The sequence below is a fragment of the Stegostoma tigrinum genome, unplaced genomic scaffold (genome assembly GCF_030684315.1).
Source record: "Stegostoma tigrinum isolate sSteTig4 unplaced genomic scaffold, sSteTig4.hap1 scaffold_86, whole genome shotgun sequence".
Classification (NCBI taxonomy): Eukaryota; Metazoa; Chordata; class Chondrichthyes; order Orectolobiformes; family Stegostomatidae; genus Stegostoma; species Stegostoma tigrinum.
The window spans coordinates 982538-1054626 of record NW_026728811.1 but is presented as its reverse complement, the minus strand read 5'-3'; the positions used below and the strand labels follow the sequence as shown (position 1 = coordinate 1054626).

The 72089-nt window shown below is 44.7% G+C and overlaps 2 long non-coding RNA genes across 5 annotated transcripts in view; one reads left to right on the top strand and one right to left on the bottom strand.

Moving 5' to 3' along the window:
* LOC132209325 (uncharacterized) overlaps window positions 1–4670 on the bottom strand; it is a 4903-nt gene extending 233 nt beyond the window's left edge. The window contains exons 1-3 of one of the 3 annotated variants that reach the window (XR_009445429.1): window positions 4599–4670; window positions 4132–4241; window positions 1–1123 (exon numbers count right to left, since the gene is read on the bottom strand). The exon at window positions 1–1123 is cut by the window's left edge and continues 233 nt beyond it. This is a non-coding gene — a long non-coding RNA (uncharacterized LOC132209325). The other 2 variants (XR_009445430.1, XR_009445428.1) reach the window with 2 other exon arrangements.
* A 15450-nt stretch (window positions 4671–20120) lies between these two features.
* Window positions 20121–50857, top strand: LOC125447769 (uncharacterized). 2 transcript variants are annotated; one of them, XR_009445433.1, is made up of 5 exons: window positions 20121–20449; window positions 35264–35440; window positions 36800–36873; window positions 48784–48871; window positions 49806–50857. It is a non-coding gene; the product is annotated as an uncharacterized LOC125447769 (long non-coding RNA). The 2 variants fall into 2 exon arrangements; XR_009445432.1 differs by having other exon boundaries at window positions 35264–35450.
* Window positions 50858–72089: the final 21232 nt, after the last annotated feature.

Sequence of the window (72089 nt, the reverse complement as noted above, 5' to 3'; positions counted from 1 at the left end):
ATGCAGGCGAACGACCTCCCTCCAGTCTGAACATCACTGGCATACAATGAGGTGAAATGATCACCTGAACCCAGTTTGAAAGTGAAAGCACTGGAACGGTCTCTCACCTGTGTCAACACATTGATGGATCATCAATTGTTGAGGACTTTTAAAGCATTTTCTGCAATCTGAACATTCAAAGTTATTTCAATAATGTGAGCAAGTTCATGGAGGCTAATTGTTCAGAATCTTTATACCATTTCCCACATTCTCTGGTCAGAATGAACTTGCTCGTGTTTCAGCAGGTACAATGATCTGACGAATCTCTTCCTGCACATGAAGCAAGTGAATGGTATCTCCCCTGTGTGGATGCATTGGTGTCCAGCGAGGTTACATATTCATCTGTACCCAGTCCCATCATGAGAGTATCTTATTGGGCTCTCAACAGTGTGAACATGTTGATGGGACATCAGTTCTCCAGAACATTTACAGCATTTCCTGCAGTCTGAACATTGAAAAAGGTCTCTCATTAGAATGAACTTTCTGGTGTTTCACCAGGTCAGATGAGTGAATGAAACACTTCCTACATATGGAATAGATGAACGGTCTCTCCCCAGTGTGAATGTGCTGGTGTATTGGGAGTTTAGATGATCGCTTGAACCGAGTCGCACAGTGAGAGCACCTGAATGGTTTCTCACTAATGTGAGATATTAGTTCTCTCGAACTTTTCTCGCAATTCCTAGAGTGTGGATATTTTAAAGGTCTCTCCCCAGTGTGAACGTGCCGGTGAGTCAGCAGATGGGATGAGTGAGTGAATCCTTTCGCACACTCAGAGGAGATGAACTGCCTCTCTCTTATATGAACTTGCTGGTGTGTCAGCAGACTGGATGATCAAATGAATCCCTTTCCACAGTCAGGGCTGGTGAACGGTCTCTCTCCAGTGTGACCACACTGATGACTTTCCAGGGAAGATGGATATTTGAATTCCTTCTCACAGTCCTCACATTTCCATGGTTTCTCAGTGCGAACACTGGTTTTGGCTTCCATGATCAAAGCCTGATGATATTCAAGACATGATGAATTCAACATTTCGTTAGAATCTGCAGCGAGATTTGAGTTCACTGACTGCAAATGCTCCAACTTCCTGTAAAATGAATGACAGACAGTAAGAACGAAATGTGGCCCAGAGAGAAAAAGGCAGAACTTTAAAACTGGACTGAATACATCTGATCATTTGTGCGATAGACAGTGGACAATGCGACCATGAAAGCTCTTGGGTTGTTACAACAATAGGACTGGTTCAGCATTAAGCGTCAGTGAAAGGAACTGGCTGCCAAATCTGGGGCTGCATAAAGGTGTTCTTTGTGGCAAAACTGAGAAATACGGAGAGCATTAATGGAGATGGGCTTCATATGGGCAGCACGGTGGATCGGTCGTTAGCACTGCAGCCTCACAGCACCAGGGACCTGGGTTCGATTCCAGCCTTGGGCGACTGTCTGTGGAGTTTGCACATTCTCCCTCTGTCTGTGTGGGTTTCCTCCCACAGTCCAAAGATGTGCAGGCTCGGTGGATTGGCCATGCTAAACTGCCCATAGTGTTCAGGGGGGTGTGGGTTATTGGGCGATGGGTCTGGGTCTGGGTGGGATGCTTCAAGGGGCGGTGTGGACTTGTTGGACCGAAGGACCTGTTTCCACACTGTAGGTAATATAATTCATCTGCCAGTAATTCTAACAACCTCCCAAACTCACCAGACAGAAACACAAGATCAGGTGGTGCATGGGAAAACCATCACTTCCAGGACTCTTAGCAGCAGATTCAGACTGGAAAAGATTATTTACTTGCTCAATGTGTCAGAATGCATTTTATTAAAAATTAAACCTGCTGAAAAAATAGGGATTCTGACAGTCAGAGTTTATTTTAGCCTCTAGTTCAGTTAGAATGTAATACTTTGCCAATGATTTTCTGTATCATATAACCTACTCTGCAAATAACATCTTTCTTCAGGCTATTTTCAAGTTTTTGCAAGAAGAAAATAAATGATGAATCATTTGTACCTTACACATTTTAATTACTGTCCTCACTGCTTATGACGGGGACTGTACCACATAGTGATTAGAAAATACAGATTGGGTTATTATTCTGCAGAAAAAAAATCCATTCCGTTTGCAAGCTGCGCCATGACTTTCATTTTAGCTTCCCAACCCAGACAAAATCCTCTGTTAAGAACAAAGAACAACATAGCACAGGAACCAGCCCTTCAGCACTCCAAGCCTATGCCTGCACATTCTAACCCTCCATGCTAAAAATGCCTTGATTCACAGGATCCACATTCCTCTCTTCCCTTCCTGTTCATGTATTCAGCCAGGTGCTTCTTGACTGCTGCTGCTGCGTCCGCTTCCATTGCCTCCTGTGGCAACACATTTCAGGAACTCAGCAACCTTTGTGTGAAAAGCTTGCCTTGCTTATCTCTTTCACACATTCCCCCTGCAGCTTGAACTTGTGTCCTCTAGTAATTTATCCCTCTGCCCTGGGGGGAAAAAGTCTCATACATTCCGCTCTATCCATGCCATTCACGATCTTATAAACTTCTCTCAGGCCACCCTCTCAACCTGCTGCGTCCCAGTGTAAACAAACCAAGTCTTTCCAACCTTTCTTCAATGCTAAACTCCCCCATAACCATGCAACATCCTGGGAAACCTATTCTATACCCTCTCCAAAGCATCCACATCCACATGTGGTGTCCAGAACTGAATGCAATATTCTAAGTGTGGCCTAACTAGAGTTCTACAAAGCAGCAGCATAACTTGCCTGTCCATATCGCCATTGCACCTTCCATTGAAGGCAGTCATCCCAAAGGCCTTTTATACTAAATTATCTACCTGCACCATCACTTTCAGTAGCCTGTGGACCTGCACACCCAGATCCTTCTGCATATCAATGTTCCTAAGAGTTCTGCCATTTACTCTATAATTTAAACCTGTACCTGACTTTCCAAATTACATCCCCTCACATCTGTCCAGATTAAACTACATGTCATCTTTCTGCCCATAACTCCAATTTATCTATACTCTGCTGTATCATCTGACAATCCTTCTCACTATCTGCAACTCTACCAACCTTTGTATTGTCCGCAAACTTATTGATTAGACCAGCCACGTGTTCTTCCAAGTTATTTATATAGACCAGAAACAGCAGAGGTCCCAGCACTGATTCCTGTGGAACACCACTAATCAAAACCCTCCATTCTGAAAAGTATCTTTCCACTGCTACACCCTGTCTTCGATGTAGCTATCTCTCCAGCTCATGTGACATCATCCTTTGTACCAGTTTGCCCTGATAGACTACTGCGCCATTCTAATGAAGCTCGCACGACTTGAACGCACAGCAGCTTTCTTTCAATTTGGCACTTTCCAATCTTCCAGATTGAATGTGGAATTCTGCAGTCCCTGAACCATCAAACAGTTATAAGGATCTGGAAAACTTGACCTGGAAATATGCTGGTACTGATGTCATGTTCAGACTGTTACTGCTCGTCGTCAATTCCCCACTCAGTGGAAATAGTTTCTCTGTAACTCCGCTAACAGTCACTAATCATATTCCCAAGACTTTGATCAAAAATATTTCTTATTAATCAATTTCCAGGGATACCTCTCTCAGAATGAAGTGATGTGTTTTAGCAGAAGGGATAGGTAGAGGCAATAACACAACACTAAAGAGTGTGCAGATTCTGAGGGATTCACATGCACAGATATTTGAAAGTAATAAATAGATTAATTCGTCAAAGCAAATTTGATGTTAATTGATTTCAAAAAAATACTGAATCAGCATTTGAGAGAAAAATGCAAAGGTGCAGGGATAAAACAAGGGAATCGGACTGACTGGATTGCTCCAGACATTTGGCATGGGCTAAATGGTTTGCACTTTTTGATTTTTTTTAATATGGGCCTTCTTGTATTCTAAACCTACAGATTCAGTTATCAATCAGGTGAATCTGTGCTACATCCACTCCATAGTTGTTCGACTGTTCCTGACAGCAAGTCCGAGAACTAAAAACAGCTAATCAACTGTAATCTAACCACAGATAGTGTATCTCATTTTCTGATATCTCAAATCTTTTCCCACAGGCACACACACACATACATACATACATACCTGAACGTTACCACATTCAGATGCTGATAACATTCAGATCCTCATCAATCGAGTTACTCTTTCACTCTTTCTGAGGTTCAAGTCTGCCAAATTCCTCTGCTGACATTGATCTGTAAGAGTGTAAAATCCATCACGATCAATCCAGGACAGAGATTCAGAACAGAAAAAGAAAAGCATTTCTCTTGGTTTGAAGTTGCTGTTCGTAAATCCTGCTCGCCTTCCCCTCGCCCCGTTCCCAACAAGTAAAGGACATGCGCACTCTCCGGTTCCAGTTGGCCCCGGATAAAGATGGCGGGCTCACACGGCTCAGAAAACATTCGCGGCGCCCAGCCCTGCCTCGGCTAACAAAGGAATTCAGCAATTCCAGTCTATTCGTGACAAAACCGGGATCGGTATTTTTCAATTCAGTGACGGTGGCTACTGTCAGATTTTAAAAAGCCTCTCCGCCCACTTCGTGGAATACTCACTCGATTTCTAATTTTCACCTTTCAAATCCTCATCGCGCCTACTCCTCATCCGTTTCCTCTGGCTCTCCTTTGCCTCCGGTACTGCGCATGTTTGAAACGCGTCAGATTGCGCGCGCACAAGTGGGCGTATACATTCAGAGATAATGGGGACTGCAGATGCTGGCGAACCTGAGATAACTCGTGTGGGTCTGAAACATCAGCTCTTGTGCTCCTCAGATGCTTCTTGGCCTGCTGTGTTCATCCAGCTTCACACTTTGTTACCTGGGCAAATGCATTCCCGCCCAGAATGCTGGGAAAAACACGCTGCCATTGAGCAGCAATATTGATACAACGAAGATATGAAGGAATATGCCAGGACGAAAGATGCAGGAATCCATTGATACAAGTGCATGGTCCCTGTCTGTCCTGGTTCTAATAAACAACAGAACAAAGAGATATGAACACACACTCAACGGATAAAGTGAACAAAATATACACCTTTCCTGTGTAGAATATTTGAATTTCGCCGCAAGTAGAATGCAATTATTGGTGATAAAATCATTTCAAATTTCAAAGCTGAACGATGTCAGGTAGGAAAACTAAATAAATCCGTTCTCACACTGAAGTGTGAAGAGTCTTCCTGTGCGGTGACTGTGCTGATATGTCAGTAGTTTAAGATGTTCAGGCAAGCGTGACATGTTACACACGAGCTTCAGAAGAGACTGAGATGTCAATCACTTCCTGTCATGAGTTTCATTGCCTCAGCACTCTTTGAATAAACAAAAGCAGACTCAATCAACTCGAAATATTCAGCAACAGTTGAGAGAGAAATGCACTTTATATTACATGACTTCTCTGCATCAGTCCACAGAAAGGGAAAATTAACTCTTCTTCTCAAGCCAGAGACTTATCATCGAGACTGAATATTTCCAATATCTTCTTGTTTTATACTCAGTCAAAGAACTGATTTCTGAATTGCACAATCAATTCATTTGTGACTCGTATCTGTTTTTTCTGTGTCCACACATTAGTGGAAACATCTTCCGTGTTTAGTCTGTCTGTCAGGCTCAGCACAGGAGTTAGATGACAGCTCCAAGAACAAATCAAGTCAGCACTTCTATCCTTTGTTTTAAGATGTTACTTTTCTTTTCTCTGCAAAGAGAAAGAGCGTCCAGAAATGCTGCTTGCCTTGTGGAGAGAGAAGATTTTGGAGACACAGTAAAGGAGTACAAGTCCAAAGAACTGGACACTATCGTGGCTTGGGCTAACAAGTGACAGGTATCATTTGCTCCATATAAATGGCAAGCAATGACATTCTCAAATAAGACAAAATATAATCACAATTCGTTGACATTCAATGGCATTACCGTCACTAAATGCCCCACTGTTAACATGCAGGTGGATTCCATTTACCAGAAACTCAACTAGACTTACCACAGATACACAGTGAATACAAGTGTAGGTCAAAACCGATGAAATACTGCCGTCAGTAACTCACCTGCTGACTTCCCAAAGCCTGTCCATCTTCCATAAAAGTGAAATGGAATAACTTCCCACTGGATGGGTGCAACTCCATTAAGACTGAAGAAGCTTGAGACCATCCAGGACAATGCAAACCACATCACTGGCACTACATCCATAAACATCCACTCCCTCCACCACCAACCTTCAGTTCCACCAATGGGTTTTGGGTCACCTGATACACAGGAAAACCAATGACCACCATTCCCCCTGCTGATCGCTCAGTATCCTGACTTGGAAATGTATCGCAATTCTTTCACAGTTGCTGTGTCAAAATTCTGGAATTCCCTCCCAAACAACATAGTGGGGCGAATTATAAAACTAAGACCGCTGCAGTTCAAGAAGCCATCTCACCACCACTCCCTCAAGGACAATAAGGGATGGGCAATAAATGCTGGCTAGCTACCAACATTCACATCCCACAATCAAATGAACAAAAAAAAAATGGTGGGCTGCTATCTAAGATGGAGGAGGTAGTTTTTTTATCTTAATGCTAAATATATTGATGGTCAACAAGAGAGTCAAAACGTTATTATGATAAATAGCTTGTGGAGTTGAAGCTACACTCAGTTCAGACATGATTTTATTTAATGACCAAGCAGGCGAGAGTGGCTAAATGGCACATATCTGCTCCTAGTGCTGACATGTACATGTATAGTCATATTGATGCTATTCACAGACATTCGGGTGTAAGCTCAAAAGATCAAAATTTAAGTAAAAGCTGAGACATTTGACTGAATGAAATGAGACGTCTGTTATCTGCTTGGGATGCTTTTCCTAAATGTGTCCCTGTTAAGCCAGTGTGGTATCAGGAAGAGACCGTGAAAACAAGAGATGGAGATCAATTTATTTTGAAAGGGAGAGAAAAAAGGAATGCACTTCCAGGCATTCTCCAGGTGATGGTGTTTCTCCTCATCTCAGTCCTAAAATATTTACCCCATATCCTTAAACTGTGGCCCCTTGTTCTGTAATTCCCCACCATTGGAACATCCTTCCTGTATCTAACTTGTCCAGTACTGTTTGGAATTTGGAGATTTCAATGTGATCCCCTCATTCTTCTATACTCCGGTGAATACAATTTTAACCGACTCAATCTCTCTTCATACGTTATTCCTACCATCCCAGGAGTCAAGTTGGTAAACACGTGCTGAACGCCGTCGAAAGGAAGAACACTTTTTTTCAGATAGGCATGCCAAAACTGTACACAATATAACAGGTGTGGACTTACTTAGGCCCTGTGTAACTGCAGCAAAGCATTCTTGTTCCTTTATTTGGATCCTCACTCTGTGAAGGCCAACAGATAATTTGTTTCCTTACTGCCTGCTGCACTTGTGCACTTACTGTCAGCAACTGGTGCACAAGGATCCTCTGGTCTCATTGACACTCCCATGTGCCATTCAAACGATAATCTGCCTTGTGTTTTTTATTGCTACAAAATGGATAAGCTTACATTTATCCAAATATAACGTAACCAATATTAATTTTCACTTACAAAGCTTCTCCAAATCACACTGCAACATGCATGCACCCAGCTTTGTGCCATCTAAAAAGTTTGAAAAATTATATTTAGTTTCCTCATCTAAATCAGCAACATACATTGTGAACAGCTGAGGTTCAAGAACAGACCCCTGTTATACCCCACTAGTTACTGTCTGACATTGTGAACAGCTGGGGTTCAAGAACAGACCCCTGTTATACCCCACTAGTTACTGTCTGACATTGTGAACAGCTGGGGTTCAAGAACAGACCCCTGTTATACCCCACTAGTTACTGTCTGACATTGTGAACAGCTGGGGTTCAAGAACAGACCCCTGTTATACCCCACTAGTTACTGTCTGACATTGTGAACAGCTGGGGTTCAAGAACAGACCCCTGTTATACCCCACTAGTTACTGTCTGACATTGTGAACAGCTGGGGTTCAAGAACAGACCCCTGTTATACCCCACTAGTTACTGTCTGACATTGTGAACAGCTGGGGTTCAAGAACAGATCCCTGTTATACCCCACTAGTTACTGTCTGACATTGTGAACAGCTGGGGTTCAAGAACAGATCCCTGTTATACCCCACTAGTTACTGTCTGACATTGTGAACAGCTGGGGTTCAAGAACAGACCCCTGTTATACCCCACTAGTTACTGTCTGACATTGTGAACAGCTGGGGTTCAAGAACAGACCCCTGTTATACCCCACTAGTTACTGTCTGCCATTGGGCAAAAAACACATTTACTTTGAATCCACGTTGACTACGTGCTGACCAGTTTCATAACCAACTCATGACACTCACCCCAATCCCCTGCATTTCAACCGTACACATTAATCTCTAATCGCTTCTTCAAAGGTCTTCATAAAACCTAAGAAACACATCTACTGGGTCACCATGATCAACTCCACTTGTGACATCCTGAAAGGCAGTCATCAGATTTGTCAAGAATGATTTCGCTTTTGCAAATCTATGGAGACTGTTTGCTTCTGTTATTGTATTCTGCGTACTGTGTTCCAAAATTCTTGGCAATGGAATTGTGCATCTTCCATAAGATTGATCTCAAACTCACTGGTCCATAATTAAAGGGTTTTTCTCTTCCCTTTTAAATCTTATGATTACAGTAACTACCCTGTAGTCTGGAGGGACTGTCAAAGTGTCAAAGAAATTGTGGAAGAGAGCCAGCAATGCATCCATTATTTTGAAGACCCCTTCTTTAAGTCAACTGGGAATGTATGAGCTTTTGATCCCATCAATTTGTCTAAAATCATTTCTTGTGCCATTATAAATTCCCCCGTTTCTGACTGGAATAGACCTATATTAGTTACAACCAATCCTTTCCCCTTTATATACACACAGAATGTTTCCAGTCAGTTGTTACATGCCTGCAAGTTTACTCTCATACTCAACTTCCCCTTTTTATTTAATCTCTTGGTCTTCCTTTGCTGACTTCTAGCCCGTTCCCAATTCTGAGATCTATTTTTTTACTTGCCAATCTGAATGCTTTTTTTTTTGCATCTAACATTGACTTTAACTTGCCACTTACGCCATGGTTTGGCTGTTCTTTTTCTTTGACCTCTTGCAGCATACAGGAATGACATTTTTTTGTCGTTCACTGATTCGCTCTGTGAATGTTTGCCATTGTTGTAACACTATCGTGTGAGAAACATTTCTCAATCCATTATACCCAACCTCATGAAGAATTCTGTTATTTTATGGTCATTCATCCCCAAATGGTCTTTCACGATGACATTGTCGATTATTCATTTCTCATTGCTTAAATACCCCAATCTAAATGCTCTTTTCACTCGTTGGTTCCACAAACTATTCATCAAGAAAACCATCCTGTACACACTATACTAATTGCCCGTCCATGGTATTGTGGCTATTTTTATTCACCATATCTGTATGAAGAGTAACATCTCTCACAACGATAGATATTGTTTTACCACATACATCTCTGATGTCCTGCTTAAAGCCATCTCAACATCACTACAGTTTGGTTCTCCATATAACACTCTTACTTCCTTGTTTCTCAATTATCTACACGTAGATTCTATCATGCATGAGTTAGTATCTTTCATCAATAATATGTGCATGTCCACTTTAAACAGTAATACAATTGCATCACCGTTCAGGAACTGGATTACAATTACTCTGAACGAATTACACAACTTTGGAGACATCAACAAGGCATACTACCAAAAAAAAATGAAGCCAGAGGGATCCAATACATCCCGATTCTATGGACACCCCAAGGTACACAAACCAGGGGTCCCTCTCAGACCCATTGTCCCACTAACAGGCACACCAACATATAGACTTGCCAATGAACTACAACAAATTGAAATACTTTCTGGGCAATGCTACCCACTCATTCACTCATCCCAGGAATTCCTCAATATCATTAAGGACAGCAGGAGAGAAGATGATAAAGTAGGCAGGCAACCCAGGAGACCAACAACCTCAATAAAGAAACCAACATGAAACTACTAGATCTGTGCCTCACAACACACTTCACCGTCAATGACAACATATGCAAAAAAAAACAATCAGGACTGATTGCAGAAGCAGTAATGCAAAGGATAAAATGGACAGCACTCCCCATTGGTTTGAATTAATTGGCTGATTCCAGCTCGTTGCCAAAACATCAAAACAAGCCTAAGGTTTCCTATCACACAGTTAATTGATACACGTGTCCGTTTTAGAACTGGCTGTGCATCATCAGCTACATGCAGACACATTTTTTTCTCTCTCTGTATATATCCCTAAGCTAAGAAAAGCACTTTACCTCTTAATGAGGCCATGCACACGTGACCCATCCATTATTTTACAACAAATTCAAGATTCCTGCCTTCAAATTCACGATTTGAGTTGGTGAGCTTTCAGCTGTGATGAGTGGAAAAAAAAATTCCACACTCTCTCCACTGTGGCTGCATTGGTGTTTTGACATTTTAGATGAATCTTCACAGACTCTTCCACACAGAGAGAAAGCGTGTGCTTCTCCCCAGTATGAATGGTGTTTCTTCCTTCAGTGTTCAAAATCTTTTAACAATTTGGTTATGATAAAGACAGAGACTGTCAGATCTGGATATGGTTTCATCTGCATCTTAAATTGCAAACCAAACTTTCAAACAGAAAAGAAAAAGACAGGAGAAAACAGAAGAACACACACGGGTTGCGAAATTGAGAGAAATTAATCTGGCCATTTGTGAAACCAAGACTTGGGGAAAAAATTAAAATTTAAACTGTATGAGTACCATAAAAATCAGTCAGTATTTACAGAAAACTACAGAGGTGGGAGATTCGGAAGTCAACGAGTTTTCTCCCCAGAAATTTGATCCCTTTACTCCTCAGAACTAAGAACAAATGGAGAAACAAAATGCTGTAAATACTCAGTAGTTCTGGCAGCATCTGAAATTGTCCTTTTCCATCGATTAATAACCTTGAGCTTCAGTCTCAAGTTCTGTAGTTGCCTCCTTAAACATCTCCAACTCTCCCTCCTTTTCAAAATTGCCCTTCAAAAGCTGATACATGTAACAAAGTTCTTGATCATCAGCTTTATGTCTCTTGGTGGCAAATCCTGCGATATCATATGTCTGTGAAATTCCAGACAGCATTTCGTTGTACTGAGATTGCTACATAAATGTCAATTTTGTTGGGTAACTTATACACCTATCAGTGTTCATTCATCATTATGGTGTGAGAATTCTCAAAAGAATGTATATGGATGCTCATGGTTCACGTGGCCCGCTCTTACCTGCTCAACAGACTCCTGGTGATTGACCATATTCCCTGGTCTCTTGCTCCTTAAACTTGTCCACATTCAAGAATGGAATTTTATTAAAAAAAATGAACTGGTGGAGCAAAATGGAGTTAGCAGTTCTTTTATTTTTAAAGATTTGTTACAATAACTGCAGAAGAAACATTGATAAAACATCACCCGTTTAAAATTCTATTACTCACAGTGACCACCTACAGGTACATTAGAAGGATGCAGGGAGAAAAGAGTTTAGAAACGCTTACCAACACAGGTCCAGTAAAAGAGCCATGAGAGGAGGAGGAAGAGGAGCAGGGAAGATGCCTACACTTATATCACTCAAAACCTGTTCCTGGACCCACTTCAACCCCGCACAGCTGACAGAGCCATTTATCAGCTGGCAACTTCCTGAAGCTTGACCCAGTCCTGTTCAGGAGTGGGTCAGATCAAGATGAGCCTCTGTAACCAGTTAGGTGGGACGGAGGAGTGGGGGGGAATCGGTGTTGGATAATCTCCTGCCCTGTTTCTTATCCCAAATTGACCCTCCCTCACCATCCCGATGGCCCTGTAAACACAGACTGTAGATACCTGATGGGCCTTGGTGTGCAGACTCAGTCTGGGCATTTCTGGTACAGAACAACAACAACTGTTCTGTACTCATTCTCTGGATTGTTCCCATTTCTCCATTCCCAGTGAGTTATACATTATGCTGTTGCTCCCGCCCCCGCTACTTATTCTGGCCGCTCTTCTCCATTTCTGTGGTAGTCATAGAAACTTCAAAACTAGCAGCAAGTACAGACCACTCGTCCCTTCATGCCTGTTCTGCTCACCAGTATGATTACGGCTGATTGTCCAGGTCAGGAACCCCATATCCTTCGATTCCTTTGGCCTTCAGAACTATACCTAACTCCTCCTGGAAAACAGTGAGCGTATTCGACTCAGCCATGTCCTGTTGCAAACAATTTCACGCACTCGGCATTTTCTGAGTTAAAAGAAAATCTTCTCACCTCAGTCCAAATGGTTTTCATCTGGTCCTTTTCTTTCTGTTTTTTTCACTGATTGTCTTTACTTTGCATTAGGGGTTGCTAACGGCCTAGTCACGGCCTTCATCTGGACACTTCTTTTATCTCTTTACTTCTGCACCATCATCCCCTCTGATTTTGCAACGTGAACCCTTTTGTCAGTCAATAATTCCTGCTCTTCACCCACTCATTCCTTTTGTTCACTGTCACCCTCCACTCCTTGCTCACTGGCCTGAACATTCACTCAGTTTCTGTTCCCACAGACGTGGCTGGATTCATGGTCCACATATCCAGAGCCACAAAAGGGACCCTTCGACCCACTGAGTCTGTCCCAATCAAAACACCAACAGACTAACTGCTGTAATCCCTTTTCCAGCACCTGACCCGCTTCCAATTCTTTGGCATTTCAGGTATATACCTGAATACTTCTTAAGTGTACTGAGGATTTCTGCACCTACCACACTTGCAGGCAATGAGTTCCAGATTCTCATTGCACTTCGGTGAAAAAAAGTCTCCCATTTTTGCTAAACTTTCAGTCCTTTACTTCAGTTCATGCCCCCAGTCATTGATGCCTCCAACAAGGGGAGCTATTCGTGCTGCCTCTTCTGTCTATGTCCCTCATCACTTTTACACATCTCAATTATGTCCCCTCTCACTTCTCTCTGCTCCAAAGAAACTAACCCCAAACTTTGCGGGCTGTGTGGTTCCCTGCTGATGGAGAGTGATTCGATTCTACCCTGCCAGACATTCTGGGGAGGAGGATCTGCCATTGCCAACAAATACTTCCTGCACACCCAAATCAACGCTGAGGTAGGCCATAGTCCCTCATTCGCTAGAGACCCCAAGTCTGCATCCTGTAAGTGGGAATGGGAGAAACGGCAAGAAAAATGGGGAACGAAATAAATCTAACACTTGCAGAGAACTGAAATCCATCAACCCGACCAATACAGGGCCAGACAGTTCAGAAACGCTCACCAATTCGAAATCCCAGGCTCAATATCCCCACAGGCCTGTCACTCACACCCGAATTCCCACCCAGTTCAGAGCAAACCTCCATCTCACAGCTTCCAGATCCTTAATGCAGCCATGCCGAGGAGTGGGATAGTTCAAATTTAGTACCTCAATACCTCACTGAGATCTTCTTTCACTGACCCAATCATCTACTTTTTTTCCCGTTGCTCCCTTCCTAGTGATTCCAACCTTCTGCAGTGGTCCCTGTCTCGCAGTTTAATGAAAGAAAATCCTCCCCATTCCTCTGGTGATCTTGTTGGAGTGGGGGGAGAGCTGCATCAGACTGTGTCCTGATTTGCTGATTGTCACTCAAATTCACGATTAGTCTTTCAGATTTAAACCATCGGCAGTGTTTTCCAGTTCTCTCATCCTAAAAATGGCCTAAATCATTTAATTTGTCTGTAATTGTTAGCCTCCTCAGAAACTGTGATTAATTTTCGAGCTCTTTCTCAGTTGGGAGATGATTGCGATGTCGTTGGAATGTAACCACCTCCCCGATTCGATCACAGTCCTTGGTAGTAATAGGAAATCCTCAGTAAACATAAATGGAAACTGTGTGGAGGGTAGATGATAGATAGAGAACAGATATAATGCAAAATAATTTTTTAAAAAACTGGAGGAACTGTGGATGCTGTAAATCAGGAACAAAAAGAAAAAGTTGCTGGAATAGTTCAGCAAGCCTGGCAGCATCTGTGAAGAAGAAAAACAAATCAGAGCCAACATTTTAGGTCCAGTGACCCTTCGCAAAAATCTAAAGAACTGCAGATGCCATAAATCAGGAACAAAAACAAGTTGCTGGAAAAGCTGACCAGGTTTGGCAGTCTCTGTGAAGAAGAGTCAGAGTAAACGTTCTGAGTCTGTTGACCAGAGAAAGGGTGAGTATGGATGGACAATGCTTTTCAAAATGTGAAATATCTAAGTGGCTTGGTATCGTGCTAATGAAGATCAACAGCATCCTGACTCGTGTGGAATTCTGGGTCAAAATCAAGCTCTGACTAAAATACGAGCTGGAGCAGAACAGGTACTGTAATAAACTGAAACAATTTCATTTCTGACAAAGAGCCACTGAATTTGAAATTGTAACTTCTTTCTCTGTTCTGATGCTGCCACACCTCCAGCAATTCCCTGGCAATTTCCTTTTCTGTTCCAGCAAAACGCTTGCTCTGTTATTGATAATTGGCCAACACCTTCATAAATGCCTTTGGTTGGCGAGACACCTTCACCTGAATAATGCTGTAACGCTATCGATCCATTTTCTAGCTTAAGATGCAAATACCAATTCCTACTGGCTGATGGAAGCAGAAAAACCCACAATTCCAAAAGGCACAGAAACCGCTCTCAGTACAATAGTCGGCTTCCTGTGTGGGCAGCACATGCTCAAAGCGATTCCAAATCGTGCGGCTGGATCTGCAGAGAAGGTTATCAATCAATTAGTCCAACCAATGGGAGTGAAGGAGAGGCGGGACTGTATGGCCGCGCGGGAGCGGCTGGTCCTTCAACCAATGGGAGTGAACGAGCTGTGTTTTGAATGACAATCCAACAGCTTTCACGACAAATTTCACGACGACCAGCCCCACAAATATCGTTTCATTCAGCTCCATTTCACAACCTGCCCTTTGCTTTTGTGTGCTCTCTTGCATTCTATTTTCTAGTTTTTTTAATTAAATTTCAGATTAATAAGCTACAGACAATATTAGAGGAAGGCAGCACGGTGTTTCAATGTTTCGCCTTGCTACCTCAGACGGCCAGGGACCCGGCTTCGATTCCTGACTTGGCTGACCGTGTGGGTTGTCACACTCACCCCGTGTCTGCGTGGGTTCTTCCCACAGATCAAAAATGTGCAGGCCAGTGGATTGACCATGCTAAATTGAATATTAATCCCAGGAATGTACAGGTTAGGTGGTTTAACCATGGGAAATGTAGGGCTATGTGAATGGGATAGGAGGTAGATCTGGGTCGGATGACTCTCGACGGGTTGGTGCAAATTTGATTGGCCAAATGACCTCTTTCTGCATTGTAAGGAATACATGATTGGATGTGCAGTTGGGAAACTCAACCCAAACAGCAGATCAGAATCTGACAGACAACCAATTCATAGAAACCTGAATATTCCTGGATTTTGAACATTAAAGGAAATATCACTGTTCACTTTGGAGAGAAGCTATACACATGTTCTACGTTTGGACAAGGATTCAGCCGATCAGAACATAAATGTACTGTTGACTCAGAGAAACCTGTGATATGAAGGAAGCATTGGATGGAGTGTCGTATCCAGGACCAAAATTTGAATGAGTGTGAAAATATTACATTGGTTGGAGTACTCCTGATCAAAAAAAGAGGATGATTGTGCTTATTGGAGTCCAATCATCTCAGCCCTAGGGCATCTCTGCAAGAATTCCTCAGGGTGGTGTCTTCACCCTCTCACGCCTTCAGCTGCATTATCAACGAGCTTGCCTTTTTCAGATGGTCAGAAATGGAGATATTCCCTGATGATTGTACAATATTCCAGGCTATTCAGTTTGCCTCAATCACTGAAATTGTCTATATCCATGTCGAGCAAGACTTTGACAAGATCGAGTCTTGGAATGATTACAGGCAATTGCCAGGCAACGGTCATCTGCAACAGGAATGAATCTAAGGAACTTGCAATGACAATCAAGGGAATTTTCATCATTGCGTCCTGCACGATCAACATTTTGGAGTTTTCTTTGGCCACATACTGAACGTAACCAGTCATATAAACTTTGTGACTACAATAGGTCAAAGGCTAGGAAATTTACAATGACTTCACAGTCCGCCCACCATCGACAAGGCATGTGTCAGCAATGTGATGGAATACTCCCCACTTGCCTGGATTAGTGCAGCTTCAAAAATACGAAGCAACTCAAATTCATCCTGCACAAAGCAGACCATAATCTTTGTCCATGAATCAAATTATTCAATAAGGGAATTAGTCTATTAGCTGCAAAGGAACAATGTACAGGTTTAGAGGCAGAGGCAGGAGAATGGTATTGGGTGAGATATTCTCATTCTGAAGGCTAGTGCAGATAGTATGGTCAAATGGTTTCCTTGTGTGCTGCATCAATTATGTGAATCAAACTCCAATGACAACCTTCAACATTCTCTCCCTTCAACATTGGTGGAAAGTAGCAATAGTTTTGACCAAGACCAATATGCACTGAAGTAACTTCTCTAGGATCATTCAACACCACTTCCCGAAACCAAACTGCACTCAGTTGGTTTGGTTGTAGAGAGAACCGAATTCCCTGTGTCCTCCATCACTCCTCCCTTGGGAAGCAGTTACCTCAATGTCCCCACTCTGCTGCAGACCTTTTCCTTTTCCAAAAATATACTTTATTCTTAAAAAAAAGTCTTGTGTGTATGTATGTGTGTGCATATGTATATACACAGCAGCACATCAACCAAACATACATTACCCAACAAACGGAGACTAAAACTTTCACTAAACTAGTGACTGTGGGATATACAGCCCATTCAAATGATGCAACTTCAATTTATGTGAAGGTTGAGCCAGAAACTGATCTAATTTTCAGACTGCATTCACTTTTTATAAAGACTCAGACTTTAGTCAGGCTCTGAATTTGACAAATTTCCAACATTCATGTTGCATCTTCATACCTGATAATACATTTGATAAAATAGCGTGAAAAATTGGAATGTGAGTTTTTAGTAATTATGATTGTTGGATACCAATCATATTATTCACATTCTTTTTACTTTCTCTGTGAATTCTGAATTACAACTAACTTTACAAAAGCCATTTGAATTCCAAGGTGCCATACTGAAATTAACCAGAAACTCAAACTTTGAATCATGTTGATGTTTGGCACGAGGCTGTGGTGTGATATCACAAAATGGGACTCACTTGAATTTGTGTGGCATCAGGGAACACTAGTAAAACTGAAATGAATGATAATACAGGATTAAACTAACAAGTGGCTGGTCCATACTGGACATTAAAGATGAGGTTCGTAATTTTGAAGACCAATTGCCTGAGATAATTGCTTCAGATGAACCTAAGGGCAGTATAGTGAGGAAGGTGTTTGCTGCACTTGCTTCTATTTGTCATTGCCTTGAGTAGAAGACTTGGGAGGTCATGTTGTTGCTTCACAGCACATTGGTTAGTCCACTTTTGGAATACAGTGTGCACTTTTGTTCTCCCTGCTACAGGCAGGATATTGAAAGGGTTGAGAAAAAAAAATTGCAATGATGTTGCCAGAGTGGCTAGGTTTAAGCTATAGGGAGAGGCTGAATAGCCTGGTTGGTGGGGTATGTTTGTCAGAGAGGCATCAAAGACTGAGGGGTGACCTTATCGAGGTCTATAAAATCATGAGGCGTATGGATACGGTAAATAAACAAGGTCTTTTCCATGGGGTGAGGGAGTACAAAACAAGAGTGTATACGCTAAAGGTGATGGGGAAAGAAATAAAAGGTACATATGGGGCAATTTTTCATGCAGAAGGTCTGAGCGTATGAAATGAGATAGCATGGGACATGGTAGAAGCTGAGGCAAGTACATTCAAAGGCATCGGGATGGGTACATAAGGAGTAAGGGTTTTGTTGTGGGCCAAATGGGGGTAGTTTAATTTAGGATATCTGATTGGCATGGATGGGCTGATTGAAGGGTGTGTGTCCATGCAGCACAACTCTATGTCTGCATCCAAACAAACCAAAGGCATTATTTACTTCACCCAACCTGTATTTACATGCATTCCAGGCACCAGGAGGGTCCACTACCTGAATGGACACCCATTTAACTTTAGCAGGTAGCCCTGTACAGTGGCTGTTGCCCACTGCACCTTGGCAGCAGTTCCCCCCAAGCTTTATTGAGTCCTCATCATGAAGTCCTAGACTTTGAATGTGCCAGTCTACAACGTTGTGTGGAGGTCAACACCCTCTTCTGGAACACCAGTAAGTACCAATCAGACCAAGACCTCTTTGCCAGAAATCAGTGACAATTTGTAAGGGCATGATACAGTACCTGTTATTAACACAAAAATAGAATTTGCTGGAAAACCTCAGCAGGTCTGACAACATCTGTAGAGAGAAATCATGCCTAAAGTTTCGGTTTGACTGACTTGTCCTCCGAACAGTATCCATCACATTGTTTCAGGCAGCAGACACCTCCTGTACAGCTGTGGCGTCTGTTGCAGTTTCTCTAAACTCCTCCGGCCTTAAGACCCAATGAGTTCCTGGCACCCCTCCAGGCACACTTGCTACAAACATTTTCCGAAACCCTATTCTAACACAACATTCACCATTTTCAGCTGTGGAGACTACAAGCTCTGGAATTCCCTCCTTAAATCTCTTAAAACTTCTTTAAGATAGACAATGTAAAATAAACCTTTTTATTCAATGCTTGAAACATTTTAGTTTGATAAATATCTGAAACTTTCCATAATAATGCAAATCGTTGCTGTTATTGGCTTACAATGAGAGGAACAGGATTATCACTCAAAGGCTTTACATTCTCGGACCATCATGGCCACAATCATTTTCAAACTGGAAACTTAATCTTGACAGCCCGTTTTCAGCATTCCCGTTGTTCTAACTGACTGCAGTGTTCCGAGTCTAGGAGCTGTGAACCATGGACGAGAGCAGCTGAGACACATTTCTTCCCTAACTCACAATGAACCATCACTCCTGAACAGAGATAATGGGAACTGCAGATGCTGGAGAATCCAAGATAACAAAGTGTGAAGCTGGATGAACACAGCAGCCAAGCAGCATCTTAGGAGCACAAAAGCTGACGTTTTGGGCCTAGACCCCTCACAGAGGGGGATGGGGAGACGGTTCTGAAATAAATAAAGAGGGGGAAGGCGGACCGAAGATGGATAGAGGAGAAGACAGGTGGAGAGGGGAAAGTGGAGGTGGGGAGGGGAGAGGTCGATCTGGAGAACAGGTCAAGGAGGCGGGATGAGGTTAGTAGATGTGAAATGGAGGTGCGGCTTGACGTGGGAGGAGGGGATAGACGAGAGGAAGAACAGGTTAGGGAGGCGGGGACGAGCTGGGCTGGTTTTGGGATGCAGTGTGGGGAGAGGACGTGCTGGGCTGGTTTTGGGATGCAGTGGAGGAAGGGAAGATTTTGAAGCTTGTTGGGATGCAGGGTTCCCAAGCGGAATACCAAGCATCCCAAAAGCAGCCCAGCTCGTCCCCTCCCTACACTGAACCCCAAAACCAGCCCAGCCTGTCTCTGCCTCCCGAACCTGTTCTTCCTCTCACCCATCCCGTGCTCCCACCTCAAGCCACACCCCCATTTCCTACCTAGTAATCTCATCCCACCTCCTTGACCTGTCCGTCTTCCCTGGACTGACCTATCCCCTCCCCACCTGTACTCTCCTCTCCACCTATCTTCTTTTCTCTCCATCTTCAGTCCGCCTCCCTCTCGCTCCCTATTTATTCCAGAACCCTCTCCCCATCCCCCTTTTCTGATGAAGGGTCTAGGCCCGAAACACCAGCTTTTGTGCTCCTGAGATGCTGTTTGGCCCGCTGCGTTCATCCAGCTCCACACTTTGTTACCCTCACTCCTGAAGCTGAGCTACAGCAGGGAAAACGGGAAACTCGAAACATTCTTCTCCCCTCCCCAAGCCCAGAGCACGTGTGATTGGCAGCGGGCTCGGCCAATAGAAAGGAAGGGGTGGGACTGGAGGACAGATCTGGAGCGGCGGGGTGGGGGCGTTCGGCGACACGTGATCAATCTTAACCGAAACAACTGCGGAGACTTTATCACCGTTTGTGTACAACTGTAGATCCGAATTAGAGCTTCTTGGTCATGCGTTTTCAGTAAACTGAAAAGGGCTGCAGGCTTCAGGCCGCGAGAGGCCCAGGTTACCGCCAGAATATTTATTGGCCCCAAAGCCCCGCGTGTTTCGGACAGAATGGTCCCTGCTTTGCACTGAGGACCTGGGGGTTGGAAGCGTTTTCTTTCTCAATGAACTACCACAGTAAATCTGTACTCCACAACTTAAAGGGCTCTCGTATCTTTTCTGACCAGAATTGGATGCAATGATTGACTGTGACCTCACCAGATCTTTATCAAGGTTCAGCATCTTTTCCGTGAGTGTGTTCTCATTACCTCTATTATTTCTTAAAGCCAGAGTCATAGAGCCTTCAGACCCTCTAGAAACAGACCCTTCAGTCCAAGCTGAACATAATCCCAAACTGAACTAGTTCCATCTGCCTGCTCCTGACCCTTCAAACTTTTCCCATTCATGTAGCTATCCAAATGCTTTTTCAATATTGTAATTATACTTGCATCCACCACACCCTTATGAAGTTCATTCCACACACAAACCACCCTTTGTGTTTTTTTAAAAAAAAGCCTCGTGACTTTTTAAAATGTTTCTCCTCTCACCTTAAAAATATGTCCCCTAGTTTTGAAATTCCCCACCTAAAGACAACTACCATCAACTTTATCTATAGCTCTCATTATTTTATAAACTTCTATCAGATTGCCTTTCAACCTGCTACACTGCAATGAAGAAAGTTCCAGCCTATCTTTATAGTTGAATTGTTCCATGCCAGGCGACATCCTGGTAAGTGTTCAGAACAATGCACAGTTTGATAATATCCTTCCTATAACTGGACACAGTATTCCAGAAAAGGCCTCACCAATGTCCTGTACAACCTCAAGATAACATCCCAACTCTTTATACTCCAAGGACTGAGCAATGAAGGCAAGAATGCCAAATGCCTTTTAACCACCCTGTGGGTATATGTGATGCAATCTTTTAGAAAGAAATGTACCTGCACCCATAGGTCCCCTGTTCTCAAACACTACCTAAGGCCCTACCATTAATTGTATAAGTCCTGCCCTTGTTTGTTACACCAAAATTCAACGCCTCACATTTATTCAGATTGAATACAATATGTTTTTTTTTGAGCCCATTTGATCAAGATCCCTTTGTAATCTTAGGTAACCTTCTTCACTGTCTATTATGCCCCTATTTTGGTGTAACCCATAAACTTACGAACTGTACCTTCTATATTCTCATCCAAATCATTTATATAAAATGACAAAAGAGGATCCAGAATTGATCCTGCTGGAACCCTGCTGGTCACAGGCCCCCAGTCTGAAAAGCAACCCTCTGCCATTACTCTCTGGCTCCTGCTGTTAAGCACACACATGCACACAGACACACACCCTTTCTATTGTTCCTACATCACCTAAAACCTAGAACAGTGAGCTGCCGTTTTGTCCATCTCACAGACAAGTTTCTGTCATAGCTATGAGTTCATCAGCTTTAACTTTAAGACTCGTTGCATTGAAAAGAAAAGTTCTTCAGAGTTACTACATATTCTGATTCTCTCATCTTTCTTTTGTAATTGCTGTGCTCTCCTCACATTCAGAACGTTCCTCATCAATCCTTCTGTTTACGCTGCTACGTATAATTCCCCCACTCCCCATCTCTGTCAATATAAAGTCTCCTTTAATGGAATGAGCAAAGCTCCCTGCTGAGATCTTGATCCCTTTCCAGTTTACATTAGACCATTCTTTGTCTTTTCTACCCCGAAAGACATTCCAATTGTCCAAAAACCTGAATCCCTGAACAATTCACGAGATCTTCACCATCGATTTGTCTCCTTTAACCTTGTTCTCCCTACCTCGTTTGGCATTGGGAGTAAACAAGAAAGCACGACGCATCAAGTTTTTTCTTTAAATATTTTACCTAACTGATCAAATTCACTTTGTAGTGCTTTTAATCTTTTCCCTAAAAATGTCATTGCTATCAATGTGTACAATAATTTCTGGCCTCTCAATCTCACCTTTGACAAGAGATTTGACATGTTTCGAGACGTCCTTAATCTGAGCACAAGGCAATTAACAAACCATCCTAAATTTACACTCACTGCGATAGAATTTCCTGTTTAAGCCTCTGACAGGAGAGTCCCCTACAAAAATAATTCTATTAAATCTCCCGAAATTCTGCATAACATAAGAATCATTCCAAGTGTCGAAAAAGTGACTGGCCATTCCGTTTTCCTCAGAGAGACCACGTCCTTCAACAGTTCCAAAAGCTGAATATCTGGCAGAGGGATACCACCGGAGACATTCTTACTTATCCTAACAGTCACACATCTCTCCTAACAGTGCTGGGTCGTACAGCTGAACACATGTCGAACTCTGATGAAACTGCAGGTTCCATTAATGAAGCCCAAGATCCCATACAGTCTCCTCAATGCATTTTAGTTATGTTCTCTCTTCGATAAAGATTTGTACATAGTAACTCGCCGCTCCATGCACTTTGCGTCTGTGCCATTCAAATATATATTCCCCTTCCACGTTGTTTCCCTCAAGATGCATAAACTCACTGTGTGTTCTAAAGAAGAGATGTTTATTCAAAATATTAACTGTGGCTCCACTATTCCTGCCACTTGGAAAACAGGACAGTACAGCACCGGAAGAAGCCCTTTGGCCCACCACATCTGTTCTAATATTGATGCCACTCTGAAGTGATACAATCTGCCTGTACATGATCTATATCCCTCTCTTCCCTGCCTGTTCATATGTCTGCCCAAGTGCCTCTTAAATGTCGTGATTGATCGTTTCTGCTTCTATCACCTCCCAAGAGAGTACATTGTGGCCGCCTATCACTTTCTGGACAAGAAACGTGCCTCATACGACTCTTTTTAACTTTCTGCCTCTAACCTTAATCCATTTGCCCCTAGAATTTGTCATTTTCACCTGAGGTAAAAGGCTCAGACTGTCCACTGTCTCCCTTTCAGGTCGCCCCTCAGCCCCTCACTCTGTGTGGTGATAACGATCCAAGTTTGTCCAAGCCAGGCAAAATCCTGGTAAACCTCTTCTGCAACCTTTCCGAAGCCTCCACGCCCTTTCTGTAATGTAGTGATTGAAACTGCACACATCACTCCAAAGGTGGCCGAATTACAACTTTCTATTCAGCCCCCTGACAGAAGAAAGCCAGCATGCCATAGTCCTCCTTTACCACTTTATGCATAGGTGTTGCCACTATCAGAGAGCTATGGACTTGGACCTACAGATCCATCTGTATATCAGTGCTACTCAGGGTTCTTCCATTTATTGTTTACGCTCCCCTTGCAATTGGCCTCCCAGAATGCATCACCTCACAGTTACGTGTGCGTGTGTGTATGGTCTCAGGTCTGATCCTTGTGGGACAGTGCTAGCCCTGACCTCCAGTCAGAAAAACACACTCCACAACTGTTGACGGGTGAAATATCAAACAGGAGTCTTGTGTTCTGTGTTCAGCAGCGCGGGCAACCTTTATGCGGAGCTCCTTAGCAATTCATTGTGGGAGATTTTCTGGTGCTGTCTCACTCCACCCAACCAAGTGTAACATTTTTATGCATTTCACATTACAGCAATGACACGCAATGTTATCATGTAATTGTTAGCCATATTTGCCTAAGCGATACATCCAGTCCAGTAAACGCATGGTTAATGGCTCTACAGAACTTGGTGCTCCCACAGTCTGTTGATGTTTAACTGATTCCTTTATTATTTGCCTTTAGAATACCTGTTGTTAAATCACATTTCAATCCTGACAGTTTTGTACTCCTTCCCAAACATTTACCAGCTGCACCACATTAATTACGAATAACCTCAATGCTCCGTTATCACTGAGGGCTCTTCCAAATTTGGTTGGGCTTTATTTTCGCTGTTAACCCAAATTCATAAGATTAGAAATGATATTAATTTCTACTACTTATTGTAAGTTCTTTAAAATAAACTCTAACGTTACTACAGTTCTGTGACAGCTGACAGATTGGGAACAGCCGCTCTCTCACTTGACCTGAGAAATCAAACAAACAGTCTCTCTGAATTGCAGTTCCAGTTACACACTCCAGCACTCAGATGTGGCCAGTGAGTTTTGAATCAGTATTTAACTCATGGATAAATCTTTACTGCCTCTTCTCTAAACACTCTGCATCACTAATTTTCTTTACTTAGTGAGACAGCATCAATTTGAATTTCACTCTCATCTGTGGAATTCAATCTCTTCACAAATTGACCATGTCATTAAAAGAAACTTGTTTATATTCTTCAAATTTCTAGGCGCCATAACCGCATCTTCACTCTATTTTGTAATCTGTTTCTGCCACTTTTCCGTTGATCACTGGGTGGCCCTTCTGCAGTCCTAATTCCTGCGTTTTTACAGCCATCTTTTGTCCCCACTCCTGGCTATGTAATGAGAAGGTTAAATTGTGAATTGTGTGCAGCACATGACTCTAGGAGTGATAGTGATAGAAATGGGCTTCGTGGCAGCATGGAAAGGGAAGGGGTGAAGCTGGCTGTGGCAGGCATGCAGCAGACTGAAATAAGAATGAGAGTGAATTGATTAATATGGACCCCAATAAGTATTACATATAATCAAGCCTGAATTATGGGCTTAGGACAAAGGCCAGTGAGGTTTGAATATGAATAATTCCCAAAGCGGGTGATGGCGGTGGCCACCAGCCTGTAAAGAACAGGAACCCAACACAACTTGCCATAAGGGTGAATGGTTGTGTTTGGACTTTGTATGTCTTCACTTGGGACCACTGCTTCCACTTTGGCCCCCACTTTTTCATATCTACAAGAGCGCATATCTCACTGTAATAATCACCGAGTAGGGGCTGACCCATCGTGGTCACAGTGGCACATGATGGGATAATACTTTCACCAGGACCTGATCTCCTGGATTAGGAATGCCAGCTCAGATGTTGCTATGCTCCCTTTCTAAATCTCTGATTCTCTGTCCGTCTCCAACTTCCCCTCACCGCTCATGCAGCTGTTTTGCCAGTTCTCTCTCAAATTGTTTCACCCTATTATTTCCATCGCACGTTTCCAGTTGTTCTCCTACCACACCCTCCCGCAGCTGAATAGCCTGTCTAGTCACAAATTCAAAAGGGGGTCAACCTCAGTTTCATTCGAATAGTGGGGTGTACTCTAAACCATCCTTGCCTTGTCTCTTTCAGGGTCTTAGACCAGTTTCCAGTGTTCGGTTAATTTGTTCGACGTGAACTTTGGGGCTGGTACGGGAGATGGAATCTCCATTTAGTACCTAACAGCACACGTACTGTTTAATTACTTTCCCTGTAAATGTGTCCCTTTTTGAGAATTTGCAGGGGAATGCCTCCACCCACCCAATAAATCTCGGGTGAGGCGGCCATGTAAAATTACTGATAGCGTGCGGGGATGTGCAGGCTCAATCGGTTAACCATGGTAGTTGTGGGGTTACAGGGATAGGGTGGACTGGGTCCCTCTTCAAAGGGTCTGTGTGGACTTGATGGGCTGAATGACCCATCCCAAATGTAGGGATTCTACAATCTATGATCTAAGAAAAGACTGGATCAGCTGTATTAGAGACCGGATCGACTGGGTGTGTACTCATTGGAATTTAGTAGAATGAGGAGGGTATGGCATAGAAACATAAAATTCGAATGAGCCTGGATGGGCTAGGCGTAGGAAGAGTATTCCGGACGATGTGGAAATCTCAAACTGGGGGTCACAGTCTAAGAATAAAGCCTTTGGGACCGAGATGCAGAGCAATCCCTTCACCAAGAATGTGAACCTGTGGAATTCTCTCCCACAGAAAGCTATTGGGGCAAATTAATTAGATATATTCGAGAGGGAGCTGGTTGTTTCCCTTATGGCTAAAGGAAGGAAGGAGTATGGAGAGAGGGTAGGAATGTTATGCTGAGATTACACAATCAGTCATGATCATACTGAATGGTTGTGCAGGCTCAAAGGGTCAAATAGCCAACTCCTGCATCTACTTTTCTGTTTCTGTATGTTTAGACATTCAGCATTTATTTTTCTTGGGTAGGGAACCCGTTGAATCCATCTGCAATTGTTCCCATTAGCCCCCTGGGTTATGGCTACTGTCTGCATTTAATCTTTTCCCTGACACTGTGTGTGCAGAGTCTTCGATAACACTTTATTATATCATCCCCTACTCCAGGCCACCACCAGCAATGAGGCATCTGATATTGCATTTTATACCACCCAGCATGGGCCAGCCGATGGTATGTGGTGGCACTGTCTGATCCTATGTCTTCCTGATTCCATCTTGTCCTCTCATTGCCCCACCCTTTTCCCATTCACATTTCTCGTGTTGTGGGGCTGTTTCTTGAAATGTCTTCAAACTTACTTCTCTTCCTCCAGTAACTGCTGCCACTGCCACTTCCTCAAATATCTGTACTGTTTCAGTAAGTATTTTAGCTGCCTGACCCGCATACTCATTGCCCTGTTGTTGTGGGGTTTCTACTTTCCTGTGAGCTCTAATCTTCATTACTGCTGCTTCAGTCACAAAATTAGCTGCTTCCATCAACTCTTTAATCTGGTCTTCGTGCTGTATGTGGCCTCCAGACAAGGTGACGTACCCGCGCTGAGGCCAGGCCAATATATGGTCGTGAACTATACCAAAGTCATCAGGACTGTCTGTGTATATGTTGACTCTCTGGCTCCTGACTGATGTCAGGGCTTTTAGTAGTTGTGCCAGTTCTGAACATTTTCCGCATAATTCCTACAATAATTAAACAACCCTCAAGTTTGCCTTTTTCCTTTCACGGTGTGTGACTGGGTAGTTTAAAATCGCATTCTTTTGTTTTTGCGGGACTATCCTGTGTCCCTACCTGACTGATATCCCAGACAAATCACTCCCTGTCATTCCAATTTGCTTTCTGTGGTTTAATTTTAAGCCCTGCCTGGCACATGTGACTCAATACTCTATTGAAGATCCAGATATGCTCTTTCTGACTGACTGAGGTGATGAGGTCTTGGTAAGATCAGTTTGGCTAATTCCGTGAACCATACGTCAGTGGAATATGGCTGGAATATTGTGGAATTGCCAGAACAACTGGGAACATGTGTGCTGTTTTCCTCAGAGTATTCTTATTCTGGGATTCCAGGTCCACAGGTACGGATCTGGACTGAGATAGTGTCCTGTTGCGATTTCAGCCTGTTAAGTACAGTGTGCTTTTGCTACTGTAGGATACTGTTCAGAGACAGATGTGTTCAGGGAGGTATAATCAACAGGGAGGCAATCTGAGTCATCAGGCTTCAGTGAATTAGTTTGGGATGCTATAGTATCAGTGATAATGGGAACTGCAGATGCTGGAGAATCCAAGGTCATAAAATGTGAGGCTGGATGAACACAGCAGGCCAAGCAGCATCTCAGGAGCACAAAAGCTGACGTTTTGGGCCTAGACCCTTCATCAGAGAGGGGGATGGGGTGAGGGTTCTGGAATAAATAGGGAGAGATGGGGAGGCGGACCGAAGATGGAGAGAAAAGAAGATAGGTCGACAGAGTTTAGGTAGGGAGGGGACAGGTCAGTCCAGGGAAGACGGACAGGTCAAGGAGGTGGGATGAGGTTAGTAGGTAGATGGGGGTGCGGCTTGGGGTGGGAGGAAGAGATGGGTGAGAGGAAGAACAGGTTAGGGAGGCAGAGACAGGTTGGACTGGTTTTGGAATGCAGTGGGTGGAGGGGAAGAGCTGGGCTGGTTGTGCGGTGCAGTTGCGGGAGGGGACGAACTGGGCTGGTTTAGGGATGCGGTGGGGGAAGGGGAGATTTTGAAGCTGGTGGAGTCCACGTTGATACCATTGGGCTGCAGGGTTCCCAAGCGGAATATGAGTTGCTGTTCCTGCAACCTTCGGGTGGCATCATTGTGGCACTGCAGGAGGCCCATGATGGACATGTCATCTAAAGAATGGGAGGGGGAGTGGAAATGTTTGGTGACTGGAAGGTGCAGTTGTTTGTTGCGAACTGAGCGGAGGTGTTCTGCAAAGCGGTCCCCAAGCCTGCGCTTGGTTTCCCCAATGTAGAGGAAGCCACACCGGGTACAGTGGATGCAGTATACCACATTGGCAGATGATCCCCTATTCTCAATTCCTCCGCCTCCACCGCATCTGCTCCCACAATAAGACATTCCACTCCCGCACATCCCAGATGTCCAAGTTCTTCAAGGACCGCAACTTATCCCCACAGTAATCGAGAACGCCCTTGACCGCGTCTCCCGTATTTCCCGCAACACATCCCTCACACCCCGCCCCCGCCACAACCGCCCAAAGAGGATCCCCCTCGTTCTCTCACACCACCCCACCAACCTCCGGATACAACGCATCATCCTCCGACACTTCGGCCATCTACAATCCGACCCCACCACCCAAGACATTTTTCCATCCCCACCCCATCTGTTTTCCGGAGAGACCACTCTCTCCGTGACTCCCTTGTTCGCTCCACACTGCCCTCCAACCCCACCACACCCGGCACCTTCCCCTGCAACCGCAGGAAATGCTACACTTGCCCCCACACCTCCTCCCTCACCCCTATCCCAGGCCCCAAGATGACATTCCACATTAAGCAGAGGTTCACCTGCACATCTGCCAATGTGGTATACTGCATCCACTGTACCCGGTGTGGCTTCCTCTACATTGGGAAAAGCAAGCGGAGGCTTGGGGACCGCTTTGCAGAACACCTCCGCTCGGTTCGCAACAAACAACTGCACCTCCCAGTCGCCAACCTTTTCCACTCCCCCTCCCACTCTTTAGATGACATGTCCATCATGGGCCTCCTGCAGTGCCACAATGATGCCACCCGAAGGTTGCAGGAACAGCAACTCATATTCCGCTTGGGAACCCTGCAGCCTAATGGTATCAATGTGGACTTCACCAGCTTCAAAATCTCCCCTTCCCCCAACGCATCCCAAAACCAGCCCAATTCGTCCCCTCCCCCCACTGCACCACACAACCAGCCCAGCTCTTCCCCTCCACCCACTGCATCCCAAAACCAGTCCAACCTGTCTCTGCCTCCCTAACCTGTTCTTCCTCTCACCCATCCCTTCCTCCCACCCCAAGCCGCACCCCCATCTACCTACAAACCTCATCCCACCTCCTTGACCTGTCCGTCTTCCCTGGACTGACCTATCACCTCCCTAGCTCCCCACCTATACTCTCTCCACCTATCTTCTTTTCTCCATCTTCGGTCCGCCTCCCCATCTCTCCCTATTTATTCCAGAACCCTCACCCCATGCCCCTCTCTGATGAAGGGTCTAGGCCCGAAACGTCAGCTTTTGTGCTCCTGAGATGTGCTTGGCCTGCTGTGTTCATCCAGCCTGACATTTTATTATCTTAGTTTGGGATGCTGTCGGTCTGACAATTACCTGCTTCGGCCAATTGTTCATGATCACAATTGCTGCCTCCTCAGCCCCAGCTTTGATGGGGTATTGTTTTTGTGGTGGAATGAGAGGGCCCTTGATCTTTTCCAGGGTTTACAGATAATAACCCATGTTCCTGCTTGTGATTGGGTCCCAAGTGTAACTTCCCAGATTGCCTGACTGTCCCAGTCTCCCTACAGTGTCGCTACTCTGGAGATGCAGCCTTCTTTTTCCTCCTTCCCATGTCCTGCTTGGAGGGCCCCCCGTCGTAGTTCGGGAATCTACAACGTGAGATGCTCCTCATTGTTTTCAGAAATCAACCCCCAGAATGTCACATTCCCAATCTGCATCTGAAAAGGTTCACTTCATCTATCACTGAGTCATCGAGATGTGCCGCATGGAAATGGACCCTTCAGTCCAAGTCTTCTATGCCAAGCAAACATCCTAAATTCATTTAGTCCCATGTGCCAGCATTTGGCCCACATCACTTTAAACCGTTCTTGTTCATATACCCATCTAGATGACTTTTAAATGTTGTAATTCTACTTTCATCGACTGCTTCCTCTGGCAGCTCATTACATACATACACCACCCTCTGTGTGAAAACATTGCTCCTTTAAATCCCTTTTAACTCTTTTCCTCTCATCTTAAACCGATACCCTCCAGTTTTGGACTCCCAACCCTGGGAAAAAGATCTTGACCATTCACCCCAATCCATGCCCATCATGACTTAGAAGCCTCTGTAAGCACTGCCTCCCCACCTCTTCCCCCCCCCCCCACCCCTCCCCGTGCCCCCCAGCCCCAGCCTACAACATTGCAGGGAAAATAGCCCCAACCTATTCAGCTTCTCCCTTCTGATCAAACCCACCAATCATGGCAACGTCCTTGTAAATATTTTCTGAACCTTTCAAGTTTCACAACATCCTTCCTGTAACAAGGAGATCAGAATTGAATGCACTATTCTAAAAGTGGCCTAAGCAATGGCCAATATGTCTGCCCCGTGACACACTAACTCCTAGATTCAAGACTCTGACCTATGAAGGCACACGTACCAAATGCCTTCCTCCCTCCCTTGTCGACCTGCAACTCCACTTTCAAGAAACTATGAACTTGCACTCCAAGATCTCTTTGTGCAGCAACACTCCCAGGGCCTTCCCATTAAATCCATAACTTCTGCACTGATTTGCCTTCCTAAAATGCAACACCTCACATTAATCTAAATTAACCTCCATCTGCCACTCCTCAGCTTATTGGCCCATGTGGTAAGGATGTGATTGTACTCTGGAGATAACCTCCTTCACTATTCACTACACCACTGCTTTTGATGTTATCTGCAAACTTTACCTCCTATATTCACATGCAAATCATTTACGTAAATGACAATAAACAACGTCCTTTTGTCCGTCACTGTCTGTCCAAGGTTTAACTTTGATCCACAACGGTGCCATAGGCACTGCCTTCTCACACTTCCAGGTCATCCCATCCATTGTTGTCCCTCTGCCCATAAATGGGTGTTTTGTCATCCAACCCATTTGAGTCAGTGTTATCATCCTTCCCTTCCTATAACTACCGTCTTGTCCTTTTGCTTTAAGCCCTCGTGTAAGAGCTGCCACCTTTGCTTGTTCCCATTTCTCATTGGTCATATTTCTGATGGAGGCTGTCAGAGTTACAGCTGCCTTCTCATATTGACATATTTTTCTTGTCTATTCCACCAGGGTCTCTGCTCTGGTTTTAGGGCGCCCAGGTCTTAACCCTTCCTGATCATCTTCATGATCAGTTTCTTTTTGCAATCCAATACAATTTGTAACAACCACCCCTCGAGGCCTTTTTTTTTGTTGTCCTTAGGTAGGGCCCATTCAGAATCCGTTTTGGCCACCTTGGGCTTATGCTTGCCCTCGTGCCCCACTTTTCCACCACGATGTCCTGCTGTGTGGTTCAACCCCTCCCAGGTGTGGATGAGGTCTGTCAATTGTCCACTGAATTCAGCACAGCTCCCTTCTCCCTCATTGTTCTTATTATATTGCCAAGAGCGATTCTGGGGTTTACTGTCTGCCTAAAGTGTGGTAAATATTGAAGATACTTACGTGATTAGGATCCACAGCTGATCACTGACTGGTTTAATATTCTGCTCACAGAGCAGAATGTTGGAGGAGAAATATAAAAGAGGGGCTGAGAGACAATTAGTCGATATTCATGGTGCCTGTTAAACTGTACAGTGAAATATATTTACTTTGATTCATGGATATGATAATAATGAAACATATTCTGTGATTATTAGAATACAGAAGAACAAAGTGTGACATTTTAAACTTCACTTAATAATAACTTGACATTCATTTTATATATCTACAGAGCTGAACGTAGACTGATTATTAAAGTGATATTAATGTGATCACAGCAAAAAAAATCATTAGGAGCTAACAATAATTAACAAAATAAGCAATATGATTATTTGCACTAATTCTTGTATTGAAAATCCAGCCTTGTTTAATGCTTCTAAAATACTACGCTAGTCATTGTAATTCAAGAATACAGTAACAATGATGTCAACTAAAAAGAAGACTTTAATTTTAGCTTCACTGTGATAATGGACCAATGCAATAATTGGATGACTGCACTGTAAACTGTAAAGATATATAATATCGGCTCTGAGAAAAATAATTTGGTTTACAAGGTGTTCTGTACTCGGAATAATTAGAAATTAATTGTGATTATGAATTAGCCATTTAAAAGATCATTACTGTAATTGGCTAAAAATATTTACATTTTGCTAAGATAATCGGACCAAGGAGCATACAGGTTGAAAATGTGTTTATTCAACAGAATACACAAGAGAGAGTTTTCCCCAGGAACTAATTGTAAATACACAGCTCAAAGTAGCTTGAAAAATATATAGAAGCCAAATGATCATTGAATTGAAAAAGATTACATAGTTATAACTGACAGTTTAAAAGTCCAAGTATTTTGGCTACATGTTCATGTTGTTCATAGAGGCAACATGTGGATCAAAGTTAAACCTGGATGGACAGTCGGGGACAAAAGGATGCTGCTTTTTGTCATTTACATCAATGGTTTGACTGTGAATGTCGGAGGTAGGTTTGCAGATGACATCAGAATAAGTGGCAGATTTTCATGTTGGGATTCTTGTCTGTTTAACTATAATCTGTTCTGTTCTCAGTGTAAGAGGCTCTTCTTGTGCATGATGGGCTGTCACTAACAGTGTAATTTACCCGAGAGTCCTGGGATCAGGTTTCCTTTGCCTGCAAATCAGGCGGCCAGTAAACTATGCACCGGCTTTTCTTTGGCGCAGCAGAGATTCATTTCTCAGTGAATAAGTGTTCGATCACAAAGTTATTTCACTCAGAATGGTTTCTAGCACACACCATCCACCAGTGTATCTGGAAAGTTTTTTTTTTCTGAACAATTCCAATCTCTACCTGTCGATCTGATGGTACTTGTCAGTTTTATGAGAATTCAACCCTTTGTTGCTGAGCTATTTTTGTAAATGATTCGGTAAATCTATTGCTTCACTGTGGAGTCTGAAGTCGTTATGAGCCGGTTTCACCAGTTAGCCACACTAACTTACCCCGTCTGTCTGTATTCTACTTTTTTTAGTATTATCTTATCAGCAAATTCTTTCATTAAAGTGACGAGGAGTGATTTTTTTTTACGTGACTTTTTTTTCTGTTTAGCATTTTGATTTAAAACATAAGACAATGGTTTGTATTTGTGAGGGGGTGATATTGCTGTGTGCAACAGCCTGTCATTTATGGGATTACGTTGCCTAGAACACAGTGTTCTTTTGTCTCCAAATGACACATGATGTTACTGGAGCACCTGGAAAAAGGATGTGTTCATTGCCGTGTGAATTCCATCAATGTACTTTGTAGAACCTTCTGAAGCCAGAGATACACACATGTGTGTAGATTTGTTTTCCACACTTAAGGAAGCAATCATTAGCATTTGAGTGATTGTAACACAGGGGTACCAGACTCATTCTTGCAACTGGAGATTATAATGAGGTGCGACTGAGTAGGCTAGATCTGGATATCCTGTATTGCATGTGAATAAAGAGGTGTTCTGTTTGCACTGTATGTTATTACCAAAGACAGTGACAGGGTACATGTTGGCAGCTATCTTTGCTGATAGGAATGTAGCGTTATGGATCAGTCTGAAAGTGGTAGAACAGCCTGAGTGCCTGAGATAAGCAGAAATATCTTCACTCAAATACCTGTGAATCTGTGATCATTTCCACCTCAAGAAGTGAATCTCTGACTACATTCCAGAAAATGGTTTGCAATGTTTGTGATGCTAAGGGGATCAAAAAACGTTGCAAAACCTGGATGAGTGCTGAGAAGTCAACAATGATTTGACTCACATGAAGTGTGGATGCTGGCAAATTGTAATAAAACAGAAAATGCTGCAGAAACCTCAACAATCTGGCAACACGTGTGGAGAGAGAAACAGAGTTCAAGTTACAGGCCTGATGTAACTCTCCTTTGGAACAAACAATGTTGTTAAACTGCAAGTCAGGCTCCAGGTGTGAAATAATATAAATCTGACTCAGTCTCTGAAGAAAGGTCTAGGCCCGAACCGTCAGCTTTCCTGCTCCTCTGATGCTGCTTGACCTGCTGTGTTCATTCAGCTCTACACCTTGTTGTCTCTATCTCTGAAGTTCTTTTTCAGAGAAACAATCTTCCCTTTTGTTTGATTGTGGCACTGAGAGTGCACGACTGAAACAGAAAAGATGCTTTCTGTGTCTGGGTATAAATTAGTGTCTGTTGTTCATCGCTGAGACTGGACGGGAGTTCTGATACACTGGAATCTTCAGTTGAAAATTCTGTTTTTTTTGTTGAAGATCAGGAAGGCTTTCTCCTATGCAGGGAATCAGGGCACGATCACTGATCTTCGCTGACCATGACAGGACTCAAACCTAGAGGCTATTTTTTTTGTCATTAACACAGTCAGATGTGCTCGACTGTACTCAAACAGTCCTGTCTTTCCCCACACCCCAGCTTCATGATTCTGAGTAAGACGATCTCAATGTAGACACATTCCCTATATATGGGACAAACCAGCATAGACCCACTATCCACATTTTCCCTCAAACACATTCCTGACAAAATATTTAGTTATAGTGAAGTCGCGACTGCTTGAAGTGCCGTCACTGTTCTCACAGAAGTAATTGAACTGTGTTGTCTGGATTGTTCATTTTAATCACTTATGGATGTGCCTGTAGTTTTCATTTCAAGTGGGAGCTGGAATGTATCAGCCCTTAGAGGTGTTTCTGAGGAAACATATCACTGTTTTCAGGGAGCTCCTCGGGAAATGTATCAGTGCTTTCTCGGAGTTGGGGGGGGCGGAAATGTCAGTGTTTACGGGGACGATCAAAATGTGCCTGTGGAAAGGTGTCAGTGTTCATTGAGAATCTCCAGTGAGTGTATGAGTATTTACAGAGTGTCTGTGGGGAATGAGTATCGGATTCTGGTCTGCAGAACTTTCCTGATGTCTAAGCAGCTCCCAAACCTGTGATTCTGAACACTGGATTTATTTATGGGGATGTGAATGAGGAGACTTTAGACAAGTCTTTCAGGGCAAAGGAATCTCTCTTTATTTAGTAGCATAAAGGTAATTCAGTAAATTCTATGAAGTTAATACAATACACTATGGAAAGAGACCACCACTATTAGACATTATTTACTGACACACAGAAAACAAGCATTTACACTGTCTGCCTGAATTGCTCCCAATAGGGTCCCAATGCACTGCCGCCGATGTTGGAATTTGGGATCTCGGGGTTTATGCTCCCATCCCAGAATGCGATTTTTGAAGTCCTGTTGGTCCCTCTGGATTACCACACCGAGAGCCTGGATGAAGACTTGGGACTGTGTGGGTTTGTACGTTTGGGTTGAGTCAGCTGATGCGCAAATGTGAGTTTTGGTGAGTAGCCGTTTCTCTTCACCTTTTGGGTTTTCACCTCAGTTTGTGACTGAGGACTCGTGGCTTCGGTGAAGTCAATGATTGCTTGTGCTAGTCAGTGTCTGGTTTGGATGGCCTGGGTCAGGTTTTTGCTGATGATGTTCTTGGTTCAGAAAGTTTGGATCCCGTGTTCGGAAGCTCTTTGTTCAGTTTCCTCCTCCCATAAGATCGGGGCTGGCAGTTATACTGACTGAGAGTCCCGCTATCTTCACACCAGATCTGTAGTTTTCACTCTGCTCTTGATGTTCTTTTCTGAGGTTAATTAGCTTTCCGATGGTTAGAGCGTGTGTGAATGGATTGGAATGTCAAGTATCTCTGTAGGCTCCATACTATCTGTGCTGCATAGCCTGAGGTGTAAAAGCTGTTTTGGATCAGGGTCTGTCGGTTTTGGTTAATTGTCCTTTAAGTGAGGAGGTGCAACATGGGATTCCAGGCCGAACAATAATTTTCTGAAGAAGGGTCGAGGCCCGAAACGTCAGTTTTCCTGCTCCTTTAATGCTGCTTGGCCTGCTGTGTTCATCCAGCTCCACACCTTGTTATCTCAATAAACCCACACAGCAATCTCCGTTCCCAGGCATGATTGTTGTGTTGTGTCTTTCTCGCAGATTCAGTCCAACTGTCTCTTTGAAAAGTTTGGAAGTCTAGGATTCTGCCCAAAAACGCAGGATTGGTCGAAATGTTTTACAATTGGCGAATTTTTTTTTAAATCTGGGTCCTGCTTGAATCAGTACTTGTGCAGGTTTCCCAGTGAGTGTGTCAGTCTTCAGTGAGCCTGTGGTTAATGAGTCAGTATCTATAGACTTTTTCCAGTGATTGTGTGGGGTGCTATTTACAGAATGATTACTTGGAACTATCTCAGTACCCCAGGGAGTTGCTGGGGAGATTTTCCTCACTGCAGTGAGTGAAAGGTATTTAAGGTATCCTTGGAGAGTGTGACAGTATTGGCAGTGTGTCTGGGGTATTCATTCAGTATTTACAGTGGGTCCAGAGGGACTTTGTCATTATTTACTTGGGGGTCCCTGGTAGTGTATCACTATTTACAGGGGGGTGTTTGGGGAGATTCTGATGTTAACACAGTATCCCTGGGGAGTGTGTCAGTATTTACAGGGAATCGTTACAGCATTTTGATGGATCCCATGCAGAGGAGATTGAGGGGAAACCCGACAGGTTTAAAAGTCCTGAGCGGTATTGATAAAGTGAATGGCAGATTGCAATTCAAGAGGGTGGGGATTTCAAGGCCGGGTCATACTTGCCAGGGGAGAGGAGAAAGATTTTAATAAATGCATGGAACTTTATTTTTGTTTACACAGGGTTCATGTACGGGATGGCCTTCCGGAGGAAGTACTGGGTGCGGGTATCGTTACAGCATTTAAAAGGCAATTGGGTAAGTACGTGAATAAGAAATATTCAGAGGGGCATGTCCCACCTTCCTGTGCTTGGCCCCAGTTCAGTTTGGGTTTATGGTCGGCATGGACTGGTTGGACGGAAGGATCTGATTCTAGGCGATGTGGCTCTGTATCTCTAAAAGCAGTATCCACAGGGAATCCAGGATGAGTGTGTTAATATTTACAGGGGTCCAGAGGGGATGCATCAGTATTTACAGCATGTCCTGGGGAGGATTTTCAGCATTTCCTGGGTGTTTCTGAGGAGGGCATTGATATTTAAAGGGCATTCCTGAGAAGGGTGACGTACTTTTACAGGAAATCCCAGGAAAGTGCATCAATATTTACAACAAATCCATTGGGAGTGTTAACAATTTCTGGGGACCTGACTGGAAGTGTTTCAGTATTTAGAGGAGGGACTGGGGAGTGAGTAATGTTGAGAGAGAATTCGTGCACGATGTGTTAGTATGTTGAGGGGTCTCTGGGCAGTATATCAGTATCTGCAGCGAATCCAAAGGGAACGTGTCAATAATTACTGGGTGTTCCAGAGGGAATACAACAGTCTCTACAGTGCATCTCCAGGGAAGTCTGTCAGCATTTACAGCCGGTCTAGGGTGACGTGGTGATAACACGGTGTGAGGCTGGATGAACATAGCAGGCCAAGCAACATCCAAGGAGCAGGAAAGCTTGACGTTTCAGGTTGGGACCCTTCTTCTGATGTTGTTTACTTGAGTTCAGTGGGACTGTCAGTATTTACAGGGGATCTTTGTGCATGTGTCAGCATTTTAAAAAAGTGTTCCAATGTAATGAGGCAGAGTTCACAAGGAGTCACCAAGAAGTGTGTCAGTTTGTAGAGGCTTCTCACAAGGAAATTGTTAGTATTTTCCAGGATTCTCACAGGGTGTATTTCACAGAATGTTGTCGACAGTGTGTCATCATTTACATAAGTTGGTGTCCATGTTTACATGGGTCCGGGGGTGGTGTGTCTGTGTAATAAACTTCCACAGAGAGACCACAGTGAGTCTCCAGTGACTGACCGTAATTTTCAGGTGTGTCCAAGGACAGTTTCGGGAATTTGTGCCTTTTGGAGTGTGTTCGTAATTTTAAAGGATTTGTCGGGTAATGAGTCAGAGTGTGTATAGAGATTCCCCAGTGAGCGTGTTCGTATTTACACAGTGGGTGCAGGTGCAGCAGGGGTTGAAGAAGGCAAATGGTATGTTGGCCTTAGTAGGGAGAGGATTCAGGGAGATCTTGCTGTATTTGTGCAGGGCCATTGTGAGACTGTATCTGGAGTATTATGTAGAGTTTTGGCTTCTGTTATCTGAAGAAGGATGTTCTGACCGTAGAGGCAATGCTTGCCAGACTGATACCAGGTTGGACTGACATATGAAGAGACGTTGGATTGATTCGGAGAGTATTCAATGTTGTTTATGAAAATGAGGGTGGATCTCATGAAAATGTATAAAATTCTAACAGGTCCAGACATAATAACGGTAAGGGCAATATTCCCGATGACTAAAGAATCTGGAAGCAGGGCTCACAGACTGAGGACACAGGATAGGCCACTTAGAACTGAAATGAGGAAAAATGTCTTTGCCAGAGATTTTTTTTCACTCATTCATGGGACGAAGACGTCTCTGGCTAGGCAGCGTTTATTGCTCATCCCTAATTGCCCAGAGGGGAGTTAAGAGTCAACCACATTGTTGTGGCTGTGGAATCACATGTAGGCCAGCACAAGTAAGGATGGCAGTGTCCTTCCCTGAACGACATTAATTAACCTGACGGGTTTTCTCAATAATCAACACTGGATTCATGGTCATCATTAAACTCCAAATTCCAGGTATTTGTTGAATTCAAATTCCGCCCTGTGCCATGGTGGGATTTGAATCCATGTCCCCAGAACCTATATTCCCCAGAATATCATCTGGGTCTGTTGTTTAATAGTCCAGTAATAATGCCAATAGGCCATCGCCTCTGAGTCTGTGGAATTCACTGCCACAGAAAGTGGTTGAGGCCAAACCATTCAATGTTTCCAAGAAGAAGTTTAATCGAGTTACCGGAATAAAGAGAGCACATGATAGAGGGAGTCAGCTAGATGAGAGGACTGAGTTCGAGAACCAGCCATGGTCATAGTTATTGGTAGCACAAGTTTGAGTGGGCAGATATCTTCTACTTTTGCTCCTCATTCATATTTATGATCTTACGTATGTTTCGGGACTCCAGTGAGCAGGCCAGGATGAAAAAGGGACCATGGGGAATATGTTAGTATTTGCGGTGGGTCCCATGGTGCCCTGGGGATTGCATCAGTTTTTACTGTGGGTCTCAGGCCGTGCGTTGGTGTTTCCAGTGGGTTCCAGGTGTGCTGGGGATTGCATCAGTTTTTGCTGTGGGTCTCAGGGAGTGTGTTGGAGTTTCCAGTGGGTTCCGTGGGTCCGAGGGATTGCATCAATATTTATGGTGGGTCCCAGGGGATGCATCGGTCTTTCATGGGTATGTACAGAGTGCAGCACCATACTGGATGAACTGAAGCTGTTTCCACTTTTACAAGGGTCTCAGCTCGTGGTAGGTGGATGTAGTGTGTGACTTTAAAAAGGTTATTTCGTCCTTTTTTTTTGAAGATTGCTTGTAAATTCAGAAGTGGGAAGTGTTCGGGGGTTTTAGGAGGCTTTTGGGTTTTTTGTTTGAAAAGCAACTTAACAATGGAAGAGGAGTGTCCAGTTCAGGCTCTCTAGTTCTATTCGAGCTGTCGCAGCCATGAGATTTGTGCGTCCAGAAGGTTTGCAAGCTTCAATAAATAATTTCTAACTGGCTTTCTCGGAAATCTCTCTCTGGATGTTGTTCCCTCCTGCCTTTAAGAATCTGTGTTTGGAATTACCTTTTAGCCAACGGGTGTGTTTATGGGATGTGACAAGATTGGAACAGTTAATTCGTAATAGTTACTGTATTGGGTGTGTTAGGCTTTCCGATATTTTGTTATTCTAAATTCCACTTTCTTCTGTTCATGTTTTAATTGTCGTGTTTAAATAAATTTGTTTTGCTTCAAACCAAGTGCATCATACCTGGAACACCCACATGACATCTGCCTCTTTAAAATAAGAAAGTTAGGGTCGAAAGGTAAGTGTGGAGTTGGAAGAACACAGCAGGCCAGGCAACGTCAGAGGAGCAGAAAAGTTGGCATTTCAGGTTGGAATAATGGGAACTGCAAACGCTGGTGAATCCAAGATAACAAAGTGTGGGGCTGGATGAACATAGCAGGCCAAGCAGCATCTTAGGAGCACAAAAGTTGTCATTTTGGGCCTCGACCCTTCATCAGAAACGACCCCTTTTCTGATGAAGTTTCTAGGCCCGAAACATCAGTTTTTGTGCTCCTAAGATGCTGCTTGGCCTGCTGTGTTCATCCAGCCCCACACTTTGTTATCTTTCAGGTTGGGACCGTTCTGACTATCTCAAAATTAGGGTCCAGGCTACTTTGTTAAAATCTTGAGGAAATTCCCGCCTGGCCCATAACAGATTGGGCGCTCTTGCCACAATAATTCTACAATTCCACTTTGGGTTTCGGGTTAATTGACTCCAGGGTGGTGAGTGGTAGTTGTCAGTGTCTTTTGGTTCGGGTGTTGCATTCCCTTGGTTTAAACAGGGCGTGCCTTGTGTAGGAATGGCTCTTTCAGTCATCACTCAGATTTCTGGGGGTGGAAGCATTGACTTCGGCGTCTTTGCAAAAAGTGACCACAGCAAAGCTGTTGGAATTGGCAGACAGGCTGGAGTTGGGGTTACCCTCATCTGTGAGGAAAGGAAAGGGACTGACAACACTCTTTGGAAATGGCTAGGATTCAGTTGCAGATGAAGCAGCTTGGACAGGAAAAAGAACTCAAACAGCCTGGATTCTGGTTAAAAGCAGAGGAAGGTGGAAAGAAAAGAATCACCCGAGCAGATAATGTGGATAGTCAAAATCTCTTTCTCCAGTGAAAAAAATGTCAAATACTTGGGTGCCCGGGATGGATGAAATTTCAAATGAGATGTGTGGGGTGCATGAATGAAGTTGTGTGGGATTGAGACAAATGCAATAAACAGGCAGAGGATTGAGGGATATGGACAATGTGCAGGCAGATGGCATTAGTTTAGAATAACGTTGTGGTAGGCACAGCCACGGTAGCCCAAAGGGCCTGGTGCTGAGCTGTACCGTTTTATTTTTTAATGCCGTTGAAAAAGAAAACTAAGAATCTCAGATATTTCATTATATTTCTCCCTCCTTCTTCTAAATGACAATGCGATAAACTCAGACTACTTAACCTGTCCTCATTAGAAAATCCCTCCATTCCCAAGATCAGCCCAGTGAACCTTATCTGGCCTGTCGCTAATTCAAGAATCTTACCAAAGGGCTGTCATACTGTTCATAATATTCTTGGTATAGTTTGACTCAACTTATTTATTTTCGCAAGGACTCCCTATTTTTAAACTTCATTCCCTTTTTAATAATTGTCAGAATTTGATTTGTCTTCTCTATTACCTGCTGAACCCGTAAGCTCCCTTTTTCAGATTGATACTTATGGATTCCCGAAAACCTTTGTGCAGTCAGTCTGAAGCCAACACTGTGAGCCTGACAGTAAGTTAGAAATGTACCAGACTGTATTATAAAGAATATGACAATAAACAATAATTGCACCCTTTGAACCAAAAGAAGATACATGAGCTTATGAAAGAGAATTTTTTGGTGATCCTGTTCGATTTCTTTTTTTAGGTGTGGCTATCATTTGCAGAATAAGTATGGTGAGGGAGGGGATTGGCATTAAGTTAAAATATGGTTACCTTGAATTTTCAAAATCATTTTGACGCGTTTGTACAGGGGCTGGAGAGTATGTAGGGAGTCAATAGGGCCTCTTCAAGATCAACAAAGCCATTATATGTGGGACAACTAGAGATGGATGCAATCCCAAACAAGTATTTCACTTCAGTATTTACTGTGGAGAAAAACATAGCACCTCAGGAACTTGGTGAAATAAATAGTGATGACTAGAAAAGGGTCCACAATTGAGAGCACGAGGTGTTAGGAGTCTTAAAATGCACAAAGGCAGATAAATCCTCAGGCCTTGATCAGGTTTATCCCAGGACATTGTGGAAGGCTAGGTAAACAATTGTGAGCTGCTCCAGCAAGATATTTATATCATCAACAGCCACGGTGAGATGTCAGAAGACTGGAGGGTGGGTAATGTTGTTGCATCACTCAAGGGGCTGCAAGGCAAAGCCTGGAAACTACAAACCAGTGACACTGACGTCAGTGGTGGGTAGTTTGTTGGGGGAGATCCTGAGAGACTGGCTCTTCATGCATTTGGAAAGGCAAGGATTGATTAGGGCTCGACAGCACGGCTTTGTGTGTGGAAAATCGTGGCTCAGAAAGTTGATTCATTTTGCTTTGAGGGGGTAGCCAGGAGATAGATGAAGGCAGAGTGGTACATGGTTCTCAGCAAGTTTAGATCACATGGCGTCCTATGAAAGCTTGCCAGTTGTGTACAAGATTGGCTTGACAGTGGGTGCTGGCAGAGATTTGTTGTTCTTCCTGGTGGCCTATGCATGTGCCTGAGTGAATCCCTTCGCACACACTGAGCAGGTGATTGGCCTGTTGGCCATGCGACTCTATTGGTTTCTGGCTCAGATGGGGAGGTAAATTCTGTCCCATAGTACCCACATTTCCACAGTTTCTCCCCAGTGTGATTGCATTTGTGGTGTGAGGTCGAATGATTGGCTGAAGCCTTGTCCACACATGCAACATGCATACAAATTATTTCCGCTGCAAACAGCGCTTTCTCCATCCACGCTTAAAGTCTGATTTCTGGTAAATCAGGCGACTCCATCAGACCATATTGTGACGGTTGATTTGTAAAGTTTCCCTTTCTAACATTCTGTGAAATTGATGTCAAACGACAAACAAGGGAGTGAGCGAGCATCTCTCTCAAGATTCTGGCTTCTATGTGAAAATAGCGACTGAAGCGGGAGGGGGGCTGGATTTTCGTCACCTACATACTGCCCACAACTTTGACATGAACAGTCCAAACACTCAATCTCCAATAGCTAGAAGGAGCAGGCCAGCAGGTGGATGTGACCGCCATCACCTCCAACGTCACACACTATCCTGATTGCTCTGACAATCCAGTCTTCCTAGAAAGAAGTTTCCTCCAAATAAATAATGGCAAAGCCAACGCCTTTGTCTTCAGTGTCCAAAACAAACTACACTGCCTTGCTAATAAAGTGTGAAGCTGGATGAACACAGCAGGCCAAGCAGCATCTCAGGACCACAAAAGCTGACGTTTCGGGCCGAGACCCTTCATCAGAGAGGGGGTGGGGTGAGGCTTCTGGAATAAATAGGGAGAGAGGCGGAGGCGGACCAAAGATGGGGAGAAAAGAAGATAGGTGGAGAGGAGAGTATAGGTGGGGAGGTAGGGAGGGGATAGGTCAGTCCAGGGAAGACGGACAGGTCAAGGAGGTGGGATGATGGTAGTAGGTAGGAAGTGGAGGTGCCACCCCAAGCCGCACCTCCATTTCCTACCTACTACCCTCATCCCAACTCCTTGACCTGTCCGTCTTCCCTGGACTGACCTATCCCCTCCCTACCTCCCCACCTATACTCTCCTCTCCACCTATCTTCTTTTCTCTCCATCTTCGGTCTGCCTCCCCCTCTCTCCCTATTTATTCCAGAACCCTCACCCCATCCCCCTCTCTGATGAAGGGTCCAGGGCCGAAGCATTAGCTTTTGAGCTCCTGAGATGCTGCTTGGCCTGCTGTGTTCATCCAGCTTCACATTTTATTATCTTGGATACTCCAGCATCTGCAGTTCCCATTATCTCTGATACACTGCCTTGCCACTGACTCCATTCCCTCTCCCTGGCAACTGTCTGAGTATAAACCAAATATGTCCTAACCATGGTGAAACATTTCATCCTATGATGTGTTTTGAAACACATATCCTTATCATCACCAAGAATGCCAACTTCCAACTCAGTAGCATTATCTGAGGGCTCATTGTCCCTGCTGATCTGCTGCCGAAACTGGCATCCATTCTTACGTTAGCTCTGAACTGAACTACCCAAATGCATGCCCCACTCTCCTCTCACATTCCCCTGTCTGCAATTGTCTAACTTCCTTTTCCTCTAAGAATGGGTGTACTTAAGTGCTGTTCAGTTTTTATTGTTCCTTCCATTGCCTCTGTCTGAATAAAATTGTTAACCACTACCCATTCTCCTAATCAAGCTTTATTTTCACGCACAAGCTCTGACATTGCTGTGAGGAAAGGAGTTACAGGTTATTCACCAAGTGATATTATCCTCCGGTCATCCAAAACTCTGGTGCCTGCGTGAGTGTTCACACCAAGTTGCGTTCAGCCACCACGCCATGCTCACTCAAATAAATTTTCAACTTTCCATCTTTTGGAAAAAATCTCCTAAGAGTTAGAGAGGAGACCATCTCTATAATGTCCTCCAGCCATCTCAAGGAAAATTGGGGATGGCCATTAAATTCTAACCCATTCAGCAATGCCGGCATCCCGAGAATGAATTTCAGAATGCGCTCTGAGACATCTGCGCTCCCTCTAATTTCAACCTCAATTTTAACTGATCCACATTTTGTGTCCTTAACCTACAACTTCCAAGGCTACAAAATATGAAATCTTCTCATTGAAACTCTCCTTCTCTTGACCTCAGTTTTGTACTTTGCAGTATTGTTTGGAATCCACATATGTGACCATAAAACATTACCACCTCTCTATAACTTATTGTATGACACTGATCGGAACTTGCTCAATAAGACTCTTGAGGAACAGCTTGGGAGTTTAGCCAATCATCAGAACTCATAAACCACAAATGCAGTAACAGAGCGGGATAAATGAGGGAGTTGTGAGGTGGAATTCATTTCTCCATCCGAGATGAAAACTGATTGATGCAGTCACAAGCAGTTCACCTGCTCAGTGTGTGGGAATGGATTAACTCAGTCAATCAACCTCCTACATTATGTAACAGACACTTAATAGCTGTAAGTTCATTGTCATTAAAGTGAACATTGATTACATTTTTGGAAGGTACACTGGTTAGCAAGATTAGATCACATAGAATATTGGGAGAACTAGCCACTTGTATGAAGCACTGACTCGGAGGTAGAAGACAAAGTGTGGTGGTGGATGGTTGATTTTCAGGCTGGGGGCTTGTGACCAGCAGTGTTCCACAAGAGGTGGTGCTTGGCCCAACGATTTTCATCATTTAAATAAATGAAATTAATTTGAAAGTAGACGGTATAGGTAGTAAGTTTGGAGCTGATACCAAATCGGAGGTGCAGTGGATAGCAAAGAATGTTACGTCAGAGAACAATGGAATTTTGATCAGATGGGCTGCAGAGTGTCAGATGGAGTTTATTTTAGTGAGGTACTACATTATGGAAAGGCAAATCAAAGTAGGACTTATACATATAAATGGTAAGATCCTGAGGTGTGTTGCTGGAAAAAAAGAGACCTTGGAATGTAGTTCATATTTCCTTCTAAGTGGAGTCACAGGTAGACAGGATAGCGAAGAAGGTATCTGGAATGCTGGCTTTTATTGGTCAGTGTATTGAGTATAGGAGTTGGGAGGTCATGTTGGGCTGTACAGGGTATTGGTCAGCCACATTTGGAATATTGTGTGCAATTCTGCATCTGCTTGTTGTCGGAAGGATGTTGTCAAATTTGAAAGAGTTCAAAAAAGATTTATTGGGATGTTGCCAGGGTTGGAGGGTTTGAGAAATAGAGAATGAAAAAGCTGGGGCTAATTTTTCTGCACTATCGGAGGCTGAGGGGTAACCCTGTGGAGGTTTATAAAATCATGAGGGTATGGATAGGGTCAGTAGACAAAGTATTTTCCTTCGTGTGAGAGAGTGTAAAATTACAGGGCATTGGACGAATGCGAGAAGGGAAAGATTTTAAAGGGACCTCAGAAGCAACTATTTTTTACCCAGAGGGTGGCGTTCATATGGAATGAAAGGCCAGAGGAAATGATGGAGGCTGTTACAATTAAACATTTAAAAATGCATTTGGATGGCATGTCAGTAAGAAAGATTTAAAGATATATGGACCAAATGCTGGCAAATGGGATTAGATTTATTTAGGGTATCTGGTGGAGATGGATGAGTTGGACCAAAGGGTCTGTTTCCATCCTGTACAGCTCTATGACTCGAAATCAAAGTTCCTTCATCATCACTTGGCAAAGGCATCCGTATCAAACAACATTGTGGGAGCTGCTGAGTGAGGATAACTCCCAGCAGTAAATGAACAGTGGAAGTTCCACAGTAAAATTCTCATTTAGACAGTCAATGGGATTAACAATGAAATACCTGAGACAATTACACCAATTAATGGAGGGAGAGGAAGTTAGAAAATGGCAAAGGGTTGATCAGGAAGGGCAGAGATGAAAAACAAGCAATGGATGAACATTGATTCAGATCCATAGTAAATGTATCACACCAAATACAGAGCTACATCAAGGTTTCACAGACAACTGAGAACAGTACCAGCAGCTGAATCATGTAGGTTACCAGTAATGATTACTGAGAAAAAAATCATTTTTTTTCAACTTTTCTGTCAAATCCTGGAGTCTGCAGATTGCAAGGTATCAGTGGGGTCATAGGAAACTCTCACAGCTGAACAAATACCCTGGATTCAGGGTGACATTTCCAAGTAATTTCTCATATGTGGTAATATCAGCCGCATGAATGCTCAGTGTTTGGATCTGTACGAAAAAGTGATCACCACAAAGGATCTGAAACAGTTGAGAAAATTAAATGGGGATTGAATAGAATGGTTCAAAGAATGGGGGATGTCAGTGGTAAGGTCAAATTGGTGAAGCTGGAGATGTTCTGCACAGAGCAAAGCAGATTGAGATGAAATTTGATAAAGGTTTCTTCATTTATGATAGATTTAGAAAGGTAGATAAACAACAGCTCTCCCTGTTAGCTGATAGTAGAAGTATTAGAGACACAGATATAAGATATTGGACAATAGTTACTGGGAAGTGTAAGAAAGGAATTTTATGTTCGTTTTATTTTACTCAATTGTTACATTCAAAAGCCAATAATATCCAGTCCTGAATGATAATGGGTAAGGTGGCACACTGGGATCGTTTTATGTTGCTCAGGCTGATTTACCAAATGCAAATCCTCTTCTAACGTGCTGAAAAATAAGTTACAAAAGCCATCTCAGTCAGTCTGAGACAAAAATTCAGAAGAGACAAATATTTCTGTTCTTTGGAGTTTGCTCTGTGCAAATCCTCTCCTCTTCAACCCTGCACAAGGAGTTTATAAACTTCCAGAAGACACGTTCATAACATATATCTCCCTGGGTAAGGTGACCACACAGGTCTGTTGCTGCCATTTACTCTCTACAAAGGTAGCAGCCAAATATTGGAATCTGTTGCTGAGAGGGAGCCTTGATTTGGCCTGTTTTGTGAAACACAGACAGGAACTGTCTTTATAAGGGGTCTATCGCATCTACAAAGTGTTTACGAAGTGGTCTCGTCTAATCACCCAGTTCATTGTCCTCTCTGCTCTGCCTCACTATTAACTTTTTTGGAGCCTACAGAAAGAACAGCCATTCCTCGGGATCCCTCCAACTGTACATGCTTTTGACTGTTGGTCAGTGGAAAGATACTGCACACACATGGTGATAAGCTATTTGTAAAATTCATTTGTGGGTTGTGGCCTGCATTTCTTCCCCATCCCTAGGTGCCCTAGAGAAGGTAGTGGTGAGCTGTCGTCTTGAACTGTTGCATTCCTCATGCTGTGGGTTTACCCACAATGCTATTAGGGAGGGAATTCCAAGGTTTTGACCCAGCAGCAGTGAAGGAATGGCGATATATTTCCAAGTCCAAGTCAAGATCATGAGTGACGTGGAGAGGAATTTGGAGGTGAAGGTGTTCCAATACATCTGCTGCCCCTGTCCTTCCAGATGGACATGGCCGTGGGGTTGGAAGGTGCTGTCAGAGGATCTTTAGTGAATTTCTGCCGTGCATCTTGTAGATAGTGCACACTGCTGCTACTGAGCGTTGGTGGCAAAGGGAGTGAAAGTTTGTAGATCTAGTGACAATCAAGTGGGCTGTGCACAGGGCATTTTGACCAGTGCAGGGTATTCTGAGTTAACTGGCTGCTATTGTGGAACTTATTTTTGTTTGTTTTATCAATACATGCAATCTTCCTGTTTATCACATAGAAGGGTAACTAGTATGTACAATACTTAATAGAGAATAGAATGTCCCTTGCGCTCCCAGGAATATACTATCATAAAGTCTGACACTGAGCTATTCATTAAATGGTGAAGTCACCACACTTGACCTTGACCAAAGGGCTGTTTTCTTTTGAGACAGATAGAACTGGTGGTGGTTTAACCTGAGGGACACCACACCTCAAGTGAGCAGACAGGTTGAGAATGAGAGTCATTAGCAGTAACCTCAGACGGCATGGGATTGAAAACCACACTGTTGGCTTCATGGTGGAAACTAGCAAATGGCTGTGAGAAAAAAAAAACAAATTTTTCAGAACTGTCTTCAAGGAGGAACATGTAGATTTCATGTTCTAGCAAACAGCAATGTTTGCTGTTATTTTTTTTGCTCCATGGAAGCCCTCAAAACATTGAATAACTATTTCGATGAGAACTGGTAATGTCAGAGCTGACAAGCCCTTTGAGCCAAGTGCTGTAAACTGGATTTAGAATCCATATGTTTGATGACTGGCCTTCATATCACGCTCCAACAGGCCTCTCTCCGCACTGTTAAAAACTCTATGACTCTCTCTCATTTTGCTACTGACAATAAAGTCAAAAGCAGTAACAAGGAAAGGTGTTAACATTGTGTGCGCCTTCTTTGGTGCTCTAGTAGGTAGGATTCAGCACTCTCACTGTTGTTTCCTAGGTTTGATTCCCCGTCAAGAAATGAGGATCCATGGTTCCTGTATAAACTGTTAAAATGAACAAGAATTCCTGACATTAAGAACATCAAAGTAAGTGCCTCTGGTAGAATCAGTGAGCATGTCACATTAGAGATGAAAGCAAATGGGAAGAAAGACTGAAATCTGTTGCTTTTGCCTGCTCTGTCACATTATTCCTACAAAGAAACTTGCTCTTTAGTGAAACATACAGTGTTCTTTATTGACAATTAACGGGTTAGATGCAGAAAGGTTAGTTCCCTGTTTGGATAGTATCGGACCAGAGTGCATAATATCATATCGGGTGTCACCCATTTAAGACAGAGATGAGGAAAAAAATATTCTCCCAGGCTGTGTTATTCCGTGAAATTCTTTACAGAAGGGGGCTGTTGTGTCATTAAGTAGATTCAACGCTGAGATTGACAGATTTTTAATCAAGGTATTACTTCCAAGTCGGGCAATTGCAGCTGACATTGTTGTGGAACTGTCACATGCATTGAAGTGATTCTGACTGGTACACAACATAATTCTGCTTCTGAAGGTTAGTCAGTATTTCATTGTTATGACTATGAATGATAGATAGCCATAGACAGGCCATTTGCAGTGAAGGTGCTGAAAATTAGATTACCAGGGAGGATCTCAGTTTATATCACACTGAGCACTGTCTGGTTTGGCATTGCATTCTCCCATCCTTTTGCACCTGATCCCCTCGACTCTGTCTCAGTTTTGTTTTGTCTTGTTTTATTAATACACAGGCTATTAAATAATCGATTACTCCCAGTTTTGAATGCATGCATGAGGCTGCTCAGTCACAGCCAGACACCCTGGGTCCATAGCTCAGTGGTTACAGCACTGGCATTTTGACCCCAGGGTCATGAGCTTGATTCTCACTGAAGCCTTTTGGAGTGCTTGTACAACTGCTGCATCTAACAACCTAAGGAGCATTTCAAATATTATCTCTGAATGTCACTGCGTGTTTGAAATGCCACATTCATGTTTATTCTTCCAGGAACTTGAGGAAGACCGTTTGGAAGGGTAGTAATCAGCTGACGTGTGCAATGCTCCAGTTTCACAGGAAGAACGAGGTGAGGCAGTGTAAACTGCAGAGTGACCATGAAACAATGGGAGAGGAACAAGGGAGCGGACATATGCTTCCTTCCTTTGCTCTATCCAGACTCTGGGTTTGAAGTCTGAAGTGCGACAATATAAGCCAAGTGGGTGAAATCCTTGCTTCCTGGGGGTCGGTTTCTTGCTGAGGCTTCAGTCACTCTCGTGGAAACGTGTCCATGTATTTCCCTCTGTAGGTGAAAATAAGGTTCAGCTCCTGAGGGGGTGTGAAGGCAGTTTGACCATCTCAAACTTCAATCCCATTTATTGTGTCATTTGAGATTAAAATATTACAGCGAAAGTATTATTGAGATGAAGACCTGAAACATCAGAGCACACAAGGTTACAGTCCAAGCGCTGGAAACTGGGATGATGGGCCTCGTTTGTAATTCAAAACCCGATGAGTCGATCATTTTGGAGGAGAATTTGCACTGAGAAACAAAGTCAACATCTGTGTCATTAAAAAACGAGAGAAATATTTCTGTTGTCATGCTTGCTGGTCTAGTGGTTAGGATTCGGTGCTTTGGTTAAAAAAAAAAGTGGCCTGGGTTTGATTCCCAGTGAGTAAATCAGAATTTATTGTTCCTGACAGTGACAACAGCAAAAAGCTGAGCAGACCTGATGAGAAACTGCTCAATGCCTCGGATCAGGTAATATCCCTGAGAACATCAGAGTTAATGTCCCAGCCTTGTTAAAAAGGCGAAGGTGCCTTGACTCTGCTCACTTGGACAATTCACCTTTCATTCTCATCTGATTTCGCTTCCCCAAAAGTTCCCAAAGCCAAAACATGGCTTTATGTTTCATCTCCTTTTCATTCCCAGAAAACGGGTCAGTGAGTTTGGGAAACTGCAAGGGGCTTCTCAGCAGTTTGAGATTATTTCGGCTTCCTCTCCTCTGGTGACCCTGGTGTTTTCAGTGATATTTACTGACGAAATACAGTGAAAGAATCCCCGTTCCTGCAGATCAGCAATTCAAACCTCATCAAGGTTTCAGGACAACTAGAAAGGTGAGTTTGGAGGTATGAAGACGTGAGTGAATTACGCTCAAGCCAGAGAAGGAACCAAACCTACAATCTCCTGAGTGGCAGTCAAACACATTATCCATTGTGGTTGTGGTGATAATATGGCCAGGTAGCATTCACAAGACGAACAGCCAGTGAAAGATAATCGCCATCACTGCTTCAATTCAACTGTCCCCATTTCGCGAAGCAGGGAATTTCACAGGTAAAGGAAACACATTTTCCCTGAGGAGGCTGCTTCCGTGTCGCCTCTTTTGTATCATTTTATTCACAGTCACACTGCTATTCTATGACCAACTCCAAGTGAAGTGCGCACTCATGATTTGTGTTATGGTGCCTTTGAGTCAAGGCCCTGAAAAAACACAACAAAATCAGCAAGAAGCTCCTGGCCATTTCTAGCCTGGCTCTGGAATTAGACGAGTTGAACCATATCTTTATGAGTGCCGTCTCTTTACTGCAGCCTCAGAACAGGCACGTATTAGCATGAGCCTGTTCTCTATCTTCCTGCAGTACATCTGCTGATCACCTTCAGGTTATCACAGCTCGACTTTCTCCACATCGAAACTCGAATGACATTATGAAATGTTTCGAAGTTTAGAGAGAGAAGCATTTCAGGTGAAAGTAGTTCTGATGTGAAGAAATGACACAAGGATGTGTGCAAATCAGGTCACAAGGGTTACTCTCAGCAACACTAGTGTTCTAGCGGTTAGGATTCAGGACTTGCATCAACCAGGCTGGGACACAATTCCCAGTCAGGAAATGAAGATTTATTTCTCTGCTTGTGGACTACCTGGATTAAAATGGATTCTTGATTACAAAGTAGGGTCTAGGCCTGAAACATCAGCTTTCTGATGCTGCTTGGCCTGCTGTGTTCGTCCAGTTCTACACCTTGTTATCTCACACACCCTGAATCTGCAAGAATCAGTCCGGCAAGGATAATGAACTGCAGATGCTGAAGAATCCGAGATAACAAAGTGTGGAGCTGGATGAACACAGCAGGCCAAGCAGCATCATAGGAGCACAAAAGCTGGCGTTTTGTGGTCTAGGCCTGAAACGTCAGCTTTTGTGCTCCTACGATGCTGCTTGGCCTGCTGTTGATGGAAATTAAGATTATATGGGCAGACTAAGGGTTAAATCTTACAGTGATCAGCAGGATGATGTACTGATTTATGGAACGTTACAATAATCAAAAGAATGCTGTACCTTAACAGAATGAAGCGCTTGAGCATAGTTCAAGGGAGTGTAAAACAATGGTAGGACACCTAGGTTAGCTATTAACAGCAGCTTAATTAGGTTAATTAAAGCATGTAACATAGAAGTAAGGACTAGCATGATGTAATGGGGTCAACCCGAGGCGAAGGACCATTGTGGCAGATGGAGTAATAAATAAGCAAGTTGTATACAGGCACAAGATGGCTTCTCGATGCAAATTAGCAACAAAATAGCTTCTAGGCTGTGAACTTTACTAATTCTGCTATTACCACACAAATCACTAACCCTCAGTGCCCTGCAAAGGAAGACAGTAGACAATGCGCCTTTCAAAATACAGCAGTAACCTGACAAGATAGAGGAGTACTAACCGCTCTAACTGACCTTCAAGTGCAGGTGCAATGGCTCTCTGTTGTGAGATAGAAATGATCTGAGAGCAGTGACATAAGTTGTTTACCAGTTAATTCCATTGGGAATGCTGATAATTTGAAGGAAAATAGGTTCGCAAAAAGGTATAAAAAATGACGAGCTCCGAGAATCGGTGCGAATCGGGAAACCAATCTCTGATTGTAACAGCTTTTTTTTGCAAATAAAAGTTTAACTTCCTGAAGAATTCTCCACATCTCCTGGTAGTTTCTCCACTACAAATTTGGCACAATGAGCAGGGTCGTGAAAATACCTACCTGTAGAGGGGCGGCAGCAACAGGGCGCTTCCCGGCCCGCTGGGGACACTCCTGTGACTGACAGAATAAGGGTGCACCCACCAAAAAAAGCATTTTTGCTTCTGACTCGGACCAAATTCTGTTCGCTTGGGGGTCCTCGGGGACTTGGAAGTGTGGGGAAGCTTCCGAATGGTCTCTCCGACTCAAAGATCCAAACAGCAGAAAGTAACTTAAAGTTGAAGGAGACGTGGAGGCCTGTTCAAGTAAACTGTGCATTGGGGTAAGGGACAAATAAGTGAAAAAAGATCAGTTGAAGTAAAATTCCACATGGTGTAAGTAAGTACCTGTGGATACCGCCTCGTAGGAACCGAGGGGCTGCACGGGCAGGGCAGAGAATTCTGCTGATACTGCCTCGTAGGTAACGAGGGGCTGGATGGGCAGGGCAGAGAGTTCTCTGGATACCACCTCGGAGGTAGCGAGGGGCTGCATGGGTAGGGCAGAGAATCCTGTGGATACTGCCTCATAGGTAGCGAGGGGCTGAACGGGCAGGGCACAGAATCCTGTGGATACTGCTTCATAGGTAGCGAGGGGCTGGACGGGCAGGGCACAGAATCCTGTGGATACTGCCTCATAGGTAGCGAGGGGCTGAACGGGCAGGGCAGAGAATTCTGTGGATACTGCCTCGTAGGTAGAAAGGGTCTGGACGTGCAGGGCAGAGAGTTCTGTGGATACTGCGCTAAAAACCAGAGGTCTGTACGGACAGAACAAGTGAAGCAGAGAGTGCCGTATTGCAAGTATTATTGAACCTGGTTTAAATTAAATGACGATAGATCGTTAGTAATTTGCTGGAACAAAACAGCAGGGAACAGTAGCAGTTTTAGAAGTAGTATCAGATTACAGAGCTCTGCAGAGAGAACAACTATTTTGGACAGTTGGCCTTAGTAACGATCAAGAATCACTATTATGTACTGATTAGTAATTGTGTGAGTATACCCTGTGATCACACCTTGTAGCCTCCTTTAAGAGAAGTATAAAAATGTTTTTGTATTAACCTGTGGTGTGCAGCTCCTCTGAGGAATACGGAAGTGCTCAACTTCTGTGTTAATAAAATGTGAGGCTGGATGAACACAGCAGGCCAAGCAGCATCTCAGGAGCACAAAAGCTGACGTTTCGGGCCTAGACCCTTCATCAGAGAGAGGGATGGGGTGAGGGTTCTGGAATAAATAGGGAGAGAGGGGGAGGCGGACCGAAGATGGAGAGAAAAGAAGATAGGTGGAGAGAGTGTAGGTGGGGAGGTAGGGAGGGGATAGGTCAGTCCAGGGAAGACGAACAGGTCAAGGAGGTGGGATGAGGTTAGTAGGTAGCGGGGGGGTGCGGCTTTGGGTGGGAGGAAGGGATGGGTGAGAGGAAGAACCGGTTAGGGAGGCAGAGACAGGTTGGAATGGTTTTGGGATGCAGTGGGTGGGGGGGGGAAGAGCTGGGCTGGTTGTGTGGTGCAGTGGGGGGAGGGGACGAACTGGGCTGGTTGAGGGATGCAGTAGGGGAAGGGGAGATTTTGAAACTGGTGAAGTCCACATTGATACCATATGGCTGCAGGGTTCCCAGGCGGAATATGAGTTGCTGTTCCTGCAACCTTCGGGTGGCATCATTGTGGCAGTGCAGGAGGCCCATGATGGACATGTCATCTAGAGAATGGGAGGGGGGGTGGAAATGGTTTGCGACTGGGAGGTGCAGTTGTTTTTTGCGAACTGAGCGGAGGTGTTCTGCAAAGCGGTTCCCAAGCCTCCGCTTGGTTTCCCCAATGTAGAGGAAGCCGCACCGGGTACAGTGGATGCAGTATACCACATTGGCAGATGTGCAGGTGAACCTCTGCTTGATGTGGAATGTCATCTTGGGGCCTGGGATGGGGGTGAGGGAGGAGGTGTGGGGACAAGTGTAGCATTTCCTGCGGTTGCAGGGGAAGGTGCCGGGTGTGGTGGGGTTGGACGGCAGTGTGGAGCGAACAAGGGAGTCACGGAGAGAGTGGTCTCTCCGGAAAGCAGACAGGGGAGGGGATGGAAAAATGTCTTGGGTGGTGGGGTCGGATTGTAAATGGCGGAAGTGTCGGAGGATAATGCGTTGTATCCGGAGGTTGGTGGGGTGGTGTGTGAGAACGAGGGGGATCCTCTTAGGGCGGTTGTGGCGGGGGCGGGGTGTGAGGGATGTGTCGCGGGAAATGCGGGAGACGCGGTCAAGGGCGTTCTCGATCACCGTGGGGGGAAAGTTGCGGTCCTTAAAGAACTTGGACATCTGGGATGTGCGGGAGTGGAATGTCTTGTCGTGGGAGCAGATGCGGCGGAGGCGGAGGAATTGGGAATAGGGGATGGAATTTTTGCAGGAGGGTGGGTGGGAGGAGGTGTATTCTAGGTAGCTGTGGGAGTCGGTGGGCTTGAAATGGACATCAGTTACAAGCTGGTTGCCTGAGATGGAGACTGAGAGGTCCAGGAAGGTGAGGGATGTGCTGGAGATGGCCCAGGTGAACTGTGTTTCTGGATGCTCTGTACCCGGCTGTATTGAGAAATAAAGGGTTCAGCCTTAAACAGCCAGACCGACTGCGAGTACTCATTGACCGATTGCGGAAGCAAGACGCCCCTCTGGGGGTGGAGATTTTCATACGGTGCCGTGACTCGGATTCGGTACGGACGGATTTGGGACAGCGGTGTAAGAGCCTCGAGTCTTTCACTATTGACTGTAGAGGAATCGGCTGGCCAGACGTGAGTATTTTTTTTCCAGAGATAATGGGAACTGCAGATGCTGGAGAATTCCAAGATAATAAAATGTGAGGCTGGATGAACACAGCAGGCCAAGCAGCATCTCAGGAGCACAAAAGCTGACGTTTCGGGCCTAGACCCTTCATCAGAGAGGGGGATGGGGAGAGGGAACTGGAATAAATAGGGAGAGAGGGGGAGGCGGACCGAAGATGGAGAGTAAAGAAGATAGGTGGAGAGAGTATAGGTGGGGAGGTAGGGAGGGGATAGGTCAGTCCAGGGAAGATGGACAGGTCAAGGAGGTGGGATGAGGTTAGTAGGTAGCTGGGGGTGCGGCTTGGGGTGGGAGGAAGGGAGGAGTGAGAGGAAGAACCGGTTAGGGAGGCAGAGATAGGTTGGACCGGTTTTGGGATGCAGTGGGTGGGGGGGAAGAGCTGGGCTGGTTGTGTGGTGCAGTGGGGGGAGGGGACGAACTAGGCTGGTTTAGCTATGCAAGAGGGGAAGGGGAGATTTTGAAACTGGTGAAGTCCACATTGATACCATATGGCTGCAGGGTTCCCAGGCGGAATATGAGTTGCTGTTCCTGCAACCTTCGGGTGGCATCATTGTGGCAGTGCAGGAGGCCCATGATGGACATGTCATTTAGAGAATGCGAGGGGGAGTGGAAATGGTTTGCAACTGGGAGGTGCAGTTGTTTGTTGCGAACTGAGCGGAGGTGTTCTGCAAAGCGGTCCCCAAGCCTCCGCTTGGTGTCCACAATGTAGTCGAAGCCGCATCCACTTCACCAACACCTTCCACCCCAACCTTCAGTTCACCTGGGCCATCTCCAGCACATCCCTCACCTTCCTGGACCTCTCAGTCTCCATCTCAGGCAACCAGCTTGTAACTGATGTCCATTTCAAGCCCACCGACTCCCACAGCTACCTAGAATACACCTCCTCCCACCCACCCTCCTGCAAAAATTCCATCCCCTATTCCCAATTCCTCCGCCTCCGCCGCATCTGCTCCCACGATAAGACATTCCACTCCCGCACATCCCAGATGTCCAAGTTCTTTAAGGACCGCAACTTTCCCCCCACAGTGATCGAGAACGCCCTTGACCGCGTCTCCCGTATTTCCCGCAACATATCCCTCACACCCCGCCCCCACCACAACCGCCCTAAGAGGATCCCCCTCGTTCTCACACACCACCCCACCAACCTCCGGATACAACGCATCATCCTCCGACACTTCCGCCATTTACAATCCAACCCCACCACCCAAGACATTTTTCCATCCCCTCCCCTGTCTGCTTTCCGGAGAGACCACTCTCTCCGTGACTCCCTTGTTCGCTCCACACTGCCGTCCAACCCCACCACACCCGGCACCTTCCCCTGCAGCCGCAGGAAATGTTACACTTGACCCCACACCTCCTCCCTCACCCCTATCCCAGGCCCCAAGATGACATTCCACATTAAACAGAGGTTCACCTGCACATCTGCCAATGTGGTATACTGCATCCACTGTACCCGGTGCGGCTTCCTCTACATTGGGGAAACCAAGCGGAGGCTTGGGGACCGCTTTGCAGAACACCTCCGCTCAGTTCGCAACAAACAACTGCACCTCCCAGTCGCAAACCATTTCCACTCCCCCTCCCATTCTCTTGATGACATGTCCATCATGGGCCTCCTGCACTGCCACAATGATGCCACCCGAAGGTTGCAGGAACAGCAACTCATATTCCGCCTGGGAACCCTGCAGCCATATGGTATCAATGTGGACTTCACCAGTTTCAAAATCTCCCCTTCCCCTACTGCATCCCTAAACCAGCCCAGTTCGTCCCCTCCCCCCACTGCACCACACAACCAGCCCAGCTCTTCCCCCCCACCCACTGCATCCCAAAACCATTCCAACCTGTCTCTGCCTCCCTAACCGGCTCTTCCTCTCACCCATCCCTTCCTCCCACCCCAAGCCCCACCCCCAGCTTCCTACTAACCTCATCCCACCTCCTTGACCTGTCCGTCTTCCCTGGACTGACCTATCCCCTCCCTACCTCCCCACCTATACTCTCTCCACCTATCTTCTTTACTCTCCATCTTCGGTCCGCCTCCCCCGCTCTCCCTATTTATTGCAGTTCCCTCCCCCCATCCCCCTCTCTGATGAAGGGTCTAGGCCCGAAACGTCAGCTTTTGTGCTCCTGAGATGCTGCTTGGCCTGCTGTGTTCATCCAGCCTCACATTTTATTTTCTATTTTTTTTCCATCTGGTTTTCCTCTCATTCAAAGCAGCGATTGACTCCACCCTTTGCTGCCTATAGTCTAAGTCCAGCCCGAAAAAGCACCGGTCTTGGAATGATGAGGGAAATTTGAAATGAGTAAAGAGGGAGTCGGCGACTCCATTTCAAGGTCTGGGTCCTACGGATCGGGGATCCAGAATAGAGTCGAGGACTCTAACATTGTGAAATGAGAGACAAAAATAGACAGGTTGGAGACCTGGCTGTTGAAGACTTTAAATGAGTCAGGGACTCAAATCTGGTCAAATTGGCATTGATTAAAGTGATTTCTAAATTAGTCGGTGAAGTGAGAGAGAAAAAAAAAGACAGGTCGGAGACCTGAGTGTTGAATACTTTAATGAGTCATGGAGTCAAATCTGGTCAAATTAGCATTGTTTAAAGTGATTTCTAAATTAGTCTTTGAAAGGTGACACTAAGGAGTATCGTGGTATGTTACAACAAGGCTGACAAGTTCTTTGGAGTAGTGAAGCTTTTTGTGGAAGTAGTTAATTTGCTGTTCGTTGACAGATGGTTGATTAGTAGAAGTTTTGGGTCGACATTATGACGGAAACTTGTTTAAGATTGGTAATAATGGTAGATAAGACGGAAGATCTATCTTCCTCACGGTGAAACGATGTGAAAAGTATCCAGATAAATCTGAAGACCTGCAGTCGGTCTGGCTGTTTAAGGCTTAACTCTTTATTTCTCAATACAGCCGGGTACAGAGCATCCAGAAACACAGAAGTTGAGCACTTCCGTATTCCTCGGAGGAGCTGCACACCGCAGGTTAATGCAAAGACATTTTTATACTTCTCTTAAAGGAGCTATAAGGTGTGATCACAGGGTATATTCACACAATTACTAATCAGTATATAATAGTGCTTCATTGATAGTTACTAAGGCCAACTGTCTGGTGCCTTAAATAAGAAATTAGATTTTGAACAGTGGCTACTAAGCGGCCCCAAAAAATAATCAATTGGCTAAATCAGCCCAGTAGTTGCTTTGGCGATGAAACATGGACTCAAAAAATGAAAGAATGGAATGGACTGTGGCGACAATTTTGTGATGAAAGCCATAAACAATTGGTATTAAATTCATGACAGGAGTCTGCCACGAAATTGGGAATGGTACCATAAAATTAATTGAGGTCCTCAAAAACAAATATACTCAAGTCAAATGTCAACAGAAATAAAAAGAAAAGTCACTGGTTATTGACAAACAAAAAGAGTTGTGTAATTCAATGGTTGGCTTTGGTTGGGGTGCGGGAGACAAGGAAAATTCGGATTTGGATGATTGGTGTTCCTATCTGCGCCTCGCACCCCTAAGCAGGAGTAAAGTAGAATAAGTATTCGGTATAAGTGTAGGATAAGTACAGTGTCTGTCTGTCTCAAACACCCTGCCTTAGACTGGTTGTTAAGAGGGGAAATCCCCCACGTGAAGGTCACGACCCTGAAGTGGGCGTTGAGACCAAGGACACTTTTGTAGGATATAGAAATAAGCAACAAGGTAAAAGCGCTAAAAATGGGGTAAACCTTGGATAAATCCGGCACTGGAGCTCCTCTACATCGAACGTGCTGAGATACTTCTGAGGATGAGGACCGATTCAGATGTCTGTCAGCATGCCTTAATAACAAATTACGGAATGAAATATGGCCAATAGGGGGAAGTTGGGATGTAGATAAATGCATAAAATTGAAAGAAACAATTTGGAAATGCAATTCGGGGACAAAATGAAAAATTTTAATATCCACATGGAGAAAAGCTACTGAGGAAATAACGAACAAATCTAAACTGGCGAGTTGGGAGAATAATGCATGTCGAAGAGGAATTAGACTATGTGATCATGAAGGAAACTTTAAATCGTGGGAGTTGTTGAAGCAGCAGCTTGAGGATTATGATTCGAGTAAAGCAGAGCAGGAAAGATTGAGCAAGCAAATGAAGAATAAAGAATTAGGAGTGAAACACCAGCCTGAATGACCATACTGAAATAAAACAGAGGTACCTCCTGACATATCTGGCTTGTCGATGTTTTTCCAAAGTAATGATATAAATGAGTAAGACCAGGAGGACTGGAGAAGGAAGTGGGCAACTTAAAGTAAAATGTTACATGTGATGTTGATTATGTGAAACAGTAGAACATGCAGATGCCCAAAAAATTCTACTGTTAACCAAGATCATGAGAGCATTACATTCATATCTGTAAGAAATTCTGTTTGAAGTTCAATTTGTTAATTTGGTCTTCCCTGCCCAATTAATGCTTCTGCAGAAAGGTCTAAAATATAAAGTAACATTTGGCTCAACTACAAATAAGGATGTGATTTAAAATCTTCTGGCAAACCTTACTCTGCAAACATTTGCAAATTAACCACTTTTGCAGAAATTCCGCCAATACTGAGTTGCAGATCTGACGAATTGGTTTAAACTTCCTGCTAACAATGTAGAGATTTAGCTGGGTCAGAACTGCCTCATAATACAGCATCAAGGGGCTATTTCCGAGCAGAAGTTATTTTAAAATAATACAGTCACCTGCCTTTGGTTGCCCACAATTGGAAGACTGGAAGAATACAGTTCGTTCATGTAGTCATTTTCAGATTAAACATCAGTAATGCATTTATACTGTTGTCTGGCAAACCACATTTTATGTACAAGCCACAAGATAAAGAATACAAGCCCACGGCTTATACAGACCTTACCTCCCGTCGTACTAGGTCTAAAACTAAACAGAGAAACCTGAAGTGGAATACGGGACAGAGTGCTCGTGAACAAAAGGAGGGAGAGCGGGATTCTTTTAAAACTCACAGGAGAGGCCTGAGAAAACATCCTCAGGTACACCCATCCAGAATTCCCTGTATGTTAAAACCCTTCTCCAGGCAATCCTCCTCCCTAAACATTTGGCTATTATCAAATGTGCTGCCCATCCCTCCGATGATTCTGTGGGTAAAGCTCGGGTTGATAAGGCTGCCGCAGATCAAACTTTTTGAGTGCCCTCTATGAGCTAGCAGGCAATAAATTGCTTGCCTCCTTCAAACATGCCGGGCGTGCCAGATACTGCCACTGTTCAGCGTTTACCGGGGGGCGCCCCTGACTCTGAAAAACGATTATGGAAGACGCATTGGTGTTCGTGCGCTGCTTCAAAACACCGTTGGGTCACTCCAGTTGGCCAAGTGTGTATTCCTGACGCGTTGTTACCAATGCTTATTGACTGGTCAAGGAGTGCAGTGCATAACAGGAAAACATTCTTGCTTGGTTGTCTATTTGAGTGCATTCAGCTTGATTTTATTGAATTGCCGCATGTACATTGCTATAGGTGTTGTCTTGTTATTGTTGATGTACTTAGCAGATGGATTGAGGCTGTTCTAACCACTAATAATAACGCCTTGACAGTGATAAAATTAAAAAATAAACAACATTGTGAAAATTTCTGAGAAATGGGCAAAAGGAACTGAGAAGTTATTGACTAAATGGCCAAAAGTGTGTCCTTGTGATATTAGCGTATGTGAGGAAATGGAAGGGTTAATGAAGACCTACAGATCAACAGATAAATCGGAGAAAATAAGTTAAAAAAAAGAACAGGAGATGGAAATATTAAAACTATTTAGCAAAGAAGGGGACGAGTTGAGAAATGCGTACCAAGCAGCAGTTGTGATCAGGAAGGGTGGCAAAGAACAGATTTATCAGACTACAGAAGTAGAAGACCCAGAAAAGAAATCCACCCTATACCCAAGCTTGGAGGGGATGGATAGACCCCCCTCCCTATACAAACAGTGAAAATGCGAGGCAATGCCCTGTAATAAGTGGAACGGTGAAGATAGAGGGAGAATTAGAATGGGACAGGGGTGAAAAAGAGAAGAATATCTTAAAGTAAAAAGAGAGGCAGAAAGAAAGATAAGGCAGGAAGAAAAGGAAGCTATACAGCATGGAGAGCAGGAATTATGACAAGGGATGGGGAGGGAGTGAGGGACAGGACAGGGACAGACAAGGAGAGGGGGCACAGAGAGGGAGCAAAGGACAAGGAGGGAGGAACAGGAAGAATGTGAGCGACAGGGAGGGAGCAAAGCAGCGACGGATGGGGAGGGAGCGACTGAGCTGGAGTGATGGAGCGAGGGACAGGGAGGGATTGAGAGAGGGACAGACGGGGAGGGAAGAACAGGTAGCAGTGGAGCAAGAGACGGTAAGTGAAGGATGGAGATCGAGGAAGTGAGGGACGGGGAAGCATGGAGCGAGGAACGGATGGGGAGTGGGGTTGGAGTGAGTGAGGGATGGAGAGGGACAGGGAGGGTGTGAGAGGCAAGCATGGTGACAGGGAGGAGGGAGCGAGGGACATTGACTGGCAGGGACAGGGAGCAACAGATATGGTGGGAGCGAGTGACAAGGATGGGATGAGGGATAGCAAGGGAGCGAGGGACAGGGAGGGTGCAAAGGAGCGAGAGATGGGAAGAGAGCGACTGAAATCGAGTGAGGGAGCAGGTGACTAGGACGGAGTGATAGGGATGGAGTGAGGGGCTGAGGGATGGGGAGGGATTGAGCCAGGGACAGATGGGGAGGGAGGGGGAGGGTTAGAGGGTCAGGGAGGGAGGGACAAGTAGCGATGAAGCAAGGGACGGGGAGCAAAGGATGGAGGGTTAGCAAGTGAGGAACAGGAGAGGACGGACAGGGAGTATGGCAGGAGGTTGGGAGAGAGCAAGGGATGGGGAGAGAGGGACAGAATCGAGGGATGGGGAAGGAGCGAGTGAGGGAGAAACGGGAAGTAGGGCGGACGGGAGGGAATGAGTGAGGGCACAGCGAGTGAACGAGGGCCGGGGAGGGCACAAGGGAACAAGGGATGGGGAAGGAATGAGGTACGGAGACAGAGACAGGTAGGGAGTGAGGGGTGGGGATTGTGACAGGGAGGAGTGCATGAGGCACATGGACTGGGAAGGACAGGGAGTGAGGGACGTAATGGGAACGAGGGTCAGGGAGTGGGCAAGGGATGGTGTGGGAGTGAGGGACCAGGGGGGAGCGAGGGAAAGAGAGGGACAGGGAGGGGGTGAGGCAGCGAGAGATGGGGAGGGAACAAGGGAGAGAGCGAGGGAGCGAGGCACAGGGATGGAGCGAGTGAGGGACATGGACGGAGCGAGGAACAGGAAGGGAGTGACGGACTGGGAGGGAGCAACTGGGAGGGAGTGAGGGATGGGGAGAGATTGAGAGAGAGGCGGACGGGTGGGAGAGGAGAGGGAATGAGAGACGGGGAGGGAGGGACAGGTAGCGATGGAGCAAGGGACATGGAAGGAGGGACAGAGAGTGAGGGAGCAAGGGACTGGGAATGACGGAGTGAGGGAGGGACGGGGAGTAGGGTGGGAGGGAGCGAGGTGGGATGGGGAGTGAGCGAGGGGCAGGGATGGTGACAGGGAGGAGGAAGTGAGGAAAATTGACTAGGAGGGACAGGGAGCGAGGGACGTTGTTGGAGCGAGGGACAGGGACGGGGCTGAGGCACACCGACAAAGCAGGAGGGAGCAACTGGGATGGAGTGAGGGAACGAGAGATGGGGAGAGATTGAGAGAGGGACAGATGGGGAGTGAGGTGGGAGGGTGCGGGTTTCGGGGTGGGAGGGACAGGTAGCGATGGAGCAATGGACAGGAACGAGGGATGGAGAGGGAGGGAGCAAGGGACTGAGAAGGACAGAGGAGGGAGGGACTGGGAGTAGGGCGGGAGGGTGTCAGCGAGCTTTGAACGGTGAGGGAGCGAGAGGAAAAGAGGCTGGGGCAAAGCGGGATGGGGCCAGGGAGCCTGACACGTGGCTGGGGGCCAGGGGGATGGGGTCAGAGACCCAGCGGGTTACAGAGCTAATTAAGGGACTTGGAGTGAGAGCAGAGGACGAGAGAGAGAGAGAGAGAGAGAGAGAGAGCAAGAGAAAGAGCACGAGAGAGCACGACACAGAGAGAGCGAGCGCGAGAGACCGAGAGAGAGAGAGGGCGAGAGAGAGGGAAAGACAGAGACAGAGAGAAAGTGGGTCAGAGATAGAGCGGTAGAGACAAGGGAACAAAAACCACAGTGAGAAGTGAGAGCGACGGGGGGAGACAAAGATAGACAAAGGTAGAGGGGGGATGGGGAGAGAGATGGAATGGAGGAGGGGGACGAGAGAAGGAAAGAGTGTGATAGGGGATGAGGGAGAGGTGGGGTCAGAGGGAAAAATATAGAGTGGGAGAGGGGGTTCACACAGACAGTGGGTGAGAGAAGCGGGTGCTGCCATTCGAGGAGGAGGGAGAGAGAGAGAGAGACAGGACTCAGGGAGAGAGGAAGGGAGTGGTTTGGAGAGAGTGGGTGGAAAGAGAGAATGAAGGGAATGGAGACAGGGCTGGTGAGAGGGTTGGGGGTCAGAGAGGGAGAGAGTGAGCAAGGAGGGACAGGAGAGAAACAGACAGAGATATGCCCGAGGTGAACAAAAGGACAGAGTGACTTGAACCCAACTCCTGAGCTCAGTCCCGAAATCCTCCCATTCCCTTGGGGCCGAGTCTGTCTCTCTCCAGCTGAGCTTCTTCAACACAGAGACAAACAACAATATAGTTTGCTGAGCTGCTTGGCACTTTTTAATGAACGGTAATTACATATTGAAGTTATGGATGCAGTCAGTGGAATGGTCCCTTTTCTCTTTGGCCTGTGAGTTGAGAGAAACATTGACATGTTTCCCTGTAACCCCCTGTGGGATAAGATTGGATAAACCAGCACCACCCTCAGTCTGTTACCGTAGCGATAGGCTGCTTCATTGCTGAAACATTGAACTGAAATGAGAAAATCCTGGATGGATTGATTAATGAGTGAATTTGATTGATTGATGAATTTGGGTAAAGGGATATTTCAGCACATTCTTCAGCTGCTGCCTGAACTTAGTCTGGGTCACGGCATAAATCGCGGTGTTTGTGCAGCAACTGAGGAGCTGCAGCATGAAGCCCAATTCCCGCACAAATGTATGTAAATGCACAGACTCATACCCTAAATTATACATCCGGTTCCATATAGAAAACACCATTAATGTTGACCATAACAGGATGAAATTGGCCGAGATCACAAACAGTAAAATGATGGATTTTCTTCGATTTCTCATTTCTGTGTCACACTGACCGTCCCCATTGGTGTGAGTCCGGAGTCTCCTGCGGGCTCTGCTGGTCACTAAAATGTATCTGACGGTGAAAAGATTGAGCAGCAGAATCAGGAGAAATGGGAGAGCCGGGGTTAAAATGTAGTGGAGAAACTCGACTGTGCCCCAGACACGAGAGAATTCAACACCAACAGTTGCATAACAAAACCAGGGGCTGTTCCCCATCCAATAGCGAACTCCGAGCATAAAATACCAGAACATGTTCTTTAAACAGCTCAGCACAGTCACTGTTCCCAGAACCACAGCCGCCGTTTTCTCACTGCAATATTTACTTTTCAGCTTCTGGCAACAAATGGCCACAAATCGATCAAAGGTGAAAGAGACAGTGAACCAGACAGAACAGTCAGTGGCTGCATAAAGCAGGACGGCGTGGATATTACACACGGGGATGTACCGCAGGAAATCAAACTCTTCCCGATAAACAATGGGAATGTGTCTCAATATCAGGTCGAGGATAATGACCAGTAGATCCGCCACTGCCATGGCCCCCAGGTAACGTCTGACACATGGAGACAATCCACAATCTTTATTTAGCAGGACATAGACCGTCACTACGTTAACTGTGAGGAAGAAAAACAAATAAATTATAGATCAACCTGGAGGCAAAGTTACCAGTTTGATTGAGAACCCAGTAATATTTTCAAATGTATCATTGATTTATTGGAAAAAATGGAGAACAAGTAACAAATATCAATTTCTCTTTTTTTAAAATGAAAATGTAATTTAGCACACAAGAAACCCTCCCTCCATACCCGTTGTGGCTACCTCTACATTGGGGAAACCAAGTGGATGCTTGGGGACCGCTTTGCAGAACACCTCCGCTCAGTTCGCAACAAACAACTGCACCTCCCAGTCGCAAACCATTTCCACTCCCCCTCCCATTCTTTAGATGGCATGTCCATCATGGGCCTCCTGCAGTGCCACAATGATGCCACCCGAAGGTTGCAGGAACAGCAACTCATATTCCGCTTGGGAGCCCTGAAGCCCAATGGTATCAATGTGGATTTCACAAGCTTCAAAATATCCCCTCCCCCACTCTATCCCAAAACCAGCCCTGCTCGTTCCCGCCTCCCTAACCTGTTTTTCCTCCCACCTATCCCCTCCTCCCACCTGAAGCTGCACCTCCATTTCCTCCCTACTAACCTCACCCCACCCCCTTGACCTGTCCGTCCTTCCTGGACTGACCTATCCCCTCCCTAAATCCCCACCTATACCTCCTCTCTACCTGTCTTCTCCCCTGATCCATCTTCGGTCCGCCTCCCCCTCTCTCCCTATTTATTTCAGAACCCCGTTCCCCTCCCCCATTTCTGATGAAGGGTCTAGGCTCGAAACGTCAGCTTTTGAGCTCCTAAGATGCTGCTTGGCCTGCTGTGCTCATCCAGCTCCACACTTTGTTATCTCCATAAGAACAGATAGTTTCTGGAACATTCCAACAAATCAATCACTTGATAGCAGACACAGTTATAGTTCCTAATATGGAGAGTCGGGATGTTGCCGTCCTGAAAATATTCTCTCCCAGTTCCTTGAAGACAAACGGAGGTTGGAAATTGCTGTCTTTTTGTCTAAACTGTCGGTGACAGAATGTGATGGAGTCATAAAGATCCACATCACAAAGGCCCTTCTGTCCATCAGTTTTGGTGAGACCCACTCAGCCTCACAGTGGAAATCTCTCCCCAAAACTCAACTCAACTGGCACTTTACATACGAAAATAATAAGATTAAGGCAATGCCTTTATAATTTGATGTACAATCCTCTTTTATGATCATACAAATATCATTTCTTATTCATAGATTTCTGCTACTTTCTTTTCATTTTTCATCAACACTCCCAAATGTAATTGTTCTGGATATTCAGTTTGCAACGTCGGGCACCCTGCAGCCATGTCTCTCCCATGTCATTAAAACATATCCAATTACCTCAATGTATGCAGTGAATTCCTCAATCTTTCGTGAAAGTACAGACACATTCAGATACAATGCTTTTCATTCAGCTTTTTAAGCCATTAATTTCTTTTCCATTATATCCTTTCATCCTCATTTTGACCGATCAGGAAACAGACTGACATTGTCATACCCACAGAATCAGACCAGGTAAGTAATGTTTCATGAAGCACCATGTCCATCCCTGGATATACCCTGTCCGCACTGGGAGGATAGACTCACCAATGGTGTTGGCATTGTGGTGCACAGTCAGGAAAGGAGCTTCCCTGGACTTCCACAACATTAACTCCAGAACCCGAGAAATCTCATGATAACAGGTCAAAGATGGTCGAGAAAATCGCCTGATGAGGGTCATCAACTGCCGTTCACACCATCCCTCAGTGATAAATCAGTTCCCCACAACATTGGAAACAAATCGGATAAAGCACTGAGTGTGACAAGGACACAGAATGTACCTTGGGTACGATACTTCAATGTCCATCACCAAAAGTGTCTCTGCAGGCCCACCACTGACTGAGCAGGGCAGGGGTAAATACACAGCAGCCAGACAGTGACAAGTGATGGCTGAACAAACAAGGTGAAACAAACGACTTGTTACCGATGTACTTGTCATTAATAGTACCTGTCGGACCACCAGCACACAATCCTGTAGAAGGTAAAATCTCAGCGTCATACTGAAGGTACCGCCCACTGTGCTATGCAGCAGTACCTCCTGCGAAGTACAGCACACTTCTAAAGGACCAGGCAAATTGAACCTGGGCATCCATTTGGCACTGTGTGCTGTCGGCAGCTGCAGCATCAATGGCCTTCCCTCCATCATCAAGTAAAAGGTTGGCCGGTCACTGATGATTCCAAACTGTTCAGTAACTTCCACAACTACACCGATACTGAAGCAGTCTGTTCAGTACGTGGAGAATGTTAAAACAGGAACGTAAGGAGGCCACTCACCCACTCGAACCTGTTCCTCAGCAGTTGGAGCAGATTTTTTAATCTCTCATGCTTTACAAAGCTGCTACATATGAATAGGGGAAAGACCAAGTAATGAGCCAGAATCAGGGATAAATTTGTGATAAAATAGTTTTTATCAGTTTAAAAGAATAAACAACTGCAATGACACAGTAACCAGTGCTGGGTCCACACTATTAACCACCTATATCAACGATGTGGACAAATGGAATAAGTGTATTATAACTGAATTTGCCATTGATTCCAAGACAGGCAGGAAATGAAGTTATGAAGAGGGGGTAGAAAATGGATAAGCAATGGATAACAATTTGGCAAACGTAATCTAATGTGGATAACTGTGAACCTGTGAATCTTTCAGGAACATTAAAGGCTGTATATTACTGAAATGGAGAGAGATTACAGGACATTGTGATACAGTGTGTACTGGAGGGTTCGCTCTGACCCATTCAGACATCAGAAGCATTACCCCATCTCCCGACGGTCTGTTCCCTGATGTTCCCAGTGGCTCCATTTGTCTCAGTACACACAGGATAATTGGAAGTGGTTGGTTGGCGGTGGGGAGTGGTGACAGGCGGGATATTTTGAACTGTGTATCAAGGGAACAGCCTTTATCCGAGACGCCACCCTTTCTTTCTACATGGAGAACTGAAGATGATGAGAATAGCTGACTGCTTCTGAATGACAGGGCAGTGGGTATTCATAAGCATGACGTACTGTACATGGTTACACTGCAACATTAATGGCGTAAGTGTACCCTCAGTTCCTCTATCTCTGTGCATTGACACCACAGAACCAGGTACGCCATTGGGAATCCCATTCTGCTGGGAAAGCAAGGATACAGCCGTCAGCTCTCCTCTGAGGGAGAAAACATTTTAATCACATTGTCCATTGCAAAGGGTGACATACTGGGAGATGGTCGATACGTGACAAACTCCTCCCTAGAAAGTTCCACTTTGTAGAAGATGAACAGAACTGTGTTCCTAACAGCCACTGACAGCGCCGTCCTCCCCTGGGGTGAACTTGCAGGACCTGTTAAAGGAGGAGGCAGCTCTGTGATCAGCTCCTTGTTCAGTCAGGGTCCTCTCATTCTCTGCTCCTGAGTTGAGTGTAGCTTTGGAAGCTGCTCTTGGAAAACCCGGGTTAGATACAGCAGATCGATTTCTCTACACACTCGCTTTGTGGTTTCAGAGCTTCCCCTCTCTGCAGCACTTGCTCCATTTGTTGTTAATGTTGCAAACCTAGGTTCTGTAACTACAGTCCCATGTTCCGCCCAGTGTTGGGTCACCACATCCTCACGTCTCCCTGATTGTTTGAAGCAGCACAAGCACAACTTCCAGCCAAGCATCCACACCATCTCCACTAACGCTTCAATTACAGAATCACCCAGAGTCCTCTCAGCTACAAGTTGGATGCCTGGTAATTAACAATATTACTCAAAATCTTACTGACTACATGATAAGCTGAGGGGGACAAACAGAGCCTTTCAGTCGACAGGAACAGACCAAGTTTCAAAGACACTGAAGCAGTCTCAAAGTGGCTGAAATCCCTGTCCAATATGGCAAACCTCATGGGACACATCAGGAAGTGAACCACAGCCTGACTCTCACCATTTTATTATTTCTCAGCTTCACAATGTCAACATTCGATACACTTAGGAGCTAAAAGCCAAGGCCAGGGAAAGTTACAGACAGACAGAAAAAAATCACATTAAAGATGGAAACAGACAGTTATTTCAGAAATTATTGTGGAAATATGAGGGAGAAAACAGCTGAGTTGGAGTAACTGGACCAGTGAGACCTTGGAGAGTCCAAATCACAAGAATGAGAACATTGAATAAAGACACTGCCAGATCAGTTGAAATGGTTTGTTACATCAAATTTTGAATCCATCCGCAGAACCACCCTGGACACTGTGAGTTGGTCCAAGACAACAGTCCAGCATGCACAGCAGGCCAGACTACTGTATTGACACCAAGAAAGGCATTCATCACGTTGTCAAGTAGTAGCAGAGAATCTGCAATGGGGAGGTTAGTGTTCACCCAAAATTGTATAATATGAGTTGTAGGAAGTTTGTACTTTGATGGAATAACAAAATAACTGCAAACAATAGGAGAGATTGCAGAATTTGAAAGTACCCAGGAATTTGAGTGTCCTGGCACATGACAAAAATAAACGTAGACTGCAGTTGCAGTCGGTCATGTGGATGATATATGGAATTTATTTACAGTGGTTATCAGTTATGTCAATAAAAAAACATTTTAATGCATCTATACAGGGTATTACTGAGACCTCACCTAATGAACTGTGTTCAGTTTTGGCTCCTAAATTGATCAATGAAAAATACAATTTTTTTGAAGCTTTTCAAAGTTGTTTCACTTTACTTGATCCAAACATAAAGGCCATAAATTATGAAGGATTAATAGTTTTGACCTGAAAGTTAAAGATGCTCCTATTGATCCACATAAGATCTTGAGGAGAGCGTTTCAGGAGCTTATCTGTTAATGTGAAAGTAAAGGCTGGCATGAGGAAGGAACACTGGATGATGGAAGATAAAGGAGCTCTTCACACGTAGAAAAGAAAAAAAAAATGAGGCACGTATCACATATCGGCAGTAGTATCAGTGAATAATTTGAGGAGTACAGGGGATGTGGCAATACACTTAAGAGGGAAACCAGGAGGGAAAAAAAGGGACATGAAATAGCTTTCACAGATAAATGAGAATCTAAAGAGATTCTACTCACATATTAAAGGCAAAAGAATAACTCGGGAGAGAATGGGGCTTCTATTTCATCTATGTGTGAGGTGATGATGAGGTAATCAACAAATATTTTGAGCCAGTATTTACTGTGGAGAAAGAAACAGAGTCTCAGGAACTTTGTGAAATAAGCAGCGTTGTCTTGAAAAGAGTCCTTACCAGAGAAATTTGCATCATTGATGGTCGCAGGTGAGGTGCTAGAAGACTGGCAGAGAGGGAGGTTTGTGCTGGTTAATGTTGTGCCTTTATTTAAGAAAGGCTGCAAGGGAGGGCGATAAAACTACAGAACGACGAGTCTGACATCTGTGGTGGGTAAGTTGTTGGAGGAAATTCTAAGAGATAGGATTTAGATGAATATCAAAAGGCAAGGACTGATTTTGGACAGCCAGTATGACTTTGTGTGTGGGAAATCATTTCTCACAAACCTGATTCAGTCTTTGAGTTGACCAAGAGACAAATGAAAGCAATGTGGGAGACATTGTCTACTTGAACTTTAACAAGGCCTTCGACCAAGTCCCGCATCATTGACTGGTTAGTAAGGGTAGATCATATGGGATCAGGAAGAACTAATCAACTGAATGCAGAATTTTCTTGATGGGAGGAGAAAGAGCGCGGTGGCAGAGAGTTGTTGATCCAGCTGGAAATCTACGACCAGCGGTGTGCCACATAGATCTGTGCTGGGTCCACTGTTGTTATTTATAAAAATGACTTGGATGAATTTACAGGAAGTGTGGATAGTCAGGTAACACCAGAAATGATCGAACTGCTGACAGCGAAAAATGTGATTTAAGAGTTCAACGAGGTCTTGGCCTACTGGGCAAATGGGCCTGGATTGGTATAGCTTGAGAAGCTGTTCTTTGAAAACTCGGGGTGGATACAGCCGATCCCTTTTCCCACATGCACTCGCTTTGTGGTTTCAGGGCTTCGCCTCCCTTCAGCCCTTTGCTCCATTTATTGTTCATGTTGCAGACCCAGATGTTGTAACTACATCCCCGCCCACCCAGTGTGGGATCACTAAATCCCCACATCTCCCTAAATATCAGGAGCAGCTCAAAGCACATCGTCCAGCAAACCACCCACCGACTTGCAATAACAGGAGTCAGTCAGAAGCCCCTCAGCTACAAGTTAGATACTTGGCCATTTGCAATCATACTCAAAGAGCTTCCCCATGTTACTGACTGCACTGACAAGCACAGGTGTTTTGTGAAAAGACACAGACCAAGTTTCAAAGACATGTCTCAAAGCTGGTGAAAGCCCCTGTCCAACAATAACCTGACACACACCTTTTCATTGTTTCTGTGTTTCACAACGCCAGCACTCGATACATGAAGGAGGCAAAGGGAAAGGCCAGGGAAAATGTACAGTTGGACAGAAATATTCACACTAAAGATACAAATGGACAAATAATTAAGTGAGAACACGTTGTGGAAATATGGGGTAAGAGACAGGGGAGTCGGACCTTGGAAGTTTCAATCATCAGAATGTGATACTAGAATTGAGCATT